Source organism: Rattus norvegicus, chromosome 1 (genome assembly GCF_036323735.1).
Source record: "Rattus norvegicus strain BN/NHsdMcwi chromosome 1, GRCr8, whole genome shotgun sequence".
NCBI classification, from domain to species: Eukaryota; Metazoa; Chordata; class Mammalia; order Rodentia; family Muridae; genus Rattus; species Rattus norvegicus.
In genome coordinates, this window is record NC_086019.1 from 75,477,903 (window position 1) to 75,549,991 (window position 72,089).

Sequence of the window (72,089 nt, forward strand, 5' to 3'; positions counted from 1 at the left end):
CTCGCCAGCATCTGCTGTCACCTGAGTTTTTGATCTTAGCCATTCTCACTGGTGTGAGGTGAAATCTCAGGGTTGTTTTGATTTGCATTTCCCTTATGACTAAAGATGTTGAACATTTCTTTAGGTGTTTCTCAGCCATTCGGCATTCCTCAGCTGTGAATTCTTTGTTTAGCTCTGAACCCCATTTTTTAATAGGGTTATTTGTTTCCCTGCGGTCTAACTTCTTGAGTTCTTTGTATATTTTGGATATAAGGCCTCTATCTGTTATAGGATTGGTAAAGATCTTTTCCCAATCTGTTGGTTGCCGTTTTGTCCTTTGCCTTACAGAAGCTTTGCAGTTTTATGAGATCCCATTTGTCGATTCTTGATCTTAGAGCATAAGCCATTGGTGTTTTGTTCAGGAAATTTTTTCCAGTGCCCATGTGTTCCAGATGCTTCCCTAGTTTTTCTTCTATTAGTTTGAGTGTGTCTGGTTTGATGTGGAGGTCCTTGATCCACTTGGACTTAAGCTTTGTACAGGGTGATAAGCATGGATCGATCTGCATTCTTCTACATGTTGCCCTCCAGTTGACCAGCACCATTTGCTGAAAATGCTATCTTTTTTCCATTGGATGGTTTTGGCTCCTTTGTCAAAAATCAAGTGACCATAGGTGTGTGGGTTCATTTCTGGGTCTTCAATTCTATTCCATTGGTCTATCTGTCTGTCTCTGTACCAATACCATGCAGTTTTTATCACTATTGCTCTGTAAAACTGCTTGAGTTCAGGGATAGTGATTCCCCCTGAAGTCCTCTTATTGTTGAGGATAGCTTTAGCTATCCTGGGTTTTTTGTTATTCCAGATGAATTTGCAAATTGTTCTGTCTAACTCTTTGAAGAATTGGATTGGTATTTTGATGGGGATTGCATTGAATCTGTAGATTGCTTTTGGTAAAATGGCCATTTTTACTATATTAATCCTGCCAATCCATGAGCATGGGAGATCTTTCCATCTTCTGAGGTCTTCTTCAATTTCTTTCCTCAGTGTCTTGAAGTTCTTATTGTACAGATCTTTTACTTGCTTGGTTAAAGTCACACCGAGGTACTTTATATTATTTGGGTCTATTATGAAGGGTGTCGTTTCCCTAATTTCTTTCTCGGCTTGTTTCTCTTTTGTATAGAGGAAGGCAACTGATTTATTTGAGTTAATTTTATACCCAGCCACTTTGCTGAAGTTGTTTATCAGCTTTAGTAGTTCTCTGGTGGAACTTTTGGGATCACTTAAATATACTATCATGTCGTCTGCAAATAGTGATATTTTGACCTCTTATTTTCCGATCTGTATCCCCTTGATCTCCTTTTGTTCTCTGATTGCTCTGGCTAGAACTTCAAGAACTATATTGAATAAGTAGGGAGAGAGTGGGCAGCCTTGTCTAGTCCCTGATTTTAGTGGGATTGCTTCAAGTTTCTCTCCATTTAGTTTAATGTTAGCAACTGGTTTGCTGTATATGGCTTTTACTATGTTTAGGTATGGGCCTTGAATACCTATTCTTTCCAGGACTTTTATCATGAAGGGGTGTTGAATTTTGTCAAATGCTTTCTCAGCATCTAATGAAATGATCATGTGGTTCTGTTCTTTCAGTTTGTTTATATGATGGATCACGTTGATGGTTTTCCTTATATTAAACCATCCCTGCATGCCTGGGATGAAGCCTACTTGATCATGGTGGATGATTGTTTTGATGTGCTCTTGAATTCGGTTTGCCAGAATTTTATTGAGTATTTTTGCGTCGATATTCATAAGGGAAATTGGTCTGAAGTTCTCTTTCTTTGTTGGGTCTTTGTGTGGTTTAGGTATAAGAGTAATTGTGGCTTCATAGAAGGAATTCCGTAGGGCTCCATCTATTTCAATTTTGTGGAATAGTTTGGATAATATTGGTATAAGGTCTTCTATGTAGGTTTGATAGAATTCTGCACTAAACCCGTCTGGACCTGGGCTCTTTTTGGTTGGGAGACCTTTAATGACTGCTTCTCTTTCCTTAGGAGTTATGGGGTTGTTTAACTGGTTTATCTGTTCCTGATTTAACTTTGATACCTGGTATCTGTCTAGGAAATTGTCCATTTCCTGAAGATTTTCAAGTTTTGTTGAATATAGGTTTTTATAGTAAGATCTGATGATTTTTTGAATTTCCTCTGAATCTGTAGTTATGTCTCCCTTTTCATTTCTGATTTTGTTAATTTGGACGCACTCTCTGTGTCCTCTCGTTAGTCTGGCTAAGGGTTTATCTATCTTGTTGATTTTCTCAAAGAACCGACTTTTGGTTCTGTTGATTCTTTCTATGGTCCTTTTTGTTTCTACTTGGTTGATTTCAGCTCTGAGTTTGATTATTTCCTGCCTTCTACTCCTCCTGGGTGTATTTGCTTCTTTTTGTTCTAGAGCTTTTAGGTGTGCTGTCAAGCTGCTGACATATGCTCTTTCCTGTTTCTTTCTGCAGGCACTCAGCGCTATGAGTTTTCCTCTTAGCACAGCTTTCATTGTGTCCCATAAGTTTGGGTATGTTGTACCTTCATTTTCATTAAATTCTAAAAAGTTTTTAATTTCTTTCTTTATTTCTTCATTGACCAGGTTATCATTGAGTAGAGCATTGTTCAATTTCCACGTATATGTGGGCATTCTTCCCTTATTGTTATTGAAGACCAGTTTTAGGCCGTGGTGGTCCGATAGCACACATGGGATTATTTCTATCTTTCTGTACCTGTTGAGGCCCGATTTTTGACCAATTATATGGTCAATTTTGGAGAAAGTACCATGAGGAGCTGAGAAGAAGGTATATCCTTTTGCTTTAGGATAGAATGTTCTATAAATATCCGTTAAGTCCATTTGGCTCATGACTTCTCTTAGTCTGTCTACATCTCTGTTTAATTTCTGTTTCCATGATCTGTCCATTGATGAGAGTGGGGTGTTGAAATCTCCCACTATTATTGTGTGAGGTGCAATGTGTGTTTTGAGCTTTAGTAAGGTTTCTTTTACGTATGTAGGTGCCCTTGTATTTGGGGCATAGATATTTAGGATTGAGACTTCATCTTGGTGGATTTTTCCTTTGATGAATATGAAGTGTCCTTCCTTATCTTTTTTGATGACTTTTAGTTGAAAATTGATTTTATTTGATATTAGAATGGCTACTCCAGCTTGCTTCTTCTGACCATTTGCTTGGAAAATTGTTTTCCAGCCTTTCACTCTGAGGTAATGTCTGTCTTTGTCTCTGAGGTGTGTTTCCTGTAGGCAGCAGAATGCAGGGTCCTCGTTGCGTATCCAGTTTGTTAATCTATGTCTTTTTATTGGGGAGTTGAGGCCATTGATATTGAGAGATATTAAGGTATAGTGATTATTGCTTCCCGTTATATTCATATTTGGAAGTGAGGTTATGAGTGTGTGCTTTCATTCTCTTTGTTTTGTTGCCAAGATGATTAGTTTCTTGCTTCTAGGGTATAGCTTGCCTCCTTATGTTGGGCTTTACCCTTTATTATCCTTTGTAGTGCTGGATTTGTAGAAAGATATTGTGTAAATTTGGTTTTGTCATGGAATATCTTGGTTTCTCCATCTATGTTAATTGAGAGTTTTGCAGGATACAGTAACATGGGCTGGCATTTGTGTTCTCTTAGGGTCTGTATGACATCTGTCCAGGATCTTCTGGCCTTCATAGTTTCTGGCGAAAAGTCTGGTGTGATTCTGATAGGTCTGCCTTTATATGTTACTTGACCTTTTTCCCTTACTGCTTTTAATATTCTTTCTTTATTTTGTGCGTTTGGTGTTTTGACAATTATGTGATGGGAGGTGTTTCTTTTCTGGTCCAATCTATTTGGAGTTCTGTAGGCTTCTTGTATGCCTATGGGTATCTCTTTTTTTAGGTTAGGGAAGATTTCTTCTATGATTTTGTTGAAGATATTTACTGGTCCTTTGAGCTGGGAGTCTTCACTCTCTTCTATACCTATTATCCTTAGGTTTGATCTTCTCATTGAGTCCTGGATTTCCTGTATGTTTTGGACCAGTAGCTTTTTCCGCTTTACATTATCTTTGACAGTTGAGTCAATGATTTCTATGGAATCTTCTGCTCCCGAGATTCTCTCTTCCATCTCTTGAATTCTGTTGGTGAAGCTTGTATCTACAGCTCCTTGTCTTTTCTTTTGATTTTCTATGTCCAGGGTTGTTTCCATGTGTTCTTTCTTGATTGCTTCTATTTCCATTTTTAATTCCTTCAACTGTTTGATTGTGTTTTCCTGGAATTCTTTCAGGGATTTTTGCGATTCCTCTCTGTAGGCTTCTACTTGTTCTCTAAGGGAGTTCTTTATGTCTTTCTTGAAGTCCTCCAGCATCATGATCAAATATGATTTTGAAACTAGGTCTTGCTTTTCTGGTGTGTTTGGATATTCCGTGTTTGCTTTGGTGGGAGAATTGGGCTCCGATGATGCCATGTAGTCTTGGTTTCTGTTGCTTGGGTTCCTGTGCTTGCCTCTCGCCATCAGATTATCTCTAGTGTTACTTTGTTCTGCTATTTCTGACAGTGGCTAGACTGTCATATAACCTGTGTGTCAGGAGTGCTGTAGACCTGTTTTCCTGTTTTCTTTCAGCCAGTTATGGGGACAGAGTGTTCTGCGTTCGGGCGTGTAGTTTTTCCTCTCTACAGGTCTTCAGCTGTTCCTGTGGGCCTGTGTCTTGAGTTCACCAGGCAGGTTTCTTGCAGGGGAAAAATTGGTCCTACCCGCGGTTCCAAGGCTCACGTTTGCTCGTGGGGTACTGCCTAAGTCCTCTCTGCTGTGGCAGCAACCGGGAAAATCTGTGCCGCTCCTTCCGGGAGCCTCCGTGCACCAGGGTTTCAGATGACGTTTGGTGTTTTCCTCTGGGGCCTGGATGTGCACAGAGTGCAGTCTCTTCTTGAACTCCATTTTTTAATAGGGTTATTTGTCTCCTTGCGGTCTAACTTCTTGAGTTCTTTGTATATTTTGGATATAAGACCTCTATCTGTTGTAGGATTGGTAAAGATCTGTTCCCAATCTGTTGGTTGCCATTTTGTCCTAACCACAGTGTCCTTTGCCTTACATAAGCTTTGCAGTTTTATGAGATCCCATTTGTCGATTCTTGATCTTAGAGCAGAAGCCATTGGTGTTTTGGTCAGGAAATTTTTTCCAGTGCCCATGTGTTCCAGATGCTTCCCTAGTTTTTCTTCTATTAGTTTGAGTGTATCTGGTTTGATGTGGAGGTCCTTGATCTACTCGGACCTAAGCTTAGTACAGGGTGATAAGCATGGATCGATCTGCATTCTTCTACATGTTGACCTCCAGTTGAACCAGCACCATTTGCTGAAAATGCTGTCATTTGTCCATTTGATGGTTTTGGCTCCTTTGTCAAAAATCAAGTGCCCATAGGTGTGTGGGTTCATTTCTGGGTCTTCAATTCGGTTCCATTTGTCTATCTGTCTGTCTCTGTACCAATACCACGCAGTTTTTATCACTATTGCTCTGTAATACTGCTTGAGTTCAGGGAGAGTGATTCCCCCTCAAGTCCTTTTATTGTTGAGGATAGTTTTAGCTATCCTGGGTTTTTTGTTATTCCAGATGAATTTGCAAATTGTTCTGTCTAACTCTTTGAAGAATTGGATTGGTATTTTGATGTGGATTGCATTGAATCTGTACATCGCTTATGGTAAAATGGCCATTTTTACTATATTAATCCTGCCAATCCATGAGCATGGGAGATCTTTCCATCTTCTGAGGTCTTCTTCAATTTCTTTCTTCAGAGTCTTGAAGTTCTTATTGTACAAATCTTTTAGTTGCTTGGTTAAAGTCACACTGAGGTACTTTATATTATTTGGGTGTATTATGAAGGGTATCGTTTCCCTAATTTCTTTTTCGGCTTGTTTCTCTTTTGTGTAGAGGAAGGCTACTGATTTATTTGAGTTAATTTTATACCCAGCCACTTTGCTGAAGTTGTTTATCAGCTTTAGTAGTTCTCTGGTGGAACTTTTGGGATCACTTAAATATACTAACATATCGTCTACAAATAGTGATATTTTGACTTCTTCTTTTCCCATCTGTATCCCCTTGATTTCCTTTTGCTGTCTGATTGCTCTGGGTTGAACTTCAAGAATTATACTGAATAAGTAGGGAGAGAATTGGCAGCATTGTCTAGTCCCTGATTTTAGTGGGATTGCTTCAAGATTCTCTCCATTTAGTTTAATGTTAGTTACTGTTTTGCTAATGTATGGCTTTTACTATGTCTAGGTATGGACCTCGAATTCCTATACTTTCCAGGACTTTTATTATGAAGGGCTGTTGAATTTTGTCCAATGCTTTCTCAGCATCTAATGAAATGATCATGTGGTTTTGTTCTTTCAGTTTGTTTATATAATGGATCATGATGATGGTTTTCCATATATTAAACCATCCCTGCATGCCTGGGATGAAGCCTACTTGATCATGATGGATGATTGTTTTGATGTGCTCTTGGATTTAGTTTGTCAGAATTTTATTGAGTATTTTTGCATCGATATTATTCTGTGAAATTGGTCTGAAATTCTCTTTCTTTGTTGGGTCTTTGTGTGGTTTAGGTATAAGAGTAATTGTGGCTTCATAGAAGGAATTTGGGAGTGATCCATCTGTTTCAATTTTGTGGAACAGTTTGGATAGTATTGGTATGAGGTCTTCTGTGAAGGTCTGATAGAATTATGCAATGAATCTGTCTGGATGTGGGCTCTTTTTGGTTGGGAGACCTTTAATGACTGCTTCTACTTCAGTAGGAGATATGGGGTTCTTTAAATGGTTCATCTATTCCTGATTTAACTTCGGAACCTCGTATCTGTCTAGAAAATTGTCCATTTCCTGCAGATTTTCATGTTTTGTTGAATATAGGCTTTTGTAGTAGGATCTGATGATTTTTTGAATTTCCTCTGATTCTATGGTTATGTCTCCCTTTTCATTTCTTATTTTGTTAATTTGGACACACTCTCTGTGTCCTCACATTACTTTGGTTAAGTGTTTATCTATCTTGTTGATTTTTTCAAAGAACCAACTTTTGGTTCTGTTGATTCTTTCTATGGTCCTTTTTGTTTCTACTTGGTTGATTTCAGCACTGAGTTTGATTACTTCCTGCCTTCTACTCCTCCTGTGTGCATTGCTTCTTTCTGTTCTAGAGCTTTTAGGTGTGCTGTCAAGCTGCTGACATATGCTCTCTCCTATTTCTTTCTGCAGGCACTCAGAGCTGTGAGTTTTCCTCTTAGCACAGCTTTCATTGTGTCCCATAAGTTTGGGTATGTTGTACCTTCATTTTCATTAAATTTTTAGAAGCCTTTAATTTCTTTCCTTTTTTCTTCCTTGACGAGGTTATCATTGAGTAGAATATTGTTCACCTTCCATTTATATGTGGGTGTTCTTTTCTTATTGTTATTCAAGGGCAGCTTTAGCCCGTGGTGGTCTGATAGGATGCATGGGGTCATTTCTATCTTTCTGTATCTGTTGAGGCATGTTTTTTGACCAATTATGTGGTCAATTTTGGAGAAAGTACCATGTGGTGCTGAGAAGAATGTATATCCTTTTCCTTTAGGATAGAATGTTCTATAAATGTCTGTTAAGTCCATTTGGTTCATGACTTCTCTTAGTCCATCTATGTCTCCATTTAATTTCTGTTTCCATGTTCTATCCATTGATGAGGGTGGGGTGTTGAAATCTCCTACTATTATTGTGTGAGGTTCAATGTGTGTCTTGAGCTTCAGTAAGGTTTCTTTTATGTATGTAGGTGCCCTTGTATTTGGAGCATAGATATTTAGGATTGAGAGTTCATCTGGGTGGATTTTTCCTGTGATGAATATAAAGTGTCCTTCCTTATCTTTCTTGATAACTTTTAGTTGAAAATTGATTTTATTTGATATTAGAATGGCTACTCCAGCTTCCTTCTTCCGACCATTTGCTTGGAAAGTGGTTTTTCAGTCTTTCATTCTGAGGTAGTGTCTGTCTTTGTCTCTGAGGTGTGTTTCTTGTAGGCAGCAGAATGCAGGGTCCTCATTGCGTATCCAGTTTGTTAATCTATGTCTTTTTATTGGGGAGTTGAGACCATTGATGTTGAGAGATATTAAGGAATAGTGCTTATTGTTTCCTGTTATATTCATATTTGGATGTGAAATTATGATTGAGTTCTTTTCTTCTCTTTGTTTTGTTGCCAATGTGATTTGTTTCTTGCTTTTTCTAGGATGTAGCTTGCCTCCTTATGTTGGGCTTTACCATTTATTATCCTTTTTAGCACTGGATTTGTATTAAGATATTGTGTAAATTTGGTTTTGTCATGGAATATCTTGGTTTCTCCATCTATGTTAATTGAGAGTTTTGCAGGATACAGTAACCTGGGCTGGCATTTGTGTTCTCTTAGGGTCTGTATGACATCAGTCCAGGATCTTCTGGCCTTCATAGTTTCTGGCGAGAAGTCTGGTGTGATTCTGATAGGTCTGCCTTTATATGTTACTTGATCTTTTTCCCTTACTGTTTTTAATATTCTTTCTTTATTTTGTGCATTTGGTGTTTTGACTGTTATGTGACAGGAGGAGTTTCTTTTCTGGTCCAATCTCTTTGGAGTTCTGTAGGCTTCTTGTATGTTTATGGGCATCTCTTTCTTTAGGTTAGGGAAGTTTTCTTCTATGATTTTGTAGAAGATATTTACTGGTCCTTTGACCTGGGAGTCTTCACTCTCTTCTATACCTTGTATCCTTAGGTTTGATCTTCTCATTTAGCCCTGGATTTCCTGTATATTTTGGATCAGTAGCATTTTCCGTTTTACATTATCTTTGACAGTTGTGTCGATGATTTCTATGGAATCTTCTGCTCCTGAGATTCTCTCTTCTATCTCTTGAATTCTGTTGGTGATGCTTGAAGCTATGCTTCTTGTTTCTTCCTTTGGTTTTCTATATCCAGTGTTGTTTCCCTTTGTTCTTTCTTGATTGCTTCTATTTCCATTTTTATTCCTTCACCTGTTTGATTGTGTTTTCCTGGAATTCTTTTAGGGATTTTTGTGATTCTTCTCTATAGGCTTCTACTTGTTTATTTATGTTTTCCTGCATTTGTCTAAGGGAGTTCTTCATGTCTTTCTTGATGTCCTCCAGCATCATGATCAAATGTGATTTTAAGTCTAGATCTTGCTTTTCTGGGGTGTTTGGACTGTCCTATATGCCTGTGTGTCAGGTGTGCTGTAGACCTGTGTTATGGGAACAGAATGTTCTGCTTTCAGATGGGTAGTCTTTCCTGTGTACTGGTCTTCAGCTGTTGCTGTGGGCCCGTGTCCTGAGTCCACGAGGCAGGTCGCTTGGAGCAGAAAAATTGGTCTTACCTGTGGTCCTGCGGCTCAAGTTTGCTTGTGGCATGTTGCTTTTGAGCTCTCTGTGAGGGCATCCACCAGGAGGGCCTGCGCGCCTTTTCCGGGAGCCCCTGTGCACTGGGGTCCCAGATGGCTTTAGGTGTTTTCCTCTGGAGTCAGAAATACTCAAGTTAATATAGAAAAATGTTTGAGTTTGTTGTGTCATCATTTTCATTGAATTCCATGAAGTCTTTAATTTCTTTCTTTATTTTTTGCCTACGAAGTTATTAATGAGAAGAGAGTTGTTCCGTTTCCATTGGATTGTAGTTCTGGTGTTTGTTTATTATTGAAATCTAACCTCAGTCTGTGGTGATCTGATAGGATGCATGGGATTATTTCAATCATCTTTATCAGGTGAGGCTTCTGTTGTGACAGATTACATGGTTGATTTTAGAGAAGGTTCCATGAGATGCTGAGAAAAAGAGGTGTTTTTTGGTTTTAGGAAGAAATGTTCTCTATATATCTGTTCAATCCATTTGGTTCATAACCTCTATTATTCTCACTGTGTCTCTGCTTAGTTTCTGTTTCAATGTCCTGTGCACTGGTGAGAGTGAAGTATTGAAATCTCTCCTTATTACTGTGTGTACAGTTCAGTGTATTTTATAAGCTTTAGAAAAGTTTCTTTTCATGAGAGAAACTAAAGGGTTTTCTTTAATTTGGGGCATAGATGTTTAGAATTGAGAATATCCCTTTATTGAGTTTTTCTGTTGAGAATTCTGATATAATTCTTATAGGTATGCCCTTATATGATACTTTGTCTTTTCCCCTTTCTGCTTTTAATATTCTTTCTTTATTCTGTATATTTATTGTTTTGATTATTTTACGACTGTTGCAGTAAACCTTAAAAAGGTGCTCAACCTGGCTCCAACGAGTTCCCATTCCATGCAGGATCCACTCGATCTTTCTGTTTCTCTGTTACTGCTTTCACATACTGTCCTCTTGGCAGTTGTTACCATGCCCGAGACTCACCTTGTACTCAGCAGGCAGGGCTAGTGTGGCCCCAGCTCCAAGTATTTTATATCCTAGCCTGACTTCCTTTCAAAAACTCTGTTCATATTCTGAACTACCCAGTGAAATTATTACTCAGCAAACGGGAACCCAAGACCCAGATTTATGTGTTAATAGCTCAATGTACAATACATCCACACAATTAACTTGCAACCAATTGATAAGGATATAAATCACCCACCTAGATAAGATACAGTTTGATCATGTAGACCCACAAAATTCTGTACATGTCCATCCCTTAAGAATATACATTACAGCATGTATCTATGTAAGGATCCACAGTGAGGATCATTTACATCTGCTTCCATGTTGCTTTTCCCTCTTCTCTCACCTCTAGCTCCAGTCTGTTTTCCTCTTCTAAAAGTTTTCTCCCTCCCATCATTCCTTCTTGTCCAATGACAGGCCTCATTCTATTCTGTAACTTTACCTTTACCTGCATAATGATATCAACCTACATGTGACGAGAAAAATTTCTTGTCTGTTCCAATCTACTTGGTTTTCGATAAGGTTCTTGTACATTTATGGCCATCTCTTTCTTCAGGTTTGGGAAGTTTTCTCTATGATTTTGTTAGAGACATTTCAAGTTTGATTTGTTCTTTTCATTGTGTTTTACATTTCCTGGAATATTTAGGTTAGGAACTTTTATGTTTTGAATTTTCTTTTACTATTTTATCAATATTTTCTAAGGTATTTCTACATTCAAGAATCTCTCTTCCATCACTAGTATTCTGCTGTGGACACTTACATCTGTATTCCCTAACCTCTTCCTAAGCTTTCTATTTCCAGCGTTGCCTCCATTTGTGTTTTCTTTTGTTTTTCTACCTCTACTTTTAGGTTTTGGACTGCTTTGCATAATTCCTTCACCAATTTATTGTATTTTTTCCTCTAAGGAAATTATTTATTTTTTCTTTAGGAACTTTGACCTGTTTTCCATGATTTCTTGCATTTCTTTCAGTGAGTTATTCATATCCTCCTTAAAGGACCCTATTATCTTCAGAAGATAGGACTGTAAGTCAACAACTTGATTTTCAGAAGTGTTGGAGTATCCAGAGCTTGCTGTGGTGGGTGAACTGGGTTCTAATGATGCCAAAGTATTTTCTCTTCTGTTGTTTATGGTCACGTGCTTGCCTCTAAACATCTTCTTATCTCTGGTGTTAGCTGGCCTGGGTGTCTGTGTCTGTAGCTTACCACATGTATCCCTGGGTTGATGCAGGTTTCCTGGAAGTCCTATATCCCTGGGTGAAGCAGACCACCTTGTGGCCTTTATACTGCTGGGTCTTCAAAGGAGCATGCACAGAAGTAATATTTTTCTTGGCTGCAGCAGCTCTCCTGGGAAGCCATCAGAATATAGTATCTGATTTGTTGTTCTATGTGCAACAGATCTCCTTGGAGTTCTTCAGATTCTGGGTTCTATTGCCCTGTGTGCAAAAAAAATCCTTGGAGACCTTCAGACTGCATGAACAGTTTTCCTGAATGAAACAAGACTCCTGGGCACTCTGCAAACTGTTGATTCTTCAGATAAGCAGACAAGATGGTAACCTGTACTGGCGTAATGCACATGACAGATGGGGATTGCAGTTAAGGTGTTACTCAGGGATGATGTATCCAGAGTCCTCACTGGTCTCCTTGAAGTCCCCAGCTGCTGTGTTGTTTTTGTTTGGGTGGGTGAAGGGGGCCATTACCAGTTGCCATGAGTATAGCAGAATTATTGTGAGCCCTTCAGAATGTGAGGTCTTCATGAAATGAAAGTCGTTGAAGTATATTTGTGTCCAGTTTGTACGGCTAAACTGTTAAATTCCTTAACACTAAGTATGAACTGAGTCCATCTGCAGGAATATTTAGTAACATGAGATAGCTGAATCCTACTAGTTGTCTTCTGAGCTCTATACATTGTCAAATGAAACAAACTCAGAACATTATTAAAGAAAGTGTTATAAAAACTATTTCTAATAAAACAAATACAAATAAACCCTATTCAGAACAATAAACACAATAACATTTTAACAAAAATTGTATTTATTATTTTGCTTATGTGTATGTTTGTGCAGTAATTGCACATGTGCTTCTATGAATATACAAGTGCAGATATGTTGTGGGTTGCCCTGGAGTTCTCTGTATTTTGATGCTAATTCTGCTGCCCCAAGAAGGGCTGCCAGGTCACTTACTCATGACTCAGTTGACTTCATCAGAACCTTCTCCACATTTTAACTTGTAAAATAAAGGCAAGAGCCAGTGCATGGACAAGGGAAGGGTAGGTGGATCCAAAGAATGAAGAAAGAGAGGGGATTGATGGGAGAGGAAGCAGAAGGTAGGTGGACCTTAAGCATGTTGCCCAGAATAATTGCAAGTTATAAGGGATATCATAGCCTGGGGAATAAATTTGCCTAGTGGTAAATCTGCCCAATCTAAGCGAGATCTTGTATTCATATTAATTGAGTTGTGTTTTCTTTGCATGGGCTTATTTGGATTGGAGAGGTTACTGAAACACAGATGCGAGTGAGAGGCATTCAGGAGTAAGACAGGAGTAAGACACAAAAAGAAAGCTGTGAAACCCCTTACATGGGTATAGGAACAGATCTCAGATATTCAGCATGGACAGTCCATTATCTGTGCATTTGACACAAATGGCAAGCACCATAAAAGCATTAGCTAGTTATCATTTTCTATAAATGCAATTTTATAGTTAAAAATAAATAAAATTTTGGGATCATGGCAACATCTCAGCAAATTTCCAAAGATTCAGTTCAATTGCAATAAGATTTGTTAGAATTGTTACACTTGGGATTATATCTAATGAATAGGGTAAGATTATTCAACATGAACATTCTATTTTACCTCTCACTTGATAGTTGTTGCTTCTCCATGACATGGTAATTTATGAATATCATCTTCACAATACTACCTGACAATAAAGAATAGGTCTGACACACAGGGCAATTAAGGAATGAGAAAGTCGATGGCTTATCCTAATTCAATAGAATATAGGAATTTCTCCATTTACTGATATATTTACTGTTTCTAATGAAAAAGTGTCAAGAGATCAATGTCTAGTGTCAGATGAGGACCCAATTGATGGCATAGTATTTTAAAATATTTTGCAATTTTCAAACCTTAACATAATTTTACAAAACTTAGTTCTCATACTTATACACCCTTTACACACATTTGAAACAGAATAACTCCAAAATTTATGAACATTTTTATTATATTTTATATTCTGCACACACACACACACACACACACACACACACACACACACACTACAGATTGATTGCCTTATTACTGCTTTAAAAGTCAGTGTGTTTGGGCAGGTGAATTTAAAGAATGAAACCTATTTGATGTCTTGCTCCACTAGAAGACAGAGTTTCCATCTCTCATAGAGACAGTTTTATATAAAAAAGGGAGTAAAACCTTGGGAGGTAATGAATTCATGTCATCTTTAACCTTAAAATATACTCAGCTTGATATTAGCTCCTGTGAAATTACCAATATAGTTGGTTTCATTATCAATCTATTCATAATGTATTATAATCTGTGATTTCTAAAACATAATAAATGATATTCTCATCAAACTATAGTGGAATAGACAAAGAAATGATGGATTTATTTGACTCTTTGTAAAAATAATGAGTATTATGACACCAAATCCTTGCTGTGCAGCAATGTCCTTCTATTACATACTTGGATGACAGATGGTCATCTGTAAATATGTATGATATACATATGCACATATGTGTTATATATGTATGGTTTTATATATATTTGTGTGTGTTAATTATATTTATATCTGAAGGCTTCTTCAATACCCTTAGGAAGCATGGACTGTCAATAAATCAGCTGAACATGTGTGAATAATACTTTCCTTTCTCCATCAGAAATGGATATGGATGTGAAGTGTCCAGAAGACAAGTATGCAAACAGAGCAGAAACATTCATTCACAAAACTGATATCTTTCTCAGTTATGAATATTCTTTGGAGAGGGCTCTGCTATAATTGCCTTGTGGTTTCTTACATTCACAAATTGGGTATTGAGATCTTTTTGAGAATAATAGTGTGGCACTTGTGAATTCTAGCAAGTATATCTTAAGCTACATCTTTCTCATATAAATAAAATTTTGTTTTCTCTGTTCCTTCCTATTAGTTCAACATTCAGAAGCAGGCTGCTGGAGCCTACAGTGAATCTGATTTTGGGTTATAGTTCCTGTTGCTGTTTAGATTGTGCTGGACAAAACAATTGCTATGGGGCATTTAAAATATAGCTACTGGAAGAAAAATAAAGCACACACTGGTTTTTTTTTTTTTTTTTTTTTTTTGGTGATGCACACCTTTTTTTTTTTATTATTAACTTGAGTATTTCTTATATACATTTCGAGTGTTATTCCCTTTTCCGGGCAAACATCCCCCTCTCCCCTCCCCTTCCTTATGGGTGTTCCCCTCCCCATCCTCCCCCCATTGCCGCCCTCCCCCCAACAGTCTAGTTCACTGGGGGTTCAGTCTTAGCAGGACCCAGGGCTTCCCCTTCCACTGGTGCTCTTACTAGGATATTCATTGCTACCTATGAGGTCAGAGTCCAGGGTCAGTCCATGTATAGTCTTTAGGTAGTGGCTTAGTCCCTGGAAGCTCTAGTTGCTTGTTATTGTTGTACATATGGGGTCTCGAGCCCCTTCAAGCTCTTCCAGTTCTTTCTCTGATTCCTTCAACGGGGGTCCTATTCTCAGTTCAGTGGTTTGATGCTGGCATTCGCCTCTGTATTTGCTGTATTCTGGCTGTGTCTCTCAGGAACGATCTACATCCGGCTCCTGTCGGTCTGCACTTCTTTGCTTCATCCATCTTGTCTAATTGGGTGGCTGTATATGTATGGGCTACATGTGGGGCAGGCTCTGAAGGTGTTCCTTCAGTCTCTGTTTTAATCTTTGCCTCTCTATTCCCTGCCAAGGGTATTCTTGTTCCCCTTTTAAAGAAGGAGTGAAGCATTCACATTTTGATCATCTGTCTTGAGTTTCATTTGTTCTAGGCATCTAGGGTAATTCAAGCATTTGGGCTAATAGCCACTTATCAATGAGTGCATACCATGTGTGTCTTTCTGTGATTGGGTCAGCTCACTCAGGATGATATTTTCCAGTTCCAACCATTTGGGTACGAATTTCGTAAAGTCATTGTTTTTGATAGCTGAGTAATATTCCATTGTGTAGATGTACCACATTTTCTGTATCCATTCCTCTGTTGAAGGGCATCTGGGTTCTTTCCAGCTTCTGGCTATTATAAATAAGGCTGTGATGAACATAGTGGAGCACGTGTCTTTTTTATATGTTGGGGCATGTTTTGGGTATATGCCCAAGAGAGGTATAGCTGGATCCTCAGGCCGTTCAATGTCCAATTTTCTGAGGAACCTCCGGACTGATTTCCAGAATGGTTGTATCAGTCTGCAATCCCACCAACAATGGAGGAGTGTTCCTCTTTCTCCACATCCTCTCCAGCATCTGCTGTCATCTGAGTTTTTGATCTTAGCCATTCTCACTGGTGTGAGGTGAAATCTCAGGGTTGTTTTGATTTGCATTTCCCTTATGACTAAAGATGTTGAACATTTCTTTAGGTGTTTCGCAGCCATTCGGCATTCCTCAGCTGTGAATTCTTTGTTTAGCTCTGAGCCCCATTTTTTAATCTCCCTGCGGCTAACTTCTTGAGTTCTTTGTATATTTTGGATATAAGGCCTCTATCTGTTGTAGGATTGGTAAAGATCTTTTCCCAATCTGTTGGTTGCCGTTTTGTCCTAACCACAGCATCCTTTGCCTTACAGAAGCTTTGCAGTTTTATGAGATCCCATTTGTCGATTCTTGATCTTAGAGCATAAGCCATTGGTGTTTTGTTCAGGAAATTTTTTCCAGTGCCCATGTGTTCCAGATGCTTCCCTAGTTTTTCTTCTATTAGTTTGAGTGTGTCTGGTTTGATGTGGAGGTCCTTGATCCACTTGGACTTAAGCTTTGTACAGGGTGATAAGCATGGATCGATCTGCATTCTTCTACATGTTGACCTCCAGTTGAACCAGCACCATTTGCTGAAAATGCTATCTTTTTTCCATTGCATGGTTTTGGCTCCTTGCACACACTGGTTTTATTGGTACCCAAGTCTATCCAATTAATTCCCTTATCATAATTATCAATTCTTTCTGTTGATATTGATTCATCCTTTGATCAGACCCACGTTATCATTGTTTGCAGCAAGGTTACTGCATATTTTTCTGTCTTGTTATACCAGGACTCCCTTGTGTTAATGATCTACATGGTGACATTTGGACATTAGAAGCTGAGTTGCCCATTGTTCTTGATTGACATCTGAGATTTTGAAATTAGTGCATGATGAAATTTCAAAGCAAATTAGGGTGGAAGGTAAGCTGATGACCTGTCATTTTCCATACATTATATTGTCAGGTACCAAGGGAACAAGGGGCATAGTTGAACAGGAGGCAGTACAAACATACAAGTTCAACCATATTCACCATCATAGAATTTCCTTGAGCCTACCCAAAGACTATACATGGACTGACCCTGGGCTTCCACCTCATAGGTAGCAATGAATAGCCTAGTAAGAGCACCAGTGGAAGGGGAAGCCCTTGGTCCTGCCAAAACTGAACCTCCAGTGAACGTGATTGTGGGGAGAGGGTGGTAATGGGGAGAGGATGGGGAGGGGAAGGCCAATATAGAAGGGGAGTGGGAGGGGTCAGGGGGATGTTGGCCCGGAAACTGGGAAGGGGAATAACAACTGAAATGTAAATAAGAAATACTCAAGTTAATAAAGATGGACAAAAAAAGAAAAATTTACACATTAGAACACCGTTGCTTCACAGTCACTAGTTACTTCTAAGATACTGAGAAAAAAAATTCTAAAAAATACTTCCTCACAGGCACTACTGCAATTAAAAATGATATAAACAAAGATGACAATGCAACTAAAAATGTAGGAAAATTAAGATAATGTAGAATAGGTGGGTTAGCACAAAATACTAAATTGAGAAAAACTGAACATCAGAGAGGATGACCATGATTTCAGATTCAAATATTAAGATTACATTATGTTCTCATTAGTATTGAATGTTTGGAAGGTAGAGTCACAGAACTACCAACCAACCAAAGAGTACAAATGAGGGAATCCATGGCTCCAGCTGGTTTTGTAGCAGAAGACTGCCTTATCTAGCAACACTAGAAGGTGGGTTTCCTGGTCCTATGTAGGCTCGATGATGCAGGGTAGGGGAATGCTAAGCAGCTGTGGCAGAAGTGCGTGGGTGGGTGGGTGGCGGAGCACCATCGTAGGAAAATGGTGAGTAAGAGAAGATAAGAGGTTTATGAAGGAGACACTGAGAAGGGGATTGAAACTTGAAATGTAAATAAATAAATTAATCATTAAAAAGAAAAAAAATAAAGCATGCACACAGAGTGGCATTTTCTCTAGATCTTGTTGACCTTTAAAACTCAATCTTCATCATGTAATTTAACTGTGAATCTGTGAAACGGACTAATTTCAGATAGTGCTGGATTAAATATATTTAGGATTTGGTCTGATTATTGATGCTAAAGAAAATGGAGGCAGAGACCTTGTTTAGATATTCTGTTCATATCACTGATGTGAAAGGATCCACATTGTACATGGTTTTTGGATTTCTTTGAGTATAAACATGACACTGGCTTTCTGACTTGGACTTTGTAATACAATGTCTTGTGTGTCCCGAGTGGCTCTGATTATACCATTACTTGATATCTCACTGCAAACTTTCTGATACAATCCACTGACTTCATTTCAAATTGGGTCCACATAAACACCTTATTGAAACTTTCCAAGGACAAAATTTGAACAAAAGGGCTTTCTTCATGCATTTACGAATGATATCATGGAGCCTGAGAAAGAATTATCCTCCTAAGTATTTACTGCTCCTTGTTTATTATATTGACTGTGGACACCAGTTGCAGAGCCCCAGGGAAGAGACTGTTTAAGATTCCTCCAGGGATTCAGAACAATCAGGAAAAAAATGAATCATGAGAATGCAACAAACCTCTCCTTTGCCAAGAGAAATAAAAGATGGTAGAAATTTGATATGCTGATATGCATGCCACATCATATTCATATTGCCCATGTTTAAGGCAGGAAAAAATGTTCATTTTGATGGAAGTCTTCTTCTTCTTCCTTAACATTCCACTGCTCATGGCAAATTTCATTGATCCCAAGTGCTTTTGGAGAGTAAATTTGAATGAAGTTAAGGATAAAGACTTGAGCATAACTTGTTCCTTCATCCTTGAAGCAGTTCAGATGCCTACGGAAAACGATTATTTCAACCAGACTCTGAATATCCTGTAAGTGTATTTGTATTTTCCATGTAAATGACAATGTCAATATTTCTTAAGTGCTCTGAGGATGAAGATTAAGCAAATCCTTGAGTCTTCTGTCTTGTTTCTAATCTGAACACCAAGAAGCAAGCTTAAATCTTTGACAGATTCTATCCTAATTTCTCCTTTTAATTAATCCAGAGAAGGTTTTGTTTTTCTTCCAGGTGACCTCTGATTTAAAGCCTGGAAGGTGAGGAATAAAGGACTCTCTACACTGACTCTTTACTTAGAACCCTCCTAAGAACAGTATATGTTGGACTCTAGGCAGTGATGACTTATTGAAATAGGTCTTGTAATAATTCAGTGTGTTTAATCCCAACTATGTTCAGAAAAATGAACTCTACTGACAGTCCTTCCATCAGTGTGTTGCTCCTAGAGAGTATGCTGGTTCCAGTAATATTCCTGGGGCACATAATTGCCAAGGACTTCACATACATGCAAACTTACTCTATCAAAATCATTGCATGTGGTTATTTTTTGCCTTCTAATGCTTCATCATGTTTGGAAAGAGATTTTTACACTCAGAAATTCATACTTCATATGAATGCCTGGATATATATTTATGTCATTAGTGGGCAATGCATCCAAGTGTTTTTAAAGATAAAATCTAAAAGTGCTGTAGCTTAGTGCTTCACATTGATCATGTACAATCACTGGTTTTTATATTTTATTAAGTTCCATTTGACCCTCTCTCTTTAGAGTAAAACCTTTTTAACATATGGAATTAAATTATATGTCTGCATTCTTTGAATAATAAGGCTATCAATAACAATGGCGACTGTTTATGTCCCTTGTCACAGACATGGGTAAGAGTTGTGGTGTAGGACAGTGGAACATTTTAGAACAATGGAATAGGATTGTCTATTAGGGTTTTCTGTCATTATTTAATAAATGTGTCTTCTCTTTTCATGTCTAACTTTGTTAATCTCTAACCCTTTATATGATATTTATATCGTGTGGTACATTTTTCAGTAATTTCAACAAACATAGGATCACATCCATGGTATTAATATCTGTTTTGTGGATTGAATATAATTTTAAAACAGAGCCCTTAAAATGCTAAGCTACACAGAAAGCTTAAGTAACAGATATTTGTTTAAGTTTAGTTGTACAAGGAGTTTGAGCATTACACAAAAGCTACTCTCAAATTTCTCTTGTGTATTACTAAAATTTTTAATTGAGATTTTTTTCTTTGTGTGGCAATAAAGAATATTCTAAAATGGCCTATTTTATAGAGTATAGAAGGAAACGAACACAGGAGTAAAATTTTTGGTGTAAGGCTGATTGTATTTACCTTAAATTTAATTATTAAATATATAGGTACATGTTTAGTATTTACTAATCAGTTTATATTAAATTGCAAGAATGTGACAGGAGATATTATCCTTTTTTAGGATTTTTAAAAAATTTATATGTCAAATTTTACATTGTTTCCTGGGTCCCTGTCCATAAAGCCCATTTTCCATCTCCACTACCCTGCTTCTAAAAGGGAGTTCCCTCACTCAAGCAACTACACTGGTGCATTGAACCCTGGCTGAACCAAGGGCTTCTCATCCCATTGATGCCCAACAATATCTTCCTTTGCTACATAAACAGCTGTAGGCATGTGTCTGTCCATGTGTACTCTTTGGATGGTGGATTAGTCCCTTAGTGCTCTGGTTGGTTGGTATTGTGGTTCTTGTGGGGTTGTAAACCAGTTCAGATCCCTCAATTCTTTCTCTAACTCCTCCAATGGGGACCCTGTTCTCAGATCAATGGCTTTATGAGAGCATCTGCCTCTGTATTTGCCATGTTCTGGCAGAGCCTCACAAGAGACAGCTATATAAGGCTCATGTCAGCATACACTTCTTGGTATCAGCATTGTCTGGGTTTATTGGCTGTATGAGTGCTATTTTCCCAGGTGGGGCATTCTCAGGATGGCCTTTCCTTCAGTCTCTGCTCCAAAGTTGTCTCCATATATCCTCCTGTGAATAGTTTTGTTCCCCATTCTAAAAAAGGCAGAAGCATCCACACTTTGGTTGTCTTTCTTTTGAGCTTCATGTGGTCTGTGGATTTTGTCTTGGGTATCCCGAGGTTTTGAGCTAATATAAACTTATCAATGAGTGAAAAACAGGTGTGTCTGTTTTGGTGTTTGGTTTACCTCACTCAGGCTGATATTTTGTAGATCTATACATTTGCCTATGAATTTCATGATCATTACATGAACATAAATACAATATAGTATTAATCTCACTATCATGTGGCCTACATTTATTACAAAGCATGAACATATTCTATACAATTTACAGAAGAATCTCTTCTATTTTATAAACATATAATACTGGAGCATGCAAAATAGCACATTAATTTCCTTATTTTCCTAGCTGCTGGTAGGATGCTCGTGTTGTTTTAAAGTAATTGGAAAGGTTATCAAAGATGTTTCCTAGAAATAATATATAATGATGAGAAGTACCCAGAGTGAATATATCACATTCATTTGTAAATAGAAAGTAGGTGAATGATGATTAGGTGGTGGGACAAATCCATAGTCTCTGTACTGAGTACTAACCACAACTTCATTCCTGCACATTTGAAACAAAGATAATCTACAGCCAAATATCTTATAAAACATTTGGAAATATTGTCCTCTGATAACTTAAATAATTCTTGCTCAAATACATACAAACATATGTATAGGCATCTATCCTTTACCAAATACATGTTTGATAGTTAAAGTTATTTAAATGTAAAATTTTAGAAAAGATTTTCTTTCAGCAAAAGATTGAAAGAAAAAATTAACAGGCTCTGGATAGATGTGAGGTGACATGTTAAGAATATTGGCCAGTAAATAAAGTGATTGTAAGTATAGGAACCAAATGCTGCAGAAAGAATATTATTTACTGATAAATCATATTTTCACTTCCTTCACTAATTCAGTTAATTTCACAAGAAAATATCATGAACTCAATGGCTCTCATAACACATGTGTTTTTATATTGCTCAATAATTTCAAAATGAAGACATGATCAGAATTACTAATTTGTTCATATCTGTGGTATTCTCTATACATCCTGATCAAGCACTGAAAAATAAATATATAAATATGTCTTTGGAAAGGATCATATTCTTTTTTATGTATGGGAGACACAGTGTAAGAAATTATAAAGTGTTTGCTGTTTTCTAGGTTCTCATGTCCACCCAATCTCACCACAAAGCAATTAGGTTCCATCTTTAGTGTTTAGATGCACAAATTTCCAGTACAGTATGGTGCTTTTACTGAGATCGAATGATCATGTATAGATATCTGGCAATAATAAACACTCTACTCTTTTACAGAAAAACAACAAAAAACCACAAATATGCTTTGGCATTGGCCTTTTCAATTGATGAAATCAACAGGAATCCTGATCTTTTACCAAATATGTCTTTGATCATAAAATACCCTTTGGGCCTTTGCGATGGACAAACTACATTACCTACACCCTATTTATTTAATGAAATATATTTTAGGCCTATCCCTAATTATTTCTGTAATGAAGAGACTATGTGTACATTTCTACTTACAGGACCGCATTGGATAACATCTTATAGTTTCTGGATACACTTGAACATCTTCTTATCTCCTAGTGTGAGTTATTATAAACCACAGTTTTTTTACAGCACTAGAAGGAGGTCAAATTAACTGTAATTTTAATAATTTCTCATCTTGACTTGGTAAAAATTTTTACATTTCATCCAAGGAAGAAGGGGCAGAGGAGCAATCAAACAGAAAGCATAACTGAGAAACAACTAAGGCAACTATAACCTGCTGAGGTGTTGTATGTAACAGAGGTTTGAGGGGTTGGTGGTGCAACAAAGAAAGTGTGTTGCATAATGGAGCAGGAAGCACATATGCATATCCCTATGTGAATGTTCATGTGTACACATGTTTATGTGAATACCCCAGCTATATAAACACCCAAAGAAGCTGTAGGCATGCAGCTAAAGGCCTAAGATATCATTTTGTCATGGTCAGGGTCAAGGTGGGAAGGATGTAGGTGTCAAGCTCTAAGGCATCACCAGGGCAGGCAGGGAGGATCCAAAATCTGACACATACAAGAGACACTAGCCTATGACAGTAAAAGATATCCCTTCCATCTCCACTCCCCCTGTTGCTAAAAGACACCTAAACATTTTCCCTATAGTTCCTCCAGCTTTTAACCAACTAGTCATCAAAATGTAGAAAACACAAAACCTAAAGCATGGAAAGAGTGTGAGAAGGGAAGTAAAAACAGAAGCCCACAATTATTCTTGTGCCAATATGGTGCACAAACGGAGTTTTCCAGAAATTATGACAGGCTGGGTGGAGTATATTTGGGTAGGAGATAAAAGTGTTCCTGATCCCTGAGAAAAAGAAGTAAACGCATTATAGAACTAGATGAGACTTTCATTAGACTCTAGTAGCAGAGAGGCATGAATAGGGAAATGAGAGAGAGAGAGAGAGAGAGAGAGAGAGAGAGAGAGAGAGAGAGAGAGAGAGCGCTATCAGGCAGCAGGCAGGCAGGTGGCCAGCTGACATAGAGGGAGAGAACTAGAAAGTAATGAGCAAGCCAAGGAGCATACCCGATTCCTAGGTTCTGAGGAGAGGGGGAGATTCCTCAGGTTCCTCCGAGGCTCTTTCTGAAGCCAACAGCTCATCCAGTACCCAGTGGGGCAGGCATGGCCTGCCCCGGCCATGGTGTAGTTGCTGAAGGTGAATCAGGGAGTGAAGCTCAAGTTTGATTTTTTTTAAGGGAGAAGATCATAAGTGAGGCAGAAGACATGGTGTCAATTTTTTTATCCCAAAGATATTAGAACCTGAAGGAACCAATACTAAATATCCATGACCTAAGTCAAATTCACTCAGAAAATATGATTGCAGTTCTTGAACCCATTCTCCTCACCAATAGCCATGATGTACTGGACAGTCCCACTAGCAAGAAGTGCAGAATGAATGAATGTAAAGGGGCCTTCCAGGGAACCAAGATGTTTGTGATGACCAATGGGATGTTGACAAACAACCAGAAACTTGTGGACATTATTCAGAAACACCCTAGTTTCAGCTGCTGATCTTGAAGCATCACATGGTCAAAATGTGGATTCATCTCTTTATTCCAAGAATAGAAGAAGGGAACAATTTCAGAGTGCAAATTCAGGAGGAAACAGTTGCATAGCTATCAATTGTCAAGAGTGAAGCTGTCTTATCAGGACTAAATTTTGACATATACTATATTACAAGAAAAATTGCTTTCTAAAATAACTAAATATCCCCATGTAGAGGACTGTCACCACACTGTCACAGAAATTGATGAGAAAGAGTACATTATTCTCTGCCTATCATCTCAGCACTGGGGAACCAATATGGCATTGTGCATGACATGATCCTGAAAAAAATTTGAGATGGTCAAATGATCCTGGAGCAGTAATGCAGAGACACTGTAGAGTGGACAAGGATAGGTCTACCTCATAGCCTACATTGCTTTGGTATTTATATGACTATTGTGAAGGAGAAAATGGCTAGAAAAGGGCCAAGAATTATTACCATCATGTCCCTTTGGAAGACTTTGATAGATATTAAGAAAGTTAATGAATGGGATTGGATTTATGTGCATGTCAAGCTATGTAGTTCCAGGGTACTTACTAAGCATAGACATTATAGACCTTCTGCAAGGCGCCACCCCCAGAACTCCACAGATTCCACAAAGGAGGAATATAGAAAGCAATGAAGAATTTGTTGGCATGGTGGTAGAGAGAATCTTGTAGCTTGACTGACTGGCAGTCAGAGAATTTCTTTATTTAAACAAATCTCAGTAAGCAGAGATTGTTTCTTGCTGTTCAAAACATAGAACACAACATTTCAGTCCCCAGATATGTGTTATCATCATCACGGTCATAAATTTAGATTATCAGTGTTAAGCTGTGAAATAACCTAGTTATATTTATAATCATGGTGCTATTATAAGTTTTGTCATCAGTGAAAAACTGCGATGGAACAGAATTATATTCTACAAACATCTTGTCTATAACGCAACTCCCCCTACCCCATTTTTATTAAATTGAGTACTTCTTATTTACATTTCAAATGTTTTCCCTTTCCCAGGTCCTGTCCATCAGCCCTCTAAACACCTCTCCTCCATTTCCATAAGGGTGTTCCCATATCGCCTCCCACATCAATCCCGTACACTGTGGGTCCAACCTTGGCATGACCAAAGGCTTCCCCTTCCATTGGTCCCCACTAAGTCTATTCATTGCTACATACTCAGTTGGAGCCCAGGGTCAGTCCATGTATAGTCTTTGTGTAGTGGTTTAGTACCTAGAAGCTCTGGTTGATTGGCATTGCTGTTTTTATGGGATTGCAAGCCCCTTCATCTCTTTTGGTCCTTTCTCTAATTCCTCCAATGGGGGTCCCATTCTCAGTTCAGTTGTTGGCTGTTAGCATTTGCCTTTGTATTTGACATGTTCTTATTGTGTCTCTCGGGAGAGATCTACATCCTCTTCCTGTCAGGATGCAATTCTTAGTTTCATCCATTTTATCTAGTTTTGGTGCCGGTATATATATATATATATATATATATATATATATATATATATATATATATATATACATATATATATATATATACATATATATATATATATATATATACACACACATGGGGCACAGGTGGTACAGGCTCTGAATGGCCGTTCCTTCAGTCTGTGCTCTAAACTTTGCCTCCTTTTCCCCTCCTATGGATATTTTTGTTCCCCTTTTAAGAAGGAGTGAAGCATCCAAGTTTTGGTCATCCTTCTTGAGTTTCATGTGGTCCGTGCATTGCATCTTGGATAATTTGAGCATTTGGGCTAATATCCCCACTTATCAATGAGTGCATACCATGTGTGTTTTCTAATGATTGGGTTACCTCACTCAGGATGATATTTTCTAGTTTCATCCATTTGAATTTCATGAAGTCATTGTTTTTGATAGTGGTGTATTACTCCATTGTGTAGATGTACCACATTTTCTGTCTCCATTTCTCTGATGAAGGGCATGTGGGTTCTTTCCAGCCTCTGGCTATTATAAATAAGGCTGCTATGAACATAGTGGAAAGAGTCATTGTGGTGTTCTGATACCTGGTTCTTTCATATTTTTACACAGGATTATTATTCCAGCATTAGAAGATACTTTATATGGAGGAGATAACTCCATCCAATCTAAATTTGTTTCTGCATATTTTCCTCAAGAGATAAAATTATGAGTCCTATTTATTTTGCCCCTAAATTGCCTGAGTATTTAATAGTATGATTTTTTTTTAAATCTGATCTGTTGCTAACATTTTAGGCTGCCAAATCTTGTTTATATTTTTAAATTTACTTTGTTCTGATGATCTGTTTCTGGAGGAGGCACAGAGGCAGAAATTCCAAGTGTATTTTGGACTCTTATCCTAAAACGGAGGTCTCTGGCAATTTTATGTGAATCATATCATCTAGTATACAAGGAGTACGTTCAAGTAGGGCAAGATAAGAATATTTTTCCCTAAAAACTAAAGCGTATTATGCATAGGACATTCCTGTTAAATCTTAGAAAAAGTGTTTCTGGATCAAGGCACAAATGCCACTAAAAAAATTAGTCAAAGATTCCAAGTTGTAAAAATAGTATACTCCCTCCAAACAGTGAAAACACAGATATCCAGAATAAAACTGAAAGACAGAAAGTCAATAATTCTAACATTTTGTTATATCTATGTCAAAGAACTATGCTTGCTAGGGATCCCATTAGAAGTGGATGTTCCAGGATTCCAAATTTGTTCATTTGAATCAGAGATGAGGTGAAAAGGCACAGGTAATGAACTGTTTGGAGGTAAATACGATTACAAGATTGTTAAGTTCACTACACCTCATGCTGCTCTCTGTGTTATAGTTCCTTCAGCTTACCTATGGACCTTTCCATTCCACCTTCAGTGATAATGAACAATTTCCATATCTCTATCAGATGAACCCAAAGGACACATCCCTAGCTTTGGCAATGGTCTCCTTCTTACTTTATTTCAAGTGGAACTGGGTCGGCCTTGTCATCTCAGATGATGATCAAGGCAATCAATTTCTCTCTGAGTTGAAAAAAGAGAGCAAAATCAAGGAAATTTGCTTTGCATTTGTGAGCATGCTGGCAATCGATGAGATTTCATTTTATCATAAAACTGAAATGTACTACAACCAAATTGTGATGTCATCCACAAACGTTATTATCATTTATGGGAAAACAGAGAGTATTATTGAGTTGAGCTTCAGAATGTGGGAATCTCCAGTTATCCAGAGAATATGGGTCACCACAAAAGAAATGAATTTCCCTACCAGTAAGAGAGATTTAACTCATGACACATTCTATGGGACTCTTACTTTTCTACACAGCCATGGGGAGATTTCAGGCTTTAAAAATTTTGTACAGACATGGTACCATCTTAGAATCACTGATTTGCATCTAGTAATGCCAGAGTGGAAATATTTTAACTATGAAGCCTCAGCATCTAACTGTAAAATATTGAAGAACTATTCATCCAGTGCCTCATTGGAATGGTTAATGGAGCAGACATTTGACATGGTCTTTAGTGATGGAAGTCGGGATATATATAATGCTGTAAATGCCATGGCCCATGCACTCCATGAGATGAATCTGCACCTGGTTGATAATCAGGCAATAGACAATGGGAAAGGAGCCAGTTCTCACTGCTTTAAGGTAGAGTTTCTTTTATTGGATGATGTTTGGTGTCGTCAATTGCACAGCCATTTAGAGACTCTCATATGCCCACAATTAATACAACAGGAAGTATTTTCCAAAATAAATAGGCTTCTGAACATTTTTCCTAAAGAAAAGGAAATCTAGTGACTGTTATAAAAGACAGTGTAAAAAGAAGGCAAACCTTATCAATGAAAATTTGTGGTTCCATACAGAGTGTCTGAATACCCATCAGCATATCCTTCTGATATTGGATGGATATAAACAGTACTTCCTCATGAATATTCTCCATGAGTAGATGAATATATATATATATATATATATATATATATATATATATATGTCAGTTATATGGAAATCATTTTCAGGAAAGGTTTTCATTAGTGTTCTCCTGTAATCCTGCTCCCAGTGTAGGCTGTGGGTAACTTACTTGGATTACTGAGAGAAATCAAACACAAAAAAGTGTTTATATTCAGTTCCATCTATAGAAATTTGTTTATATGTGTGAATGTATCTTTCTCCCTGTGTACATGTATAAGTTTTACCCTTTCTGTGTATCAGTGTTCATATTTGTGCTGCTTTGTACATGCACATTTATCTCTCTGAGTATAGAAGTGAGCAACAATGTTGCCTTTACCATGAAATTGGAATTCCTTTTATGCCTTGAAGGAATTGTTTATACATTATAGTGCACTGCTTTCATTTTAGATAAACTCCTTTCTCAGAAAGACCCACTTCACTAATCCTCTTGGGGACAGAGTGATTATGAAAGAGAGAGAAATACTGCAAGAAGACTATAACATTTTTCACACTTGGAATTTTTCTCAGCACATTGGTTTTAAGGTGAAGATAGGAAAGTTCAGCCCATATTTTCCACATGGCAGGCACTTTCACCTATATGTAGACATGATTGAGTTGGCTACAGGAAGTAGAAAGGTGGGTGTGTACTAACTTACTGTTTTTTAATACACTGTCAGGTGGATTCACTGCAGCATATTATAGTGAAATATTTTGCCACATCAGGAACCAATTTTTATTCTTCTATATAATGTTTCTTTTTTCATGTTTTTATTGGATATATTTCTTTATTTACATTTCAAATGTTATTCCCTTTCCTCATTTCCTGTCCATAAGCCCACTATTCCCTCCTCCCTGACATAAGTGTGTCCCTCCCATCCACCTGCCCCCTTACCACTGCCCTCCTGACAGTCCCTTGTACTGGGGGCCCAACCTTGTCAGGACCAAGTTCCACTTCCACTGGTGACCAACAAGGCTAGCCTCTGCTACACATGCAGTTGGAGCCCCAGGTCTCTCCATATATAGCCTTTGGGTAGTGATTTAGTCCCAAGGAGCTCTGGTTGGTTGGTAATTTTTCACACCTGCATAAAATATACCTTTGTCATATCAGAAACATTTCTGAAATTTAATAAATATAAACTGTTCTTTACCAAAGTTTGATATTCTTTTCTTTAACTTGTACAATATTTTCTTCATATTATTGTTGTTATTTCACAGTAATCTCCTCCCTTCCCTTAAACCTGTGGAAGAGATATAAATAAGAGTGAGATTAATATTACAGATATGAAACACTAAGAGTCATAATTGCTAACACCTGTTATTATACCCAAAATTGGTATAATAGAAAGTCACTTATCAGGTTCATTAATGAACACAATTACAGAAATTCATATTCATAGAAAAATCACTTTTAAATAAACTTGAAAAACTCTTTGACTCTTTAAGTAAGATGAACAAAAAATGAAAGGAACATATAGACAGCACTAGAAAAGCAGACAAAAAAAATGACTTTTAATACACTTCAAATAGAGCAATAACAGAAAGCTGACAAAAGTAACAAGTAATTTTCAGTTATAATTGAATATTTTTGTTTACATTCTCTAAATGATATCAAAGACAACAAGGCTCATTTATTTTTAAGACATGCCTTGTTTGACTGCATAATATGGGAGACTCAATCACATACAAGAAGAGAACATTTTTATAAAATAAATAGAGGAAAACATTATACTAGGCAATAAGAGGGAAAAAGGAAATTAGAGAATAACACTTGGATGGATATGTCTGGAATCATTCTTGACTATAACACTACCAAAAACAACACAACACAAAAGAGGAAGATCATTCTCTGATATCAGACAGAATTTCCTCAAAGATTTAATCCATGGTTCAAAGAATTATTCTTCAAAAATATTCAGAATTGCCTCTTAACCAAGCCCAACACTCATGTAGAGTTAAAGAAACTAAACAAGTGATAGAAGAGGAAGAAAACATGTCTATGTGACATGTTTTATCATTATATGGAAAATTATTATCCATGAAAGTCAGAAATAATGCCAAGGATTGTTGCTTCATGTTTTTATCCACACACTTTAAAGGTGGAGGTCTGAGAATGTCTTGCCTCTCTGCCAGATATTGTGTGTCCAAATGAGCCAAATGTGATATGGAGACACTACCTTAAAATAAATTAACATAAAGGACAAACATAAGCCCATTTTCCTTATTTAAATTCAAAATAATCCTTAAAATATTGCAAAATATTAACATAAATTTGAATAAAGTGATGGGGAAAAAAGGAAAATATGTGCTGACCTTCATTTGGAGTATTAATCTACCAATACTTTATGGTAAAGCCCTGTTTCATTAATATCAAAAACATCGAAAGAATTCTCCAAAACTTGAATTAATTTTAAACCACCTAATTTACCCAGCATTTTCCAGAATTCGCAGCCACTGTAGAGCATTTTGACCCTATGAACACTCCATATTCAAGGTCATGACACATTAATTTTTTACTCCCAACCACATTAAACCAGTGTCAGCTTATTCCACTATTTTTATATACAATATTTCATGCATTGTAATACTAATTTATTAGAGATCATATTTTCTATATATGTTTTTAGGACATATATTTCCTGTTTCAAGTGTATTCAATACTAATTTGCTTCTCTGTTGCTTGAATTAAACTTTGATCATAAGCAAAGTGAGGGACAAGGGGTGATTGGACTTAGGGCATTTAGTCATAGAAAGACAAGTGTGGGATGATGGAGCCTGGAACTGAAGCATGGATCTTAAAAGAATCATACTTACTGGCTCTAATGCCCACAGTGATATAGGCACTCCTATATCAATTAACAATTAAGAAAATGCTTCAAACATATGAGGACAGTCTAGTGTGGGCTGAGAACATATCTCAATTCAAGTTTCCTCTGTTTTTTCATAGTACTTAGAGCCAAATTGAAAATAATTACCTAAAAACATCAGGTTGCAATCTCTGTAGTTTTTGCACAGCGCTATCTTTTATTTCCCTTGTATTACTAGACTTTCAGAAACAATCCAACATTTCTTCAATGTATTTCCAATATTCATAGCTGGTCACAATAGAAAAATTGGAATGCCAATCAGTTGGTGTAGATAAATAAGATGGTTGAAATCTTTATGTGCTAACATAAAACATAAAAGAAATAGTAAAATCTCATGTGAGAATGTATCTAAATTTTTCTCAGATGCCATCCTCTGTGTGCACTGAAGATTGTAGTCCTGGATACAGAAGATTCTGGAAGGAGGGAATGGCAGCCTGCTGTTTTGTTTGCAGTCCCTGCCCTGAAAATGCAATTTCTAATGAGACAAGTGAGTGTTTCCTGCTCTGATAAATCCTGAGAATATATATTCTTTGTCTGCCACACTGGCATGATAAATTCAACTAAATGGCAATTGAAAATATAAAACATATCACTTTTATAATTTGCTAGTTAGATATAAAAAATTAACAAAATCCTGACAAAAACAAATGAACACACACACACACACACACACACACACACACACACACACACACACACATGCATATTCCTTGTGCCAAGGACCACATATTGATTCATTGCAAATTCATGTCAGGTTGCAATTTGACAAAGAAATACTTTAGAAAATAAAAATGCAATTTGAGGAAATTCCCCACAAGATTTTTCGAAAAATTCATCTGTTGTAAAACCACATGTACATTAGACTTTAGTCACTTTTTTTTTTATTAACTTGAGTATTTCTTATATACATTTCGAATGTTATTCCCTTTCCCGGTTTCCGGGCAAACATCCCGATCCCCCCTCCCCTTCCTTATGGGTGTTCCCCTCCCAACCCTCCCCCCATTGCCGCCCTCCCCCCATAGACTAGTTCACTGGGGGTTCAGTCTTAGCAGGACCCAGAGCTTCCCCTTCCACTGGTGCTCTTACTAGGATATTCATTGCTACCTATGGGGTCAGAGTCCAGGGTCAGTCCATGTATAGTCTTTAGGTAGTGGCTTAGTCCCTGGAAGCTCTGGTTGCTTGGCATTGTTGTACTTTTGGGATCTCGAGCCCCTTCAAGCTCTTCCAGTTCTTTCTCTGATTCCTTCAACAGGGGACCTATTCTCAGTTCAGTGGTTTGCTGCTGGCATTCGCCTCTGTATTTGCTGTATTCTGGCTGTGTCTCTCAGGAGTGATCTACATCCGGCTCCTGTCGGTCTGCACTTCTTTGCTTCATCCATCTTGCTTAATTGGGTGGCTGTATATGTATGGGCCACATGTGGGGCAGGCTCTGAATGGGTGTTCCTTCAGTCTCTGTTTTAATCTTTGCCTCTCCCTTCCCTGCCAAGGGTATTCTTTTTGCTCATTTAAAGAAGGAGTGAAGCATTCACAGTTTGATCATCCGTCTTGAGTTTCGTTTGTTCTAGGGATCTAGGGTAATTCAAGCATTTGGGCTAATAGCCACTTATCAATGAGTGCATACCATGTATGTCTTTCTGTGAGTGGGTTAGCTCACTCAGGATGATATTTTCCAGTTCCAACCATTTGCCTACGAATTTCATAAACTCGTTGTTTTTGATAGCTGAGTAATATTCCATTGTGTAGATGTACCACATTTTCTGTATCCATTTCTCTGTTGAAGGGCATCTGGGTTCTTTCCATTTTCTGGCTATTATAAATAAGGCTGTGATGAACATAGTGGAGCACGTGTCTCTTTTATATGTTGAGGCATCTTTTGGGTATATGCCCAAGAGAGGTATAGCTGGATCCTCAGGCAGTTCAATGTCCAATTTTCTGAGGAACCTCCAGACTGATTTCCAGAATGGTTTTACCAGTCTGCAATCCCACCAACAATGGAGGAGTGTTCCTCTTTCTCCACATCCTCGCCAGCATCTGCTGTCACCTGAGTTTTTGATCTTAGCCATTCTCACTGGTGTGAGGTGAAATCTCAGGGTTGTTTTGATTTGCATTTCCCTTATGACTAAAGATGTTGAACATTTCTTTAGGTGTTTCTCAGCCATCCGGCATTCCTCAGCTGTGAATTCTTTGTTTAGCTCTGAACCCCATTTTTAATAGGGTTATTTGTTTCCCTGCGGTCTAACTTCTTGAGTTCTTTGTATATTTTGGATATAAGGCCTCTATCTGTTGTAGGATTGGTAAAGATCTTTTCCCAATCTGTTGGTTGCCGTTTTGTCCTAACCACAGTGTCCTTTGCCTTACAGAAGCTTTGCAGTTTTATGAGATCCCATTTGTCTATTCTTGATCTTAGAGCATAAGCCATTGGTGTTTTGTTCAGGAAATTTTTTCCAGTGCCTATGTGTTCCAGATGCTTCCCTAGTTTTTCTTCTATTAGTTTTAGTGTGTCTGGTTTGATGTGGAGGTCCTTGAACCACTTGGACTTAAGCTTTGTACAGGGTGATAAGCATGGATCGATCTGCATTCTTCTACATGTTGCCCTCCAGTTGAACCAGCACCATTTGCTGAAAATGCTTTCTTTTTTCCATTGGATGGTTTTGGCTCCTTTGTCAAAAATCAAGTGACCATAGGTGTGTGGGTTCATTTCTGGGTCTTCAATTCTATTCCACTGGTCTATCTGTCTGTCTCTGTACCAATACCATGCAGTTTTTATCACTATTGCTCTGTAATACTGCTTGAATTCAGGGATAGTGAGTCCCCCTGAAGTCCTTTTATTGTTGAGGATAGCTTTAGCTATCCTGGGTTTTTTGTTATTCCAGATGAATTTGCAAATTGTTCTGTCTAACTCTTTGAAGAATTGGATTGGTATTTTGATGGGGATTGCATTGAATCTGTAGATTGCTTTTGGTAAAATGGCCATTTTTACTATATTAATCCTGCCAATCCATGAGCATGGGAGATCTTTCCATCTTCTGAGGTCTTCTTCAATTTCTTTCCTCAGTGTCTTGAAATTCTTATTGTACAGATCTTTTACTTGCTTGGTTAAAGTCACACCGAGGTACATTATATTATTTGGGTCTATTATGAAGGGTGGCGTTTCCCTAATTTCTTTCTCGGCTTGTTTCTCTTTTGTATAGAGGAAGGCAACTGATTTATTTGAGTTAATTTTATACCCAGCCACTTTGCTGAAGTTGTTTATCAGCTTTAGTAATTCTCTGGTGGAACTTTTGGGATCACTTAAATATACTATCATGTCATCTGCAAATAGTGATATTTTGACCTCTTCTTTTCCGATCTGTATCCCCTTGACCTCCTTTTGTTGTCTGATTGCTCTGGCTAGAACTTCAAGAACTATATTGAATAAGTAGGGAGAGAGTGGGCAGCCTTGTCTAGTCCCTGATTTTAGTGGGATTGCTTCAAGTTTCTCTCCATTTAGTTTAATGTTAGCAACTGGTTTGCTGTATATGGCTTTTACTATGTTTAGGTATGGGCCTTGAATTCCTATTCTTTCCAGGACTTTTATCATGAAGGGGTGTTGAATTTTGTCAAATGCTTTCTCAGCATCTAATGAAATGATCATGTGGTTCTGTTCTTTCAGTTTGTTTATATAATGGATCACGTTGATGGTTTTCCATATATTAAACCATCCCTGCATGCCTGGGATGAAGCCTACTTGATCATGGTGGATGATTGTTTTGATGTGCTCTTGAATTCGGTTTGCCAGAATTTTATTGAGTATTTTTGCGTCGATATTCATAAGGGAAATTGGTCTGAAGTTCTCTTTCTTTGTTGTGTCTTTGTGTGGTTTAGGTATAAGAGTAATTGTGGCTTCGTAGAAGGAATTCAGTAGGGCTCCATCTGTTTCAATTTTGTGGAATAGTTTGGATAATATTGGTATGAGGTCTTCTATGAAGGTTTGATAGAATTCTGCACTAAACCCGTCTGGACCTGGGCTCTTTTTGGTTGGGAGACCTTTAATGACTGCTTCTATTTCCTTAGGAGTTATGGGGTTGTTTAACTGGTTTATCTGTTCCTGATTTAACTTCGATACCTGGTATCTGTCTAGGAAATTGTCCATTTCCTGAAGATTTTCAAATTTTGTTGAATATAGGTTTTTATAGTGAGATCTGATGATTTTTTGAATTTCCTCTGAATCTGTAGTTATGTCTCCCTTTTCATTTCTGATTTTGTTAATTTGGACGCACTCTCTGTGTCCTCTCGTTAGTCTGGCTAAGGGTTTATCTATCTTGTTGATTTTCTCAAAGAACCAACTTTTGGTTCTGTTGATTCTTTCTATGGTCCTTTTTGTTTCTACTTGGTTGATTTCAGCTCTGAGTTTGATTATTTCCTGCCTTCTACTCCTCCTGGGTGTATTTGCTTCTTTTTGTTCTAGAGCTTTTAGGTGTGCTGTCAAGCTGCTGACATATGCTCTTTCCTGTTTCTTTCTGCAGGCACTCAGCGCTATGAGTTTTCCTCTTAGCACAGCTTTCATTGTGTCCCATAAATTTGGGTATGTTGTATCTTCATTTTCATTAAATTCTAAAAAGTTTTTAATTTCTTTCTGTATTTCTTCCTTGACCAGGTTATCATTGAGTAGAGCATTGTTCAATTTCCACGTCTATGTGGGCATTCTTCCCTTACTGTTATTGAAGACCAGTTTTAGGCCGTGGTGGTCCGATAGCACGCATGGGATTATTTCTATCTTTCTGTACCTGTTGAGGCCTGTTTTTTGACCAATTATATGGTCAATTTTGGAGAAAGTACCATGAGGAGCTGAGAAGAAGGTATATCCTTTTGCTTTAGGATAGAATGTTCTATAAATATCCATTAAGTCCATTTGGCTCATGACTTCTCTTAGTTTGTCGACATCACTGTTTAATTTCTGTTTCCATGATCTGTCCATTGATGCGAGTGGGGTGTTGAAATCTCCCACTATTATTGTGTGAGGTGCAATGTGTGTTTTGAGCTTTAGTAAGGTTTCTTTTACGTATGTAGGTGCCCTTGTATTTGGGGCATAGATATTTAGGATTGAGAGTTCATCTTGGTGGATTTTTCCTTTGATGAATATGAAGTGTCCTTCCTTATCTTTTTTGATGACTTTTAGTTGGAAATTGATTTTATTTGATATTAGAATGGCTACTCCAGCTTGCTTCTTCTGACCATTTGCTTGGAAAGTTGTTTTCCAGCCTTTCACTCTGAGGTAGTGTCTGTCTTTGTCTCTGAGGTGTGTTTCCTGTAGGCAGCAGAATGCAGGGTCCTCGTTGCGTATCCAGTTTGTTAATCTATGTCTTTTTATTGGGGAGTTGAGGCCATTGATATTGAGAGATATTAAGGAATAGTGATTATTGCTTCCCGTTATATTCATATTTGGATGTGAGGTTATGTTTGTGTGCTTTCATTCTCTTTGTTTTGTTGCCAAGACGATTAGTTTCTTGCTTCTTCTAGGATATAGCTTGCCTCCTTATGTTGGGCTTTACCATTTATTATCCTTTGTAGTGCTGGATTTGTAGAAAGATATTGTGTAAATTTGGTTTTGTCATGGAATATCTTGGTTTCTCCATCAATGTTCATTGAGAGTTTTGCTGGATACAGTAACCTGGGCTGGCATTTGTGTTCTCTTAGGGTCTGTATGACATCAGTCCAGGATCTTCTGGCCTTCATAGTTTCTGGCGAGAAGTCTGGTGTGATTCTGATAGGTCTCCCTTTATATGTTACTTGACCTTTTTCCCTTACTGCTTTTAATATTCTTTCTTTATTTTGTGCGTTTGGTGTTTTGACAATTATGTGACGGGAGGTGTTTCTTTTCTGGTCCAATCTATTTGGAGTTCTGTAGGCTTCTTGTATGCCTATGGGTATCTCTTTTTTTAGGTTAGGGAAGTTTTCTTCTATGATTTTGTTGAAGATATTTACTGGTCCTTTGAGCTGGGAGTCTTCACTCTCTTCTATGCCTATTATCCTTAGGTTTGATCTTCTCATTGAGTCCTGGATTTCCTGTATGTTTTGGACCAGTAGCTTTTTCCGCTTTACATTATCTTTGACAGTTGAGTCAATGATTTCTATGGAATCTTCTGCTCCCGAGATTTTCTCTTCCATCTCTTGTATTCTGTTGGTGAAGCTCGTATCTACAGCTCCTTTTCTCTTCTTTTGGTTTTCTATATCCAGGGTTGTTTCCATGTGTTCTTTCTTGATTGCTTCTATTTCCATTTTTAATTCCTTCAACTGTTTGATTGTGTTTTCCTGGAATTCTTTCAGGGATTTTTGTGTCTCCTCTCTATGGGCTTCTACTTGTTTATTTATGTTTCAGGGATTTTTGCGATTCTTTCAGGCATTTTTGGGATTCCTCTCTGTAGGCTTCTACTTGTTCTCTAAGGGAGTTCTTCACGTCTTTCTTGAAGTCCTCCAGCATCATGATCAAAAATGATTTTGGAACTAGATCTTGCTTTTCTGGTGTGTTTGGATATTCCATGTTTGTTTTGATGGGAGAATTGGGCTCCGATGGTGCCATGTAGTCTTGGTTTCTGTTGCTTGGGTTCCTGCGCTTGCCTCTCGCCATCAGATTATCTCTAGTGTTACTTTGTTCTGCTATTTCTGACAGTGGCTAGACTGTCCTATAAGCCTGTGTGTCAGGAGTGCTGTAGACCTGTTTTCCTCTCTTTCAGTCAGTTATGGGGACAGAGTGTTCTGCTTTCGGGCGTGTAGTTTTTCCTCTCTACAGGTCTTCAGCTGTTCCTGTGGGCCTGTGTCTTGAGTTCACCAGGCAGCTTTCTTGCAGCAGAAAATTTGGTCTTACCTGTGGTCCCGAGGCTCAAGTTCGCTCGTGGCGTGCTGCCCAGGGGCTCTCTGCAGCGTCAGCACCAGGAAGACCTGTGCCGCCCCTTCCGGGAGCTTCAGTGCACCAGGGTTCCAGATGGTCTTTGGCTTTTTCCTCTGGTGTCTGAGATGTGTGTGCAGGGAGCAGTCTCTTCTGGTTTCCCAGGCTTGTCTGCCTCTCTGAAGGTTTAGCTCTCCCTCCCACAGGATTTGGGTGCAGAGAACTGTTTATCCGCTCTGTTTCTATCAGGTTCCGGCGGTGTCTCAGGCAGGGGTCCTGCCGCTCCTGGGCCCTCCCCCACGGGAGCCCAGAGGCCTTATACAGTTTCCTCTTGGGCCAGGGATGTGGGCAGTGGTGAGCAGTGTTGGTGGTCTCTTCCACTCTGCAGCCTCAGGAGTGCCCACCTGACCAGGTGGTTGGGTGTCTCTCTCACCGGGTCTGGGAGCAGAGAGCTGCTGCGGGCCGGGATCCGCGGGTGTGGGACTTTAGTCACTTTTTAAAAAATTTAATCTTGTCATATTCCATTAATACTTCTGACATACATATGATTATGCACACCATATAGATATAGAACATGAAGAACTGAATATAATATCAAATCTATTGGACTAGTTCATGAGACTGGTAGGCACAAAATCCATGCTCTCTCAAAAATTAATATATAATATGAATGTAGTTGCAAATTCATGAGAAACTGATAAGTAGTATAATATTCTGATGGCCATGGTCAAAGCAAGATGGATATGAATCTAAGAAGTAAGCGATAAGATTGGATGCTAATTTAAATCATTTAAATCATTTGTTGCTAAGAAGAACAATCTGAGTTTATTCCCGTGATGCATGTAGTACAACCAAGCAACGTACTCGGAAGATGTCTTTTGAAGGCATGCGACCCACTATGCACTGTGCTAGAAAAGATTTTTATAAGTGTACTGAAATTCCTTTCGACGTAAAAAATAAGTATTAATATTTACATCAATGTGTTCCACAAAAATTCCATAAAATATTTTTATTACATTAGTAGCTCATCTGTGTAGGATGTGTAACATAGGTTAAGGTACATACAAGGAAATAATACCCCTATAGTTACATTCACATGCTCTTGTGAAATATCTGACATGGGTGCTGGGAAGTGAACTCAGGTTCCATGGGAGAGGAAAATATACTATTTATAGCTTATTCAAATTCTTAGGCTTTTAGGCAACTTATCAAAACATACCTCTCCACACATGCCTTATTCTAGACAAGAATTCTGAAAACCAAGGAAGCACATCAACATTCTTTGAAATGACATAAAAATTAAGTGCAATTACTATCACAGAACATATTGTGCAAGGGTTTTTTTATTGGATATATTTTATTTACATTTTAAGTGTTGTTCACTTTCCAGGTTTCCTGTCCATAAGCCTCATATCTCCTCCCCCTTCTTCTATAAGGGTGTTCCCCTCCCCATCCCCCACTTCATGCCAACCCCTCCCCCGACATTCCCATACACTGCATATAAAACCTTGGCAAGATCAAGGGCTTCTCCTTCCTTTGGTGCCCAAAAAGCCATATACAGCTGGAGCCATGGTTACATCCATTTCTTTTGGATAGTGGTTTAGTGCTCGGGAGCTCTGGTTGTTTGGCATTATTTTTCTTATGGGGTTGCAAGCCCCTTCAGCTCTTTGAATCCTTTCTCAAATTCCTCCAACGGGGATCCCATTCTCAGTTCAATAGTTTACTGCTCTCATTCGTCTCTGTACTTGACATGCGCTGGCTGTGTCTCTCAGAAGACATCCACATCAGGTTCCTGTCAGAGTGCAATTCTTAGCTTCATAAATCGTATCTAGTTTTGGTGGCTTTATCCCCATGTAGGGCAGGTTGTGAATGGCCATTCCCTCAGTCTCTGTTCCAATCTTTGCTTCCACTTCCACTCCTATAAATATTTTTGTAACCCTTTGAAGAAGGAGTGAAGCATCTGCGCTTTGGTCATCCTTCTTCAGCTTCATGTGGTCTGTGGTCTGTATCTTGAGTAATCAGACATTTTGGGCTAATACTCACTTATCACTGAGTGCATACTGTGTATGTTGTTCTGTGATTGGGTTCTCTCATTCAGGATGATAATTTCTAGTTCAATCCATTACCCTATGAATTTTATGAAGTCATTGGTTTTGATAGAGTAGCATTTCACTGTGTAGATGTACCACATTTTCTGTATCCATTCCTCTGTTGAAGGCCATGTTGGATCTTTCCAGCTTCTGGCTATTATAAATAAGGCATAGAGTGGTTGTGACAGTTATCCATCCCACCAATATTGGAGGAGTGTTCCTTTTTTCCTCCATCTTCACCAGCATCTGTTGTCACTTGATTGTTTGATCTCAGCTTTTTTGACTAGTGTGAGGTAGACTCTCAGGGTTGTTTTTGCATTTCCCTGAAGACTAAGGATGTTGAGCATTTCTTTAGGTAATTCTCAGCCACTCGATATTCTTCTGCTGAGAATTCTTTGCTTAGCTCTGTACCCCATTTTTAATACTGTTATTTGGCTACCTGGAGTCTTACATCTGGAGTTCTGTGTATATGTTGGATATTAGGCCTCTATCAGATGTAGGATTTGTAAAGATCTTTTCCCAATCTGTTGGTTGCCAATTTGTCCTAATGATAATGTCCTATGCCTTACAGAAATTTTGCAGTTTTATGAGGCCTCATTTGTTGATTCTTGATCTTAGAGCATAAGCCACTGGTGTTTTGTTCAGGAAAATTTCCCCAATGCACAGGTGATCTAGACTCTTCACTACATTTTCTTCTATTAGTTTGAGTGTATCTGATTTGATGTGGGTGTCCTTGATCCACTTGGACTTAAGCTTTGCACAGAGCAATAAGAATGGATCAATTTGCATTATTCTACCTGCTGACCTCCAGTTGAACCAGCACCATTCATTGAAAATGCTTTCTCCTCTGACAATGGAATCTCAACAATACAGTTCCATAAACAAGACCTACAAAATGACAACCGTGTTAACGTACAGCAGCAAACCAAGATGGCACCAACTGCAAGTGTGCCTTTTCTTCTTGTCTTGACTCTATAGAAATAACCTCAGATTTCCACATAAATCTCATAAGCTTCAGAGTATGAATTTATAGTCTAGGGGTATTGAATGATTTGGGGAAGGTTAGACAGGCTTTCTGTATAGCCTTGGCTGTTCTGGGACTTGCTCTGCAGACCAGTCTGACCTCTAACTCACACAGACTCACTTGCCTCTGCCTCCTTAGTGCTGGGCTCAAAGGTGTGTGCCAGCACCAGCCAAAATCAAGTGATTCTTATTTTTGTCCTTCCCACTTGATTTCAATCTTTTCCTTATATGACAGATTAGAAAAGCCTAAACAGGCTTGTACACTATTGTTTAGCTTACATCTTTTTAAAAAAATGTTTTAGGGGGCTAGAGAGATGGCTCAGCAGTTTAGAGCACTGACTGCTCTTCCAGAGGTCCTGAGTTCAATTCCCACCAACCACATGGTGGCTCACAACCATCTGTAATGAGATCTGATGCCCTCTTCTGATGTATTTGAACACAGCTACAGTGTGTGTACTCATATATGTGAAATAAATAAATGTTTAAAAATTGTTTTAATTTTCATAATGGGTGTGATTTTGAGTCTTGTGGTTATATTATTTCTCTGGGAGAAAGTGCAAGATACAAACTTTTCTGATTACAGAATAAAGAACATAGTATTTTGGGAAAAAAAAAAAAGAAAATGCTTTCTCTTTTCCACTGGATGGTTGTAGCTCCTTTGTCAAAGATCAAATGACCATAGCTATGTGGGCTCATTTCTGGGTCTTCAATTCCATTTCACTGATGTATTGGCCTGTCTCTGTATCAATACCATACACTTTTATTACTATTGCTCTGTAATACTGCTTGAGGTCAGGGATGCTGATTCCCCCAGAAGTTCTTTTGTTGTTGAGTGTAGTTTTCCCTTTCCTGTTTTTTTTTTTGTTATTCTGGATGAATTTGCAAATTCCTCTTTCTAACTCTATGAAGAATGGAATTGGAATTTTGATGGGTATTGCATTGAATGTGTAAATTGCTCTTGGCAAAATGCCCATTTTTTACTATATTAATCCTGCCAATTCATGAGCATGGGAGATCTTTCTATCATCTGAGATCTTCTTTAATTCCTTTCTTCAGAGACTTGAAGTTCTTGCCATACAGATCTTTTACTTGCTTGGCTATAGTCACATGAAGGCATTTTATATTATATGGAATTATCGTGAAGGGTGTAATTTCCCTAATTTCTTTCTCAGCCTGTCTATCCTTTGAGTAGAGGAAGGCTACTGATTTGTTTGAGTTAATTTTATACCCAGCCACTTTGCTGAAGTTGTTTATCAGATTTAGTAGTTTCCTTGCTGAACTTTTGGGATCACTTAAGTATACTATCATATCACCTGCAAATACTGTTATTTTGACTTCTTCCTTTCCAATTTGTATCCTTTTGACTTTTGGTTGTCTGATTGTTCTGGCTAGGATTTTGCCTACTATATTGAATGAGTAGGGAGAGAGTGGGCAGCCTTGTCTAGTTTCTGATTTTAGTGGGATTGTTTCAAGTTTCTCTCTATTTAGTTTAATGTTAGCTACTGGTTTACTGTATATTGCTTTCACTATGTTTAGGTTTGGGCCTTGAAATCTTGATTTTTCCAGGACTTTTATGTTGAAGGTGTGTCAAATTTTGTCAAATGCTTTCTCAACATCTAATGAAATGATCATATTTTTTTTCTTTGAGTTCATTTATATAGTGGATTACATTGATGGATTTCCATATATTGAACCATCCCTGCATTCCTGGGATGAAACCTACTTGATCTTGATGGATGAGCATTTTGCTGTGTTCTTGGATTCGGTTTCCAATAATTTAATTGAGTATTTTTGCATCCATATGTACAAGAGAAATTGGTCTGAAGTTCTCTTTTGTTTTTGGGCCTGTGTGGATTAAGTATAAGCATAATCGTGGCTTCATAAAAGGAATTGGGTAGTGCTCTGTCTGTTTCTATTTTGTGGAATACTTTGGACAGTATTTGTAGGAGGTCTTCTATGAAGGTCTGATACAATTTTGCACTAAACACATCTGATCCTGGGCTCTCTTTTGTTGGGAGACTTTTAATATCTGCTCATGAGTTATGGGGTTATTGAGATGGTTTATTAGCTCCTGATTTAAATTTGGGATCTGGTATTTGTCTAGAAATTTGTCCATTTCCTCCAGATTTTCCAGTTTTGTTGAATATAGGCTTTGTAGTAGGATCTGATGATTTTTTGAATTTCCTCAGATCCTGTTGTTATGTCTCACTTTTCATTTTTGAGCCCTTAGTTTGATTATTTCTTGCCTTTTTCTCTTCTTTGGTATATTTGCTTCTTTTTGTTCTATAGCTTTTACGTTTGGTATCAAGCTGCTAATATATGCTCTTTCCTATTTCTATTTGGAAGCACTCAGAGCTATGATTTTTCCTCTTAGCACTGCTTTCACAAAATGAATTCAGAAAAACCAAGGAAGCACATCAACATTCTTTGAAATGACATTAAAAACTAAGTGCAATTACAAACACAGTTCATGATGGAAGTTAAAACATAGAAATAGGGTACTATTGGTTAATACATACTGTCTTGTACTTGCTCAAGGATTCCTCCTTTATATTGCTCATTCGATTTGTCAATACTGATGCCATCCTTGAGTACATTCACAGACACAAAGTCCCATAGGAAGGGAGATGAGTCAAGAATGAAATTTGGTCAGCATTCCAAAATAGAAGGAACCAAAGTGAAAGACTTCTTTCTACAAAGTATCTACAGTTTTTCCATCATTGTTAATATTACTGCCCCCCATGAACAATAATCAGACCTTTTGTTTACTTATTGCCAGATGAGATAAATCTGAGGGCTTATTTCTTTAATATTTTCTACTCTTCAAACATTTTATACTTCCTTTCATTCTACAAATTCTTATGACTTAGGACAGAAAGCACTTAAATTCAAAAATGCAATTCTTACTTTTACATGAACACATGCATATAAATATATAGACATCATACACATCCTAACTGTTCAATTTAGTGTTGTTTCTCTGTTAAAAATTTCAAGCTAGTGTAATTCTCCAGTACCTGTTACAGGCCTTGTTCCAGTAGATGTCAGAGTCTCAAGGTTTCATAGGGAACATATTCATAAAACAGTCAATTCTCAAAGAAGAGTGTGTGTAGGGTTCTGTATTTATAAAATATACCCAACCTCAGTGTGGTTTCTAAATTTATCTTCTCTGAATTCAATAATTATACTTGGTATTAACAAAGAAACAAAAAGTAGTTTAGGTAATCATTGTTTCTGATAACAACTGATATATTCAACAAAGTTAAATAGACAAAGAAAAGATTTTTCTTTTCTCTTAAATCTTATTAACATTATGAATTAAAAGCAATTCTGGGCAGCAGTGTCCTTAAACTTAAATTCTCAGCATCAAAGGCAGCAATACAAAGATTGTTTCAAGACCCTTACTTCAAATACATTGTCAAGAAAATTTCAAATGCAGCACTAACTAAACTTTCCTTTGGACATCAGATATGGATCAGTGTGTGAATTGTCCAGAATACCAATATGCCAATACAAAGCGGGACAAATGCATTCAGAAAAATGTGATGTTTCTAAGCTACAAAGACCCCCTTGGGGATGACTCTTGCCTTCATAGCCTTCTTTTTCTCTGCATTAACAGCTGTTGTACTTAGGGTCTTTGTGAAGCACCATGACACTCCTATTGTGAAGGCCAATAACAGAATCCTCAGCTACCTATTAATCACGTCTCTCTTGTTCTGTTTTCTCTGCTCATTTTTCTTCATTGGCCATCCTAACAGAGCAACCTGCATCTTACAGCAAATCACATTTGGAATTGTATTCACTGTGGCTATTTCTACAATTTTGGCAAAAACAATCACTGTGGTTCTGGCTTTCAAAGTCACAAACCCAGGAAGAAGGTTGAGAAACTTCCTAGTATTGGGTACACTCAACTACATTATCCCCATATGTTCCCTGTTTCAATGTATTCTGTGTGCAATCTGGCTAGCAGTTTCTCCTCCCTTTGTTGATACTGATGAACACACTGAGTATGGCCACATCATCATTGTGTGCAACAAAGGCTCAGTAACTGCATTCTACTGTGTCCTGGGATACTTGGCCTGCTTGGCACTTGCAAGCTTCACTGTGGCTTTCTTGGCAAAGAATCTGCCAGACACATTCAATGAAGCCAAGTTCTTGACCTTCAGCATGCTGGTGTTCTGCAGTGTCTGGGTCACCTTCCTCCCTGTCTACCACAGCACCAAGGGCAAGATCATGGTTGCTGTGGAGATATTCTCCATTTTGGCATCCAGTGCAGGGATGCTTGGATGCATCTTTGCACCCAAGATTTACATCATTTTAATGAGACCAGAGAGAAATGCTATCCAAAAGATCAGGGAGAAATCATATTTCTGAACAAATTATTTCAGAATTTCTATCAAATGTAAACATGGTATATACCCATCAAATATTGTGTTACAGTGCATGTATCTAGTTTTAGAATCACTCTCACTGGTACCCCTAGTGATGTCTAGAAATATCATATCTACCAATCTTGAATACATTGTCCATAAAATCTTGTACATATTCACTAGCTTAGTTTCCTGTGGGAGAACTAAAATTCTCAAATTATTATTACAATTTTATTCATAATTTTGCTCTCATGGCAAATCAGAACTCATTTTCTAATTTCCAGTAACAACACATACATGACAGAATACTGATTTTCAGCTATTCTTTAAGCTATTGGCCAATAGACTAAGGTGGAAATGTTCTTTTTCTTTCTGAAACACAAAAATATTATATCATATAATACACAGAAGTCAGGGACCCCTATGGATGAATTAGGGAATAGTTGGAAGAAGCTGGCTGAGTAGAAGGGTGACCCATAGGAAGACCAGCAGTCTCACCTAACAAGGACAACCAAGATCTTGCTGACACTGAATCACTTGCTAGGCAGTTGATTTGAGGCCCCTGACACATATCAAGCATAGGACTACATTGGCTGGCCTCAGTGGGAGAAGACAACCTAACCCCCTAGAGACTTGAGGCCCCAGGCTAAGGGGAGGTTGGGGGTTTTGAAAGTTGGGGATATTATCTTGGAGTTGGGGAGGGGTATGGGATGAAGAAGAGTCAGGAGGCAGGTGCTGGTTGGAGTATAATGACTGGACTGTAAATAAAAGACTAACAACCAAAAATAAATAAAATAACTTAAAATAAAATATGTTTGTAGATAATATCAACCTGATATTAGTTGTAATTATAGAAATGATAGGTAAAACTACTGATATTGGAATTTACCTAATTTTTCTCAGAAACTGCCTTTTAGTGTACATTTCTGATTGAGGTTCTGTACTCAGAAAATTCTGTAATATTGAGTTGGGAGACATATGATTTAATTATGCTGCTTCCTTGAAAATATAAATTCAGAAAAGAAAATTTTGTGTTTGCAGCTGCACTAAATCATTCACAATTGTGAATTCTTCTCCCTCAATCAGATGTTGAATGGGTCTAAAATACATCAGCATTGACAAAATTATCATTTGCCTAAGTTAGTCTTCCTAGAAATATGTTCATTAATAATGTCCCTTTAAGGAATAAATTCTACATTAGCATCCATATTTTACTCATTGAAAAATCATGGAAAATGCCACCTTGGCAAAGAAAGATTTATTATTCAAACATTGATTTATGGGAATTCCTAACAAATTTTTATAATAGCTGATCTACAAAATTACGTGTATTATATTACAATCAGAATTTTAATATTTACTTATTTTTTACATTTATTTATGTAACCCTATATTTTCTGGTCAGCATGTCAGTTCAGGATCCAGTGGTGAAAAGCTAATGTCAAAAGCTCAACTGGACAATACTTGTTGGATGCTGTGATTTAAGATTCAAGCCCTCTGTTAGATTAATGAAGAGGATAAATGATCACTTGTCACATAAAAAAACTGCTAAAGAAGATACAGAACACTTTAATCATGAACTAGAAACCCCCACTTTCAAAATTCATAGGACTTGATATGTAAGAATTTTTGGATAATTTTTGATACATGATGTATAGAATGTGAGGAATCCTGTATTTCATATTTTTATACATACACACTTATTGTGCTGCAATATAATGGGTTAAAATGTTATTACACACTTAGGCACAATTATGCAGATTGTGTTGTCAACTAAAAAACCAATATTACTCAAAAGAGTATTATTTGTTTAGTGTTGGCTACATATAAATGGAAAACTGGTAGTTTTAGCCTGCAAACATTTATAACTAAATTAATGTTTTTATAAGACATGTGTGGCCAGTATCATCGCTAAGCATTTAAATCTATTAACACTAAATGTGATGAACTGAGGCCATCACCAGGTCTATATAATAACATGACACAGCCTGACACATGAAGGTGTCTTCTGAAATTCTTACATTTTAAATATTAGATACTGAAATTGTTATACAAATAGTTATAAAATTATTTCTAATAAAACAAATAAGAGTAAACACTTTTTAAAACAATAAATACAACAAAAATTTTAACCAAAGAGTTTTTATTATTTTACATATGTGTATGTTGGTTCAGTAGGCACACAAGTGCTTGGAGGTATATACAAGTGCAGTTACATTTGAGAGGCATCCAGTGACCCTGGCATTAGACACAGAGATAGTTGCAAAAAACCTGACATCAGTAGAGGAACAGAACTCAGATATTCAGCATGGGTACTACATTCTCGGCACAGTTGACCCAAATTTCCAGGCCCATAAAAATATTAACTAATAATCATGTTACATAAATGCATCTTTTTTGGATATTTTACATATTTACATTACAAATGTTATGCCCTTTCCAGGTCATCCCCTCACCCATTCCCCTCACACTGCTTCTAGGAGGATGAGCCTCCTCCCACTCACCTATTCCCTCCTCAACAACCTGTCATTTCCCTATACTGGGGAAAAGACAGGACCAAGGACTTCTCCTCCAACTGATGCAAGCCATTGTCTTCCTCTGCTACATATGCAGCTGGATCCAATGAGTCCCTCCATGTGTACTCTTTGGCTGGTGCTTTATTCCCTGGGAACTCTGAGGTATCTGGATGGCTGATATTGTTGTTCTTCCTGCAGGTTGCAAAGCTCTTCAGCTCTTTCATCCCTTTCTCAAACTCCTTCACTGTAGTTCCTCTGCTCAGTTTGATGGTTAAGTGCAAGCATCCTATTTATCTGTAAGAGTAAGACTCTGGCAGAACCTCTCAGGAGACATCAATATCATGCTCCTATCAGCAGGCATTTCTTGGCATCAGCAATAGTGACTGGGTTTGGTGGCTGCATATAGAATGGATCCCTTCGTGGGGCAGTCTCTGGTTGCACTTTCCTATAGTGTCTGTGCCACACTTGTCCTTCTATTCCCCCCTTGAGTGTTTTGTTCTACCTACTAAGAAAGACTGATGCATCCACATTTTGGTCTTCCTTTTTCTTGATTTTCAAATGGTCTAGGAATTTTACCTTGGGAATTCCAGGCATTTGGGCTTAAATCCACTTATAAGCGAGTGCATCCCTCGTATGTTCTCTTGTGCCAGGGTTACCTCACTCAAGATGATATTTTCTTTTTTTTTTCAGTAAAGTAACTTTTTATCTCATACCAGCTTGCTAATAAGTTACTAAAGAAATACCATAGAAACTCAAAAAGTCACTTGCCCAAAGTAAGCAATTTTCAACATATTCTGTGTAGTAATGCTTAAACATTGCAGAATTTCAAAATGGCACCCACATATCGCACCTCCCCACATCACCCATCACCCAAGTCACAAAGCTAGCTTACCTGAGGGGCAATTTGGCTCCCAGCCACTGCTCATCCACCCAGTTCTCAGCAAGCCTGTCTGAGGTTGAGTGAACAGAGGCTTTTCTGTATCCCAGAAGTGTTAACTACAAACTGTACACCTCACTGAGAGTCTCTCAGTAAAACAAAACTACTGCACAGAGAACCCAGAGTCCCTCCCTGACTGTTCCTTTCTCTGCTTTCTCAGCAACAGATGATTAAAAATATAATCACAATTTCTAAATGGCTGGGGGTTGGGGTGCAGGCATTGGGGTTGGAGAAACTGGGCAGTTAAAAAAAATCTACCCAGTTGGGAAGGAATCTAGTTCCTTGAGTCCATGGGGCCCTTGGCAGACTCCCTCTCTTGGCACTTCCCCGCCATACACCCACCCTTTCTTATCTAGGACAGAAAGTCTTACTTACCTAACTCCGCTTTTTCCCTCATTGGACTTCTTCTAATCCTGAATTAGGAACAACTACCTGGTTTGGTGAGCTTTTATCCAAAGGCATGTAGCTGTGCCCTCAGAAACTGCTGGGCTCCTAGATTCTAACTCAAGGATGTCCTCTTATTTCAGCTAGAAGAAAGGGGTACATCTGGCCCAATAGCCACTTGTGCCTTCCAGCACTATCTTAAGTCTGTGGCTGATTTTCATCATCTCATCCCTCAAGAAAGGACAATTGTGAGGCTTACAAAAATGTTCCCTGTGTCAATACCAACTTCAGGAAATATGACTGTCATCTCCTAAAATAATCATCTTTATAGAGATAAGTGCCCAGAGCTATAAGACTCATGAAGAACTCAAAGCATGCAATTCTTACCCAGGTTGAGAAACATACCCAGGATTTGGGGCAGACTAATCAAGGAAGAAAATTCCAAATATTTAATAGACACTTTTTCATTGTATCAAGAGTATAAATATTTTTGTAGCTTTTATTTATTAAAAGATTCCCTTTTAAATCTGTTCCGAAATGTTGGAAGCTGAACTGTACAAGCTCCTGCCACCCACCTTCCAGTACATTTTTGAGGATATTTTTAAGGGGAAATTATCAAGATGGTCCTCTAATGGAACAGGCAGGAGATAGTCAGCTCTTCAGGCCCCAGGGGCAGCTTGACCAAAGCTGGCCTTGTAGAGTGAGCATGGGGTCTAGAAAACTGGTTCCTCCTTCCTGCGAGCAAATTCATTCATGTTCTTTTTAGTGAAAAAAATCTAAATTAATATACAACAGCCTCCATTTATGATGCTCCCTGGCATCTTCTTAAACTACAGATTGAAGGCAGCTCCCTCTTTCATGGCCAGTTTTAGCAGACAAACGCAGGGATATAGATACATATATGTCTATATATATATATTTTATAAGGTAAAATATATACATATCTTATATATGTATATATACATGTCTGGGAGTAGGGAAAAAGCAGAGGGCCGTGTAAACCTAAACAGCCATCACGTCACCCCAGGTGAGCCTGACACTAACAAAAGACAATAAATAACTCCTGGGGTTAAGTGACAACATGGGCGCAGCAAAGAGGGAGAGGGCACACATTTAATGATTCAATACACGTGGATAATTTGTTTGGCAGAGTTCAGGCCAGCCTCAGGCTTCTGCACTTGCCAGACAAGTAAGCTAGTGATACTCAACAAAAACTAAAGAAAAGCAGTCTGGAGCAGAGCCCCATGCCACAGCTTTCTGTCTGGTCAGCTGGCAGGCAGGCAGGCAGGCACACTTTTCTCACCACCCACAACAACGGAAACTTTGGCTCCAAGGCAAATGAAAAGGGGGAAAAAGAAGTATTTCCACTTATGACATGAAAATACAAAAACATCAAAGAAAATATCAAAGAAGTCTACTTCCAGCAAAACTGAGGTAGCACTGCTTTCTCTGCATTCAATGCTTAAGTGGTTTTCAGTACAATGTGTTCGAACAAAACAAAACTGCTCACTTGACTGACAGGTACAGCATGTTGATGGATAAGTTAAACATGAAATGCAATATAGGTTAGAGAAGGAATGAGCAGGAAGTGAGGGAGATAGGGCTTTGGATAAATTAGCGTAAAGGGATGGGGTGGGGTGTCAGACTGCAAATGCTCTTGACGGGCCTTGGCCTTGGCTCTCCAAGAGCTCCAAACTGTCTGGAAATTAATGCAATGTGGCTAACAGTAAACACTGCTATATTCATATCTGTGTAAATCTTTTAAAATAATTATTACAACCTAAATTCAACCATGTAAACAGCACTACACACAGTACAGACCTGCCCTGAAAAATAATATGCAAAACTGAGATCTGGCACTGTATCATTTTGTAATGTTAATTCAACCTAACAGTCCCACTCCCCAACCCGGGTCTACACCCTCCCCCACAAAAACAAAACAAATCTAATAAAGTTGTGCAAGAAATGGCAGGCTTATTCTATCTGAAGGCTTCAAAAAAAGGTACACAACATGTAGCCAGGTTCAAATATTTTGGGGGGATTTCCCACCCCCAAAAAGAAATAACCAAAATAACCCAAAAAAAAAATGAAGAAAGTGCCTAAAACATGATACAGCATTTTAGAGCCCTTTCAAATACAAGGCAGAGAAAGGTGAAAGTAGAAAATATCCGGATCTTCGGTAATTTCCAGAAAGGTCCAATTCCTCACTTGGCTGCAGGGCAGCAGGCAGATCCTCAGTGCTGCTCCTGGAACAGAGCAGCTAAGTCTGCTCTTCTGGACACAAGCCCTCGGGCCCTGAGCTGAGTGCACCTCTCCCTTCCACTTCTCTTTTCCTTCTCTCCATTTCCCACTCCACAAAGGTATCAAAGAGACTCGGCCAGGCCTCATCTTCACTGTAGTTGCTGAGGTCGGGGCCAATCACCTGAGTGAAGTTAAGAAACATGTTCCAAGTGTCCCGGGAGATGCCCTTGATTCCCGAAGGGTTCTCTGTTAGGAAATTTAGCCACTGGTCCAATACTGGAGGATTGTTCTGTGTAAATACTAATTTCCACAGGGCAATGGCTATTTCACGATGCAGTGAGCGCTGCCCTTCTTCAGAGTCCAGGCCAAACTGAAATGTAAACCGGTAGAGATCCTTGAATTTATCTTCTTGTTTGGCTTCTGTTAAGAGGCTAGGGAAACGTGCACAGATCCCATCAATGCTGTCTGCACTTATTGCTTTACAGCCGTCCAAAAACTCCTTCCTGGTGAATTTGCACATGGTAGCAGCCTGGAACTTCCAGGCCAAGAGCAGCACTCGAAACTCCGTAGGATCAACACATAGGTCATTGCAAAAGCGCTCCATGCCTTCCTCCAAAATTGCATCCTCCCGCTCATCCTTATAGCGCCTGAACAGTTCTTCCAACCTCTGCAAGGAAGACTCCTCAGCATTGGTCTTGGACTCCCTCCCTGCATCTCCAGAAGAAGTTGGCAGCTGGCAGGCCTAGGTGGCAGCCTCTGCTTTCTTGGTCCCATTGACAAGAATATCCCCAGCTGGTTTGCCACAAGGTGGCACCTGTTCCTCACGGTGGCTACCCCCCCCCCCCTGCTGTGTGACTTGCTGCTGGGGTCCCGGTCTCCATTCTTGCTGCCCAAGGTTGATGAAGGATTCTTGCATTTGGTGACACACTGGCCCATGGTGATTGTAGCCTGGCCTTCTAGAGTGGCCCACTCTGGATCAGATTCCTTCGCTGCCACTGGTCCATGTACTTCAACATGCCATCAGTTAGAGGAGCCAGCCAACAGCTGCTCCAGAGGTTCCTCCAGTCAAACCCTTTCTGGAAACGACAGCGGCCCGGCGGGTCCAAACTACCTACCATCCCCGCTTGCGTTTCCAGGCTCCCTACCCCCGCCGCCGCCGCCTTTTCTGCCACCGCGGCCGCCGCCTCCTCCTCATCTGCAGCCCACCGGCGGCGGCCGCCCCGAAGCCCCGCCAAGATGATATTTTCTAGTTCCATCCATTTGCTTAAGAATTTCATGAAACCATTGATTTCAAAAGCTTAGTACATTGTGTAAATGTACCATATTTTCTGTATCTATTCCTCTGTTGAAGGACAATATGAGCTCTTTTCAGCTTCTGGCTATTATAGATAAGGCTGCTATGAAAATAGTGGAAAATGTGTAGTTGATATACTTTGGAGCATCTATTGGGTATGTACCCAGGTATGATGTTGCTTAAGAGCCTGCAACACATAGGCACAGAGGAAAATTCCCTGAGCATAACACCAATGGCTTATGCTCTAAGATAAAAAATAGACAAATGGGACTTCATAAAATTACAAGACTTCTGTAAGCAAAGGACAAACCAGCAACATACACATTGGGGCAGGATCTTTACAAATCCTATATCCCATAGTGGATTAATAACTAATAAATACAAAGAACTCAAGAGTTGTGTTCCAGAGCATGAAATAATTCTATTAAAAATGAGGTATAGATCTAAACAAAGAATTCTCAACTGAGGAATATTGAATGGCCAAGATGCACCTAAAGTAATGATCGACAACATCCTTAGACATCAGAGAAATGAAAATCAAGCAATCTTTAGATTCCATTTCACACCAAGTAAATGGTTAGAATCAAAGCCTCAGGTGACAGCAGATGCTTGCAAGGACACAGAGAAAAAGGAGCACTCCTTCACTGTTGTAGAACATATAAGTTAGTACAACCACTCTGTAAAACTGAGTGGCAGTTTCTCATAAATGCATTTTTATATAAAAATAAGTAAAACACTGGAAGCACATCATCACTATCTCCAAATATTCCAAGATGTTGCAATAATGTTTCTCTTTTTTCTTTATTTTCAAAAATTTTTTAAATTTATTTATCCTTTTTTTAAAGTCCAGATTTCATTTCCCTCCATGTGGTCCAACCTCTCTCTGATGTTCCATATCACATATCTCCCCCTCCCCTTATCATTGAGGATATTCCCTGCTCCTACTATGCACCCTACCAGAGCTCTCCACTTCCTGACACCTCAAGGCTCTTGAGCGTTAAGTGCATCTTCTCTCTCTATGACTAGACCAGGCAGTCCTCTAATGTTTAAATGTCTGGAGTCACATACCAGCAAGTGTATGTTACCTGGTTGATGGCATGGGGTCTGTGGGATATCAAGGATCCAAGTTTGGTGAAACTGTTGGTCTTCCTATGTGGTCACCCTCATCTTCGATATCTTTCACCCTTTTCATAATTCAACCTCGTGGGTCCCTAACTTCAGTCCATTTATTGAATACAACTATCTGCTTCTGTTTCAGTGAAGTGTTTCTGGATTTTTTCATAAAAATAGACATTATTTAAAACAATATTTGTACTAAGTGAGTAGGTTACAGCACTTTTATGATGTCCATGGCACTGATCACTCACAACTTCTTGATCTACAGAGATTCCCACAATGAGCAGAAATTCTAAGTCCCCTATCCTGTCAATGTCTGCAATGAATTATAGCAGAATGAGTCTAGTTCCCAATTTCTAGTCTCCAGGTTTGTGTTTGGAAATAGGTTTAATAAAAACCTGAAAATTTCAAATTCCTATCCTAGCCAGTAGTCTTTATTCATCATCATTTCATAATTTGTATCCCACACCATTTTCCATTTGTGTTCAATTCTCTGCATTATTTCCTTCATGTAAAGTCATTTATTCTGTGTCCTATACTTTAACTCTTGAAAACTTAGTGATATTACACATGTATAAACTGCACACACACACACACTAAACATTTCTTATGACAACAGAGGAACACAAATATACATGAGTGTGCTGTCTTTCTATAGCAGATCTGTGGTGACTGAATTTCTTTAATGCACATTGGGATGAACAGAATCTAGAGCATTCCAAAGTCCACAGTTAAGGAAATATTTTAGAAGTGTTTTGCAATAGTTTTTTATCTTTTCATATGTATATTAGGCACAAAACAGTAAGTACATATCTGAGTACTAATTTCTCAGTTGTAGTCAAAGAGATGTCAAATTTGTGTTCCTACTTGATTCCAATTTCAATGTTATCTACACTGCCAATGACATATTTGGGGTTCCAAAATATTTGTGGATATCTACCAGGTGATAAATAAGAATAGATAAAACATTGCTGTAAATTTTACAAAGATACTGTGTTTTGAGTGGGCATAAGTTTTCATTATCTCTGAGAGCTGACAAGGTGACCTGTGAAGAGGCTAAAAGCTTTGAGAAATGTGAGTATGAAAGTGGGAGAAGTCTCAACATCTCATGGGAATAAAGTTTTAACGATTATTTCCAACAAAACCAAAGTACCTTCTTTTAATTAAAACTAGTTAAAATGATTAATACTTAATATTTCTTAGAATATCTTATATTTCCAAATGTGTTTTACTGAAGTTTGACTTCTATTATTGCTTTTCCAAATGATTGTCCACTACCAAAATTCCCTCCAAGTTTCATAAGTTCAAAGAAGAAAACCAAACAAATAAACAAAAACCAAGCAAAAAACCCCCACTTATTCTCCTTAATGAACTGAAATGTATTATTACTAGTGTGGAGGCATAAATTGAAGCATGGGTAGCTGTGGTAGACTCTAGATGTTATGATAGTTGTGTAATTTCCTGAAATTCTCCATTCCACTAAGATTTTTCTCGGTTGATTTTCGGAATATTTTATGCATATTGTTAAAACTAATGAATTTATGAGGAGCAATTCATTATTATGTCTGGAAAAAGTCTGCTTCTGTAGAGTCATATACAACCTATGGTTTTACCCACCTTCTGACTCTTCTTCCAGGATGATTCTGGAGTCCTGGGATGAAAAGTATGATACAGATATTGAGTTTTAGCTGGAGGGACCAATGTTTATGACTCTCACCATTTTGAATGATTGTGGGCCTATAAGATAATCACAGTATATTGTGAAATTTAAATCACCTGAAGAGAATTGAGGCATAGATTAATTCTCAATATAAAAATAAATTGCAAGGAAAATATTATGAATATGACAACACCCAGAGGAAACCCATTTCCCAGGTGTCTAAGCTCACCCAGGAACACAGGTGAGGAGGGCACAACATCTGCCCCAACACCCAGAGTAACTATGTCCCCCAGGATCAAGGAATGCAGGGACCCCAACCCAGCAAGTGGTATGGGTCAATTCTAGTCTGAACTTTTGCCCCGTGCAGTCCTTGGGCACTTTTTTCCACACAAATCCCCAAAATAAACAGAGGAAGCTCATCACTCAGATGTTCTAACACACCCAGGAACACAGGATCAAAGAAACACAGGATCATAGGATCACTGAGGAATCTTTCCTCTTAGGAGATTGCACACACCCAGGAGCACTGAGCTCTGTCATACTCAAGGTCATAGTTGAGATCATAATGTCTTCCCCAACACCTAGCATAACTGGAACATACATAGGAACCAGGGGAAACAAGCACCTACCCACCCAGAAACAGTTCATTCCAGCTTGTATCTGTTCCCAGATCAAACTCAAGGCTCTGGCCTCTGCCCACCCACTCCTGTGACACCAAAAGACAGTTTTACTCCCAGAAGTTCTGACACAACAAGACCTCAGGAGCTTGGTCACACAAGGATTTCAATATCTCAAGGTCAGTTTGACTCCCAGGAACTTTGACACATTCAGGATCCCAGGATCCCAGGATACCATAATCATAGGATAACAAAGACACCTGGACTCTGAGGAGTTCTGGGGCAACCAGTATCACAAAAGGAGATCCTCTAATCAGAGACAGCTAGGGCAGGCAGTAGAGATTACCAGATCACAAGAGGCAAGCTCAGGAACATAAACAGCAGAAACCAAGGCATCTTGGCATCATCAGAACCCAGTTCTCCCACTACAGCAAGTTCTGGATTCCCCATCACAACTTAAAAGCAAGATTTGGAGTTAAAATCATATCTCATGATAATTATAGAGGACTTTAAGAAGGAGATGATTAACTCACTTATAAAAATACAGGAGAACAAGTCCAAACTAAAAAAGAAAAACCATGCAGGATCTAAAAATGGAAATAGAAACAATGAAGATACAAAAAAGGGAGAAAACACTGGAGATAGAAAACCTAGAAAATATATCAAGAATCACAGATGCAAGGGTCACCATCAGAATAAAACAGATAGAAAAGAGAATCTCAGGTGCAGAAGATAACATAGAAATCATTGACACAACAGTCAAAGAAAATGGAAAATGCAAAAAGCTCTAAACCCAAAACATCCAGGAGATCCAAGACACAATGAGAAGAACAAAACTAAGAATAATAGCTATAGAAGAGAGCAAAGATTCCCAAATTAAAGGGTCAGTAAATATTTTCAAAAAAGTATAAAGGAAAATATCCCTAACCTAAAGAAAGAGTTGCCCATGAATATATAGAAGCCTAGAGAATTCCAAATAGAAATGTCTCTTGTCACGTAATAGTCAAAATACCAAATGGACAAAACAAAGAAAGAATATTAAAAGCAGTAACAGACAAAGATCAAATAACATATAAAGGCACACCTATCAGAATTACACCAGACTTTTCAACAGAGACCATAAAAGCTGGACAGATGTCATTCAGACCCTAAGAGAAGGCAATGGCGAGCCCAGGCTCCTGTACCCAGCAAAACTCTCAATTTCCTTAGGTGGAGAAAGCAAAATATTCCATAACAAAAGCAAATATAGACAATATCTTTCCACAAATCCAGCATTACAAGTGATAATAGAAGGAAATCTCCAACATAATGAGAGAAACTACACAGTAAGAAAATAAAGTAATCTTGTAACATACCCAAAGGAAGATAGGCACAGAAACATAATTCTACCTTTAACAACTAAAATAACAGGGAACAAAAACACTACTTATTAACATCTCTTAACATCAATGGACTGAAATCCACAATAAAAAGACCTAGACTACCAGACTATATGTAAACAGGACCCAGCATGTTGCTGCTTACAGGAAATGCACCTCCTTGACAAAGACAGACACTAACTCAGAGTAAAAGGCTAGAAAAAAAATTTCCATGCAAATGGTTCCAAGAAAGAATTATAAGTAGCCATTATAATTTGAATAAAATTGACTTTCTACCAAAAGTTATCAAAAAGGATAAGGAAGGGAACTTCATACACATCAAAGGAAAAATCCCCCAAGATGAACTCCCAATTCTAAATAACTATGCTGCAAACGAATGGACATCTACATTCATAAAAGAAACCTTTCTAAAGCTCAAAGCATATATTGCACCACACACAATATTAGTGTGAGATTTAAACACCCTATCAAAGCAATGGAAAGATCATGTAAACAAAAACTGAACAGAGACACAGTGAAAATAACAGGTTATGAAACAAAATGAATTCACAGTTATCTATAGAACATATATTTGTAAACAAAAGAATATACCTTCTCCTCAGGAGCTTACAGTACCTTCTTGAAAATTGAACATATAATTGGTCACAAAACAGATAAAAGAGACCGAAATAATCCCATGCATCCTATCAGATCACCACAGACTCAGGCTGGCTTCAATAACAACAAAACAAAACAAAACAAAACAAAACAAAACAGAGAACCCACATACATATGAAAACTACTGAACAATTATCTACTTACTGATAACTTGATCAAAGGAGAAATGAATAAATTAAAGACTTTTTTAGAATTCAATGAAAATGAAGGAACAATATACCCAAAGTTATGGGGCACAATGAAAACAGTGCTAAGAGGAAAACTGGTAGCTTGAGTGCCTCCAAGAAGACACTAAAGAAAGCAAGCACTGGCAACTTTACAACACAACTGAAACCTCTATTTAAAAAAAAAGCAAAGACACCCAAGAGGGATAGAAGTCAGGCAATAATCAAACTCAAGGTTGAATTCAACCAAGTAGAAACAAAAAGAACTATACAAAGAATCAACAAAACGAGGACCTAGGATCTTTGAATAAATCAATATGGTAAATAAACCCTTAGCCAGACTAACTAGAGGGCACAGGGAAAGTATACAAATTAAGAAAATCAGAAACAAAAGAGAGACAGAACAGAAACTGAGGAAATTCCAAAAATCATCTGATCCTACTACAAAAGCATATACTCAACAGAACTGGAAAATGTTGAGGAAATGGTCATTTTTCCAGCAGATACAGGTACCGAAATTAAATGAGGATCACATAAATCATCTAAACAGTCCCATACCCCCTAAAGAAATAGAAGCACTCATTAAAATCTCCCAACTAAAAAAAATAGCTCAGGACCAGATGAATTTAGTGGAGATTTTTATCCTATGTACAAAGTGACTTCATTCATCTGAGAAAAGCATGTTTCAACATATGAAGATCAGTCCAATGTGGTACATCACATGAATAAACTCAAAGATAGAATTGTATTTTTTGTCAAAAAGTTTTGCAGAAAGATATCTTTAAAAAGCTTATAATCCATCCAGACTCAAAAAAGAACAAAACAAACAAAAACTGATGAAACTCAAGAATCATGTCTTGACATAATAAAATTTTCTATTGTGGAACATGAAAGAATACACAAAGGACTTCCATTAAATTCAGAAATGAGGGCATGCATGTTGGGTGGTGCCTATCTTTAAAAAACTTTCAGACACAGAGTAAGGCTAAAACAAGTTTGGTTGTGGCCAGCCTAGCCTACATATTGACTCCAAGCAAAGAAGGCTTGCTGATACCAGACCTCAAAAGAAATTAGCAAAAATTAGAAAAGGATAGAGATCTTCCATACTTTTAAAAAATGGTCATTAAAAATCTTAGCAAATCAAAAGAAAAAAGGAGTTATAAATATGAACTTCCAAAATAAAGGGAGCCAATCACAGCACACACGTTTAATCCTAGCATTTAGTTGGTAGAAGGAGGCTGATATCAGTGAGTTTTAATCCAGCCTGGTCAAAACAGAGGGTTCAGTTCTTCCAACACTTCAGTAGGAGACCTTGTTTTATAAAAAACAGAAACAAAAACAAACACAAGGAAAACACAAGAAAACAGGAAGAGGAGTAGTTAATAATACATGTGGTGAGTTTGAGACTATCCTGTGAATAAGAGATACTGTGATTTAAACATAAGACTGAGTACAAAACAGAGGATAAAAAGTGGTCATTCAAAACATGGATACCGATGATATACCCACTATATCAAGTATCTGTCAGCATGCACATCTTGGAATCCACAATATTGTCTGGGTTTGATGGATGTATATGGGATGGATCCCGAGGTGGGCAGTCTCTGAAAGTCCTTTCCTTCAGTCTCTGCTTCACATTTTGTCTCAATATTTCCTCCCATGAGTAATTTTGTTACCCTTCTAAGGACTGAAGCATCCACATTTTGGTCTTCTTCCTAAGCTTAATGTGGGCTGTGAATTGTATCTCTGGCATTCTGATCTTTAAACCTAATACCCACTCATCTGTGGGTACATACCATGAGTTTTCATTTGTGTTTGGGTTACCTCACTCAGGATGATATTTTCATTTTTAAAATTTTCTTTTGATATTTAATCTACATTTCTAGTATTATCCTCTTTCCTAGTTTCCCCTCTGGAAACCCCATACCCCCCCACCCAACCTCCTGAGTCCATGAAGGTGCTTCTGCACCCACTCACCAACCCACTCCCACCTGCCTCCTGGCCCTGGCACCCCCCTATACTGGGGCATCAATCCTTCCCAGGACCAAGGGCCACTCCACAAATTGATGCCAGACAAGGTCATCATCTGCTACATATGTGGCTGGAGACTTGCATTGCCTTGTGTAGTCTTTGGTTGGTGGTTTTCTAGTTCCATCCATTTCCCTAAATCATGAAGTCATTGTTTTTAAATAGCTGAGTAGCCCTCCATTGTATAAATGTACCACATTTTCTGTATCCATTCCTCTGTTAAAGGATATCTGGGTTCTTTCAGCTTCTGGCTATTATGAAAAAGGCTGCTCCAAACATAGTGGAGCATGTGTCCTTATTGGTCCCCGCCCTCAGGAACATCAAAGGAGACCATGGAGAGGGGAGTGGAAATGTATGTGACAAGAAGCATGATAAATGGAGACAAGACAGTATTCTGACCAAATCTCATTTAATAAAGCAAAAAGCACTTGCTAATAAGCAGAAAAATCCCACCACACAAACTGGTAGTCAGGGAAACAATAACACACGTCACATCAGAAACCAATGGCATAAGTTCCAGTTTCCCCCAAACTTCCAACCTACAATAAGTTTCAATTTCCTGAAGCTTCTAAATAACAATAGACTAAACTCATTCTAGTTTAGAAGGAAACTACCAGGGAATTATGAATATTATTGGCTGGTGGTAAACCCCACATATGTTACTTAGAAAGAAGGGCCCATGAAGTGGAAAACACCTATCTCAGGCAAAGAAAGGCATAAGCAGGCTGGGTGGCCCCAAACAGGTCCCCCCTTTTTATTATATCAAGCCAGGTGACAGCCCCTCAGGAACTGGGCCCGTCTTAGGTTGGAGCAAGACATTCTTCTCTAGGCCCGTCTTTGGATAAGGCAGCAGCTTACGGGAGCCCTCCTGTCTTAGTCCACAAATGGTCACAGAATGTTGCTCTTTTATCCATCATTGACTGCCCAGTTCAGCTCACAGGGGAGATGGTTGTAGCAGTAGACAAACCTAGATCATTCATCTCAAGGCGATGATAATGGACCTGTATAGGCCTAGCCTGAATGGATTCGATTTGTTGTTTAATAAAAGCCATGAACTTGTGAAAATCACGGGTCCCAGTGTAACCAAAAGCAAAATACTAACCAGGGGTCCCACAAAGGGCATCAAAAGAGAAAACAGATGATCTCTAAGAATTATTGGTGGCAGAGGAAATATTCTGTCTCTGCAATTCAACACTGAGCTTATGTAATTTATTACCTTGCGTTTCCACCAAGACAGATTTGTTGATATAGAAATAGCATTCTTCTCCCAGGAACAGGCCTGTTCTCCCCTTTTCTACAGTCAAGAGATCTAAGCCTCATCAGTTCTGTAAGGCGGCCTGAGCAAAGGAATTCATCTGTCCTTGTAGGGAAGCCAGAGATTCTGCTGAGGCCTGTATTGGTAATTGAAACTGTCCAGAATGCTTCACCATTGTGAGAAGGGAATGTCCTAAAGCTCCTCCTGCCAAGCCAGCGGCCACAATGGACATAGAAAGGGAGAAGCCAGCCACCAGGTAAGAAGACCAACAGTTTCATCCTTCAGGATGGCAGGACAGCCCAACCTAGATATTCGGTGGCTGGAAGAGGGGGTGCTCAAAAGGTTAACTGCTGTACTAAGGTAACAGGAAGGCACAGCAACTTCTTGTTTACAGGAGCTGAAAGATTTTTGGAAAGAGTACCATTACACCAGGAAAAGATCCCCTCAGGGGCAAAAAGATCTGTATTTGGGACAATAGTCAAATTACACAACCTAGTGCTAGCATTAGAATAACAAAAGCTAAAGTGTTCCCAATCAAGAGCCAAAAATAATGATATAGCGGAGATGGAAAGAAAGCCTTTACATTATTACTAGAGCCTTTAAATGAGGTGGGATATGGGATTGCTGTCAAAGGAGAATGTCCTAGCTCAGCAAAAAGGAAGCATGCAGAAACATTGGCGAGACCTGTAACGTTGACAATCATGAGGCCTTCTCTGAGAAGAAAGAGCCAGGAAAAAGGATGTTGTGAAGACAGGGATGCAAGTTGTGCATTTAAGTTTTTCTTGTTTTTGGATTTCTGCATGAAGTGTGGTTCGTATTAGTATTATATTTGTATTTGTATTTGTATTCGAAAAAGCAATGTAGTAGGTGGGAAATAACATGTTTGGTGGCTTCACCAGTTTATAGGGTAGCAACAATGAAGTCACTATAGGTATCTATACAAACATGAATACATTGTAAATTACCAAATTCTGATTACTGTGTGGCATCCGTTGGCCAGATCATATATGGTACCAAGCCTTTGAGATTGACTCCCAAGTGTGGAGTTGGGAGGTGATTCACACAGGAAGGACATTGTTTGATTATCTGTCTGGCTTGTTCTCTGGTAATATTAAACATCAATCTTTTTTTTCTTTTTTTTATTAACTTGAGTGTTTCTTATTTACATTTCGAATGTTATTCCCTTTCCCGGTTTCAGGGCAAACATCCCCCTAACCCCTCCCCCTCTATATTGGTGTTCCCCTCCCCATCCTCCCCCCATTACTGCCCTCCCCCCAACAATTACGTTCACTCAGGGTTCAGTCTCGGCAGGACCAAGGGCTTCCCCTTCCACTGGTGCTCTTACTGGGCTATTCATTGCTACCTATGAGGTCAGATTCCAGGATCACTCCATGTATAGTCTTTAGGTAGTGGCTTAGTCCCTGGAAGCTCTGGTTGGTTGGCATTGTTGTTCATATGGGGTCTCGAAACCGTTCAAGCTCTTTCAGTCCTTTCTCTGATTCCTTCAACGGGGGTCCTGTTCTCAGTTCAGTGGTTTGCTGCTGGCATTCGCCTATGTATTTGCTGTATTCTTGCTGTGTCTCTCAGGAGAGATCTACATCTGGTTCCTGTTGGCCTGCACTTCTTTGCTTCATCCATCTTGTCTAATTGGATGGCTGTATATGTATGGGCCACATGTGGGACAGGTCCTGAATGGGTGTTCCTTCTGACTCTGGTTGTTTGTTTGTTTTTTTTTTATTAACTTGAGTATTTCTTATATACATTTCAAGTGTTATTCCCTTTCCCGGTTTCCGGGCAAACATCCCCCTCCCCCCTCCCCTTCCTTATGGGTGTTCCCCTCCCAACCCTCCCCGCATTGCCGCCCTCCCCCCATAGTCTAGTTCACTGGGGGTTCAGTCTTAGCAGGACCCAGGGCTTCCCCTTCCACTGGTGCTCTTACTAGGATATTCATTGCTACCTATGCGGTCAGAGTCCAGGGTCAGTCCATGTATAGTCTTTAGGTAGTGGCTTAGTCCCTGGAAGCTCTGGTTGCTTGACATTGTTGTACTTTTGGGGTCTCGAGCCCCTTCAAGCTCTTCCAGTTCTTTCTCTGATTCCTTCAACGGGGGACCTATTCTCAGTTCAGTGGTTTGTTGCTGGCATTTGCCTCTGTATTTGCTGTATTCTGGCTGTGTCTCTCAGGAGCTATCTACATCCGGCTCCTGTCGGTCTGCACTTCTTTGCTTCATCCATCTTGTCTAATTGGGTGGCTGTATATGTATGGGCCACATGTGGGGCAGGCTCTGAATGGGTGTTCCTTCAGTCTCTGTTTTAATCTTTGCCTCTCCCTTCCCTGCCAAGGGTATTCTTTTTCCTCATTTAAGGAAGGAGTGAAGCATTCACATTTTGATCATCCGACTCGAGTTTCGTTTGTTCTAGGGATCTAGGGTAATTCAAGCATTTGGGCTAATAGCCACTTATCAATGAGTGCATACCATGTATGTCTTTCTGTGATTGGGTTAGCTCACTCAGGATGATATTTTCCAGTTCCAACCATTTGCCTACGAATTTCATAAACTCATTGTTTTTGATAGCAGAGTAATATTCCATTGTGTAGATGTACCACATTTTCTGTATCCATTCCTCTGTTGAAGGGCATCTGGGTTCTTTCCAGCTTCTGGCTATTATAAATAAGGCTGTGATGAACATAGTGGAGCACGTGTCTCTTTTATATGTTGAAGCATCTTTTGGGTATATGCCCAAGAGGGGTATAGCTGGATCCTCAGGCAGTTCAATGTCCAATTTTCTGAGGAATCTCCAGACTGATTTCCAGAATGGTTTTACCAGTCTGCAATCCCACCAACAATGGAGGAGTGTTCCTCTTTCTCCACATCCTCGCCAGCATCTGCTGTCACCTGAGTTTTTGATCTTAGCCATTCTCACTGGTGTGAGGTGAAATCTCAGGGTTGTTTTGATTTGCATTTCCCTTATGACTAAAGATGTTGAACATTTCTTTAGGTGTTTCGCAGCCATTCGGCATTCCTCAGCTGTGAATTCTTTGTTTAGCTCTGAACCCCATTTTTTAATAGGGTTATTTGTTTCCCTGCGGTCTAACTTCTTGAGTTCTTTGTATATTTTGGATATAAGGCCTCTATCTGTTGTAGGATTGGTAAAGATCTTTTCCCAATCTGTTGGTTGCCGTTTTGTCCTAACCACAGTGTCCTTTGCCTTACAGAAGCTTTGCAGTTTTATGAGATCCCATTTGTCGATTCTTGATCTTAGAGCATAAGCCATTGGTGTTTTGTTCAGGAAATTTTTTCCAGTGCCTATGTGTTCCAGATGCTTCCCTAGTTTTTCTTCTATTAGTTTGAGTGTGTCTGGTTTGATGTGGAAGTCCTTGATCCACTTGTACTTAAGCTTTGTACAGGGTGATAAGCATGGATCGATCTGCATTCTTCTACATGTTGACCTCCAGTTGAACCAGCACCATTTGCTGAAAATGCTATCTTTTTTCCATTGGATGGTTTTGGCTCCTTTGTCAAAAATCAAGTGACCATAGGTGTGTGGGTTCATTTCTGGGTCTTCAATTCTATTCCATTGGTCAATCTGTCTGTCTCTGTACCAATACCATGCAGTTTTTATCACTATTGCTCTGTAATACTGCTTGAGTTCAGGGAGAGTGATTCCCCCCGAAGTCCTTTTATTGTTGAGGATAGCTTTAGCTATCCTGGGTTTTTTGTTATTCCAGATGAGTTTGCAAATTGTTCTGTCTAACTCTTTGAAGAATTGGATTGTTATTTTGATGGGGATTGCATTGAATCTGTAGATTGCTTTTGGTAAAATGGCCATTTTTACTATATTAATCCTGCCAATCCATGAGCATGGGAGATCTTTCCATCTTCTGAGGTCTTCTTCAATTTCCTTCTTCAGTGTCTTGAAGTTCTTATTGTACAGATCTTTTACTTGCTTGGTTAAAGTCACACCGAGGTACTTTATATTATTTGGGTCTATTATGAAGGGTGTCGTTTCCCTAATTTCTTTCTCAGCTTGTTTCTCTTTTGTGTAGAGGAAGGCTACTGATTTATTTGAGTTAATTTTATACCCAGCCACTTTGCTGAAGTTGTTTATCAGCTTTAGTAGTTCTCTGGTGGAACTTTTGGGATCACTTAAATATACTATCATATCATCTGCAAACAGTGATGTTTTGACTTCTTCTTTTCCGATCTGTATCTCTTGACCTCCTTTTGTTGTCTGATTGCTCTGGCTAGAACTTCAAGAACTATATTGAATAAGTGGGGAGAGAGTGGGCAGCCTTGTCTAGTCCCTGATTTTAGTGGGATTGCTTCGAGTTTCTCTCCATTTAGTTTAATGTTAGCAACTGGTTTGCTGTATATGGCTTTTACTATGTTCAGGTATGGGCCTTGAATTCCTATTCTTTCCAGGACTTTTATCATGAAGGGGTGTTGAATTTTGTCAAATGCTTTCTCAGCGTCTAATGAAATGATCATGTGGTTTTGTTCTTTCAGTTTGTTTATATAATGGATCACGTTGATGGTTTTCCGTATATTAAACCATCCCTGCATGCCTGGGATGAAGCCTACTTGGTCATGGTGGATGATTGTTTTGATGTGCTCTTGGAATCGGTTTGCCAGAATTTTGTTGAGTATTTTTGCGTCGATATTCATAAGGGAAATTGGTCTGAAGTTCTCTTTCTTTGCTGTGTCTTTCTGTGGTTTAGGTATAAGAGTAATTGTGGCTTCGTAGAAGGTATTCGGTAGTGATCCATCTACTTCAATTTTGTGGAATAGTTTGGATAATATTGGTATGAGGTCTTCTCTGAAGGTTTGGTAGAATTCTGCACTAAACCCGTCTGGACCTGGGCTCTTTTTGTTTGGGAGACCTTAATGACTGCTTCTATTTCCTTAGGAGTTATGGGGTTGTTTAACTGGTGTATCTGTTCCTGATTTAACTTCGGTACCTGGTATCTGTCTAGGAAATTGTCCATTTCCTGCAGATTTTCAAGTTTTGTTGAATATAGGCTTTTATACTAAGATCTGATGATTTTTTGAATTTCCTCTGAATCTGTTGTTATGTCTCCCTTTTCATTTCTGATTTTGTTAATTTGTACGCACTCTCTGTGTCCTCTCGTTGGTCTGGTAAGGGTTTATCTATCTTGTTGATTTTCTCAAAGAACCAACTTTTGGTTCTGTTGATTCTTTCTATGGTCCTTTTTGTTTCTACTTGGTTGATTTCAGCTCTGAGTTTGATTATTTCCTGTCTTCTACTCCTCCTGGGTGTATGTGCTTCTTTTTGTTCTAGAGCTTTTAGGTGTGCTGTCAAGCTGCTGACATATGCTCTTTCCTGTTTCTTTCTGCAGGCACTCAGCGCTATGAGTTTTCCTCTTAGCACAGCTTTCATTGTGTCCCATAAGTTTGGATATGTTGTACCTTCATTTTCATTAAATTCTAAAAAGTTTTTAATTTCTTTCTTTATTTCTTCCTTGACCAGGTTATCATTGAGTAGAGCATTGTTCAATTTCCAAGTATATGTGGGCATTCTTCCTTGATTGTTATTGAAGACCAGTTTTAGGCCGTGGTGGTCCGATAGCACACATGGGATTATTTCTATCTTTCTGTACCTGTTGAGGCCCGTTTTTTGACCAATTATATGGTCAATTTTGGAGAAAGTACCATGAGGAGCTGAGAAGAAGGTATATCCTTTTGTTTTAGGATAGAATGTTCTATAAATATCCGTTAAGTCCATTTGGCTCATGACTTCTCTTAGTCTGTCTACATCTCTGTTCAATTTCTGTTTCCATGATCTGTCCATTGATGAGAGTGGGGTGTTGAAATCTCCCACTATTATTGTGTGAGGTGCAATGTGTGTTTTGAGCTTTAGTAAGGTTTCTTTTACGTATGTAGGTGCCCTTGTGTTTGGGGCATAGATATTTAGGATTGAGAGTTCATCTTGGTGGATTTTTCCTTTGATGAATATGAAGTGTCCTTCCTTATCTTTTTTGATGACCTTTAATTGAAAATTGATTTTATTTGATATTAGAATGGCTACTCCGCTTGCTTCTTCTGACCATTTGCTTGGAAAATTGTTTTCCAGCCTTTCACTCTGAGGTAGTGTCTGTCTTTGTCTCTGAGGTGTGTTTCCTGTAGGCAGCAGAATGCAGGGTCCTCGTTGCGTATCCAGTTTATTAATCTATGTCTTTTTATTGGGGAGTTGAGGCCATTGATGTTGAGAGATATTAAGGAATAGTGATTATTGCTTCCCGTTATATTCATATTTGGATGTGAGGTTATGTTTGTGAGCTTTCATTCTCTTTGTTTTGTTGCCAAGACGATTAGTTTCTTGCTTCTTTTAGGTTATAGCTTGCCTCCCTATGTTGGGCTTTACCATTTATTATCCTTTGTAGTGCTGGATTTGTAGAAAGATATTGTGTAAATTTGGTTTTGTCATGGAATATCTTGGTTTCTCCATCTATGTTAATTTAGAGTTTTGCAGGATACAGTAACCTGGGCTGGCATTTGTGTTCTCTTACGGTCTGTATGACATCAGTCCAGGATCTTCTGGCCTTCATAGTTTCTGGCGAGAATTCTGGTGTGATTCTGATAGGTCTGCCTTTATATGTTACTTGACCTTTTTCCCTTACTGCTTTTAATATTCTTTCTTTATTTTGTGCGTTTGGTGTTTTGACTATTATGTGACGGGAGGTGTTTCTTTTCTGGCCTAATCTATTTGGAGTTCTGTAGGTTTCTTGTGTGCCTATGGGTATCTCTTTTTTTAGATTAGGGAAGTTTTCTTCTATGATTTTGTTGAAGATATTTACTGGTCCTTTGAGCTGGGAGTCTTCACTCTCTTCTATACCTATTATCCTTAGGTTTGATCTTCTCATTGAGTCCTGGATTTCCTGTATGTTTTGGACCAGTAGCTTTTTCCGCTTTTCATTATCTTTGACAGTTGAGTCAATGATTTCTATGGAATCTTCTGCTCCTGAGATTCTCTCTTCCATCTCTTGTATTCTGTTGGTGAAGCTTGTATCTACAGCTCCTTGTCTCTTCTTTTGGTTTTCTATATCCAGGGTTGTTTCCATGTGTTCTTTCTTGATTGCTTCTATTTCCATTTTTAATTCCTTCATCTGTTTGATTGTGTTTTCCTGGAATTCTTTCAGGGATTTTTGCGATTCCTCTCTGTAGGCTTCTACTTGTTTATTAATGTTTTCCTGTGTTTCCCTAAGGGAGTTCTTCACGTCTTTCTTGAAGTCCTCCAGCATCATGATCAAATATGATTTTGAAACTAGATCTTGCTTTTCTGGTGTGTTTGGATATTCCATGTTTGTTTTGGTGGGAGAATTGGGCTCCGATGATGCCAAGTAGTCTTGGTTTCTGTTGCTTGGGTTCTTGCACTTGCCTCTCGCCATCAGATTATCTCTAGTGTTACTTTTTTCTGCTATTTCTGACAGTGGCTAGACTGTCCTATAAGCCTGTGTGTCAGGAGTACTGTAGACCTGTTTTCCTCTCTTTCAGTCAGTTATGGGGACAGAGTGTTCTGCTTTCGGGCGTGTAGTTTTTCCTCTCTACAGGTCTTCAGCTGTTCCTGTGGGCCTGTGTCTTGAGTTCACCAGGCAGCTTTCTTGCAGCAGAAAAGTTGGTCTTACCTGTGGTCCTGAGGCTCAAGTTCGCTCGTGGGGTGCTGCCCACGGGCTCTCTGCGGCAGCAGCAACCAGGAATACCTGTGCTGCCCCTTCCGGGAGCTTCAGTGCACCAGGGTTCCAGATGGTCTTTGGTGTTTTCCTCTGGCGTCCGAGATGTATGTACAGAGAGCAGTCTCTTCTGGTTTCCCAGGCTTGTCTGCCTCTCTGAATGTTTAGCTCTCCCTCCCACGGGATTTGGGTGCAGAGAACTGTTTATCCGGTCTGTTTCCTTTAGGTTCCGGTGGTGTCTCAGGCAGGGGTCCTGCCGCTCCTGGGCCCTGCCCCACGGGAGCCCAGAGGCCTTATACAGTTTCCTCTTGGGCCAGGGATGTGGGCAGGGGTGAGCAGTGTTGGTGGTCTCTTCCGCTCTGCAGCCTCAGGAGTGCCCACCTGACCAGGCGGTTGGGTCTCTCTCTCACAGGGTCTGGGAGCAGAGAGCTGCTGCGGGCCGGGATCCACGGGTGTGGGACTTCCGGTAAACACAGAACGTGCCCGGTCCTAGAGGAATTCTGCTTCCGTGTGTCCCAAGCTCACCAGGCAGCTTTCTTGCAGCAGAAAAGTTGGTCTTACCTGTGGTCCCAAGGCTCAAGTTCGCTCGTGGGGTGCTGCCCACGGCTCTCTGCAGCGGCAGCAACCAGGAAGACCTGTGCCGCCCCTTCCGGGAGCTTCAGTGCACCAGGGTTCCAGATGGTCTTTGGCTTTTTCCTCTGGCGTCCGAGATGTGTGTGCAGAGAGCAGTCTCTTCTGGTTTCCCAGGCTTGTCTGCCTCTCTGAAGGTTTAGCTCTCCCTCCCACGGGATTTGGGTGCAGAGAACTGTTTATCCGGTCTGTTTCCTTCAGGTTCTGGCGTGTCTCAGGCAGGGGTCCTGCCGCTCCTGGGCCCTCTCCCACGGGAGCCCAGAGGCCTTATACAGTTTCCTCTTGGGCCAGGGATGTGGGCAGGGGTGAGCAGTGTTGGTGGTCCTGACTCTGTTTTAATCTTTGCCTCCCTATTCCCTGCCAAGGGTATTCTAATGATCCAGCGTTTAAATGATGTAAGGAATGAGCAGTCTGTGCCCTTTGACTATTTTCAGGTGTGGGGGGGAAACAGTGGCTATTAACTTGGTGGCCCCATCTGCCACTTCATTGCCTCATGTCAAAGGTACTGGCAGACCAGAATGGGCCCAAATATGGGCCAAGAAAAACTTCTTGGCCTATTTTTGAACAAGTTTTTGACAACATAAAAACCAGGTGGCTGGGGGTTGGGGATTTAGCTCAGTGGTAGAGCGCTTGCCTAAGAAGCGCAAGGCCCTGGGTTCGGTCCCCAGCTACGAAAAAAGAACCAAAAAAAAAAAAAAACCAGGTGGCTGTTTATGAGACATATCAAATCTGTCCCACAGTTTCTAGCACAGGTATAGAATGGGCTAAATAAGTACTATGAGTATAAACATTCAAGGACACACCAGGAAATGAGGAAAGGACTGCAATAATGGCTTCTAATTCAACCAATTGGGCAGAGGAATTTTGAGTCTGAAATTTAACTATTTTATCTTTAAAAGTATAGGTTGCAAGTCTGTTAGAGGATCCATCCAGTAAAGCTGGATTTAAAGGTTGTTTACTAATAATTTGGGGAAATATAGTAACATGTAACTTCCAGAATTGAGTTAGCCTATCAGGTTGATAATGATTATCTAAATCCCCTGTAAATGAGGCACAGGCAATTGGCCAAGTATCTGTGTTTTGTAAAAGCCAATTAACCTGAGGTCAGTTGTAAGGCTGAATAATTTTTGCTGGCTCAATTCCAAAATATTTTTTAGCATTTTCTCTTCCTAAAATAATTAAACCTGCTATAGCTTCATAATAAGTTAATAAAATCTTTTTCAGGGAGGAAGGTAAATGAATCCACATAATAGGCTTACTCTGCCTAAAAAGGCCAGTGGGTGTCATGGTAGTATTAAATATGATAAGCACTAAAGGTTGCTTATAATTAATATGACTAACAAATTGTTTGGCAATGGCATCCTCAACCTTTTATATCACCAAAAGTGCTGATTGAGAAATTGTTTTGGGTGATTTAGGGTTAGGATCGCCTTTTAATACATCAAACAAGGATGTTAATTCTCTGGTGGCAAGTTTTAAATAAGGTCAAAGCCAATTAATATCACCCAACAATTTTTGGAAATCATTAAGAGTGTAGAATTGATCCTTGAGAATGGTAGATTTTTGAGCAATTATCTTTGGACTATTCATTTGGAATAAAAAATAAGTATAGGGTTCTTGTAACTAAAAGTTTTCTGGAGCTATCTGAAGTCCTGAAGCTGTTAGTGCTTGTTTTGGCTGTGAACGGCATTGTAACATTTGTCCACCTCATTATCATGCTATTAAAATACCACCCATGTAATGGACAATATACATGGTTTTCCAAGTATTTCTGATTGTTTGTTTTGGGCCATAGCGACATATTTTTGGCATAGGGCAGGACTATTTATCATTCCTTGAGGTAAGCCTCACCACTGATAGCACCTCATAGGTTCTTTTAAATTTATAGATGGTAGATTAAAGCCAAACCTTTTCTGATCATCAGGATATAAAGAATTGTAATAAAGCAATGTTTTAAATCAATTATTACCTTAAAATAACCCAGAGTTATAGCCTTGGGAGAAGGCATTCCAGGTTGGAGGGCACCCATGAGTACTATGGTTGCATTACAGTTCTTAAATCTTGTAACAGCATCCATTTCTCCGATTTTTTCTTAATAACAAAGTTAGGAGTATTCCACAGAGAGTTACTCTCTTGAAAATGTCCTGCTTCCAATTGTTCCTGTACTAACAATTGTGCTACTGCTAATTTTTCAGAGATTGATAGACCCATAGGAGCTCATCAGACGTCCAGACAATTGGATCAGCATATCCTTGGGGTGCAGGCATGTCAATGGTCAAAATAAAATATGTCCCAATCCTTTTTTATCCTTCTGAACTCTGGCTGAGATAGGTTGTAGCACACCATTTTCTTGCTTTCCCACCTTTACCGGGGCCATATCCCTGGCCAACTTCTGTGTGGCAATCACCTCACTAGGGGTACATACTATAACTTTCATTTGGGAAAGCAATTTCCTCCCATATAAATTCACAGGCAAATGAGAAATTACAAAAGGCTTAATAAGGCATGAATTATTTTCCTTGTCGCTCCCAGTAAGGTATTTTGAACT

The 72,089-nt window shown here is 38.8% G+C and overlaps 4 pseudogenes; 3 read left to right on the top strand and 1 right to left on the bottom strand.

The window, feature by feature from the left end:
* Positions 14,223 to 14,366, top strand: Vom2r-ps44 (vomeronasal 2 receptor, pseudogene 44; annotated as a pseudogene).
* Positions 18,408 to 45,881, top strand: Vom2r-ps45 (vomeronasal 2 receptor, pseudogene 45; annotated as a pseudogene).
* Positions 23,448 to 24,193, top strand: Psme3-ps1 (proteasome activator subunit 3, pseudogene 1; annotated as a pseudogene).
* On the bottom strand, positions 49,274 to 52,265 carry Dcun1d3-ps1 (defective in cullin neddylation 1 domain containing 3, pseudogene 1; annotated as a pseudogene).
* Between the last annotated feature and the right edge of the window lie 19,824 nt (positions 52,266 to 72,089).